Consider the following 72,089-nt stretch of genomic DNA (forward strand, 5'->3'; position numbering starts at 1 on the left):
AGAGTCGGACACAATTGAGTGATTAACACACACACTTACCCAGAAACAATAATCATGTATTATATTGTCCATTTTATACAAAACTGAAGCACATGGCTACTAATACTCAAAGGCACACCAGCATCCACTGGTGAAACTTGCACTGGGACCTGGTTCCCTATCCTGAACACACTGTTCCCTGGAATACAGGGGTAACAAGGTACCTCATTCCAGGAGCAAGTCAGAACAAAGCATCATTGGTGACTGGAGCTCAGCTGACCCACAGCCTCTCTCTGAAGGTAAAAAAGGAAAATGGCTAGATTCCTGGACACCCTGGAGCCCATGGAATGTTCTTAACTCATTAGTAGAACTTGCCGCCTATTGGTCCTCTTTGAAGCTCAGCTGCCTCACTCACTTTAAGGCACAGCTTCTCACACTGCCAGGTATAATGGGAAGCAAGTCTGTGTGCCTCTGAGTCTGAGTCCCCAGAGCACGTTTGAGTACAGGCTGCAGGTGCCTGGGGAGCACCGTGTGATGGCCCGCACAGAGGTACAGGGCTGAGTCTCCAGGCTGGGAGGCGGAGATGTGCAGAGAGAGGTGTTTGGCATTTCTGTTGTGGAAGACTGTGAACCTTCCATCCTCATTTTTCTCCAAAACGGAACCTATTGATATCAGGAATGTGGGACTTTTCGCTGGGTAGTTTCTGTACCAGTGGAAGTAATTCAACATAATGTTATCATAGTCACAGTTCAGAATAGAAATCTCTCCTTCTGTCACACTCAGGGATGGAGGATTTTGCTTAACCTTCTGCTGGTCACTATTCTTCTGTTGACTCTTCACCCCTGTTTGAAAATGGAGTAACAGATTTCAAATTTTATTCTTTCCACAGAAAACCATTATGAGCCAGAAGACATATTGAAATAAAAATCCCCAATTATCTCATCTCCCAGCCTTGTGTTATTCTTGGAGTTTTTCTACTATATTTAAACTTCCTGCCCACAACTCACAGTCAGACTGAAGCCACAGAATCAACAACGATGTTCCTAGGAGTTTACTCATTTCTCCTGCAAAGACTTAGGTCGTCGTCTTTCCTGCTCAAGCAAACATAAATCTGACTGCCACTTCCTCCACTTCGTTTATTTCCTTCCACAGAGCCTTCACATGTGAACAGCCGTTTTTTTAACCAAATTTACTTATGTTTATGAAAGGAAGCACTGCCCCCTTTCGCCCACATGCAGACAATTCCTAAAAACGCATTTCTGTGTTTCTTAAAGATCAATTTGCAATCCCTTCCCTATAAAAAACATTAAAATCAGAGTTTGTAAGAGAAAGAAAGGTATTTGGAGATCACATTATATATATATATATATACATATATATGTATAGAAAGAAAGAAAGTGAAATCACTCAGTCGTGTCCGACTCTTTGCAACCCCATGGTTTATAGCCTACCAGGCTTTTCCATCCATGGGATTTTCCAGGCAAGAGTACTGGAGTGGGTTGTCATTTCCTTCTCCAGGGGATCTGCCCAACCCAGGGATCGAACCCTGGTCTCCCACATTGTAGACAGATGCTTTTTCTGTCTGAGCCACCAGGGAAGAAGTATATATATATATATATATATATATATATATATATATATATATAGAGAGAGAGAGAGAGAGAGAGAGAGAGAGACAGAGAGACAGAGAGAGAGAGACAGAGACAGAGAGACAGAGGGAGAAAACAAGTAGAAAATAACTGAGAATATAGAGAATTAGTGAAAGAAAGTGAAGTCACTCAGTTGTGTCCAACTCTTTTCGATCCCATGGACTATAACTTTCCAGGCTCCTCTGTCCATGGGATTTTCCAGGCAAGAGTACTGGAGTGGGTTGTCATTTCCTTCTCCAGGGGATCTGCCCAACCCAGGGATCGAACCCTGGTCTCCCACATTGTAGACAGATGCTTTTTCTGTCTGAGCCACCAGGGAAGAAGTATATATATATATATATATATATATATATATATATATAGAGAGAGAGAGAGAGAGAGAGAGAGAGAGAGAGAGAGAGACAGAGAGACAGAGAGACAGAGAGACAGAGAGACAGAGACAGAGAGACAGAGACAGAGAGACAGAGACAGAGAGACAGAGGGAGAAAACAAGTAGAAAATAACTGAGAATATAGAGAATTAGTGAAAGAAAGTGAAGTCACTCAGTTGTGTCCAACTCTTTTCGATCCCATGGACTATAACTTTCCAGGCTCCTCTGTCCATGGGATTTTCCAGGCAAGAATACTGGAGCGGGTTGCCATTTCCTTCTCCAATGTAGAGAATTATGTTAGGTCAAACAAGTGGCACTTTGCCAATTGGTATATTTAGACAGGCATCTTATTTAAAATACTAAGAAGACTTGGTGCCTTGGGGGACAAAAAGCATATGATGGTCTATCTAATATAATGGTTACAAATATATAACAATGGTAGTTTAAAATCTTTGTCTTCAAAGTAGTTGCATTCTACATGATCTTCAGAGGTGCAGTATTTGTTCTGGTTAAATAAATGCCACAAGGTAATTCAATCTGATGTAAATTCTGGGCATCTCTCTTAAAAACACAAACCACCACAATAAAATTTACCCTGTCTGTTAAATCACCCTCTGAACTAAATTATCTCTCTTAGAATTTGGACGAGATCATTTAATGTGTTCCATATTCTCAAATGACAAAAAGCACACGATCCTATAAAGTCTATAGAAAGAATGAGGCAATAATGTTGAAAGGTACCAGAAGATGCCAAAAAGGTAGCATATTTGTCTTCAGTCTTGCTTCACATCTGGTTGTCTTCACAGCTTAATCCAATGTAAGAGTCAAGGAGGCACTACTGTGTTTTCACTCCTAAATCAGTTGGGCAAGTAATGATTGCAGGTAAGGATAATTCCCGGAATAGCTGTTTTATTGTATGTTCTATGATGCAGGTAATAATATACAGAACTCTGGATTATTTTGTCTTCTTCTAAAAAAATGCTAGATTTGTTAAATTATCCCTTAGAATCTGTTGAGGCTTACTTTAATCTCTTTTAGAGCAGAGTTTTTGTTTTTTTCCCCAGCTTTCTTTTATATTAGAATTTAGCCCTTACCCCTAGCCTGCAGTCCTTGTTCTGGTGACTCCATTGAAGGTTCAGTGTTTGCCAATATTCTTTACTCTGGAAAGGCCAGAGCTCTTATGTCTTCCCAGTACTGTGTAGTCTCTGAAATCTCCTTGGAGTTTTTCAACCCTCAAAAGCTGCTTTCTGCTGGCTTTATCCATGTCTCTCTCTGTGCACGTGCAGCTTGTGTGTAGGTTCAGAAGATCCGCTCTGCAGATCTTAAGATCCTTTATACGAGGCTCACTTCTCTCTAATACCTTTTCCCTCAGAGTCCAGGGATGTTACCAGCCCGAACTCTGACCTCTGTTTCCTGCAAACAGCAAGCTGTCACTCTGCTGGGGCTCCAGGTCCTTGTGCTGAAGGGTAGAAGATCCCCCTAGGAGATGCCTTGTGAATGTGGGGGTTGTTCTGCAGGTTTTCTTTCTCCTGCAAACTATAAACTTTCACTGTCTACACTCGTTGGAAACAGTTGTTTCATACTTTTTCCAGTTTTAGAGTGGTTTACACTTAGAAGATAATTCCAGTATCAGCTATATATAAGAACCAAAAGTAGATTTTTCTCTTAAGATAGCATGTTTTTATGCATTTCCTCTATTTTTTCCCTCTAGTTTTATTGAAACAATTTACATACTGCTCTGCATAAATTTAGGGTGTACAACATACTGAGTTGATTTATGTCATGAAATCATTGCCAGAATAATTTTAGTGAACATCCATTATCTTGTATAGCTACCAAGTTAAATTAACAAAAGCTTTCATAATTAGAAATCAAGGACTATCATATCACAAATATGTTTGTGATATAAACAATGCAAAATAATCTACAAATAGATCACATTACTAAAGCAGTTTAGTCATATATTAAAAATTATATTTTATATGCAAATAACTAAAAATTAGAAATGAAATTTAAAAAAATATTAATTTAATTCCCCTCTCATTCTCCCTTATAATGAGAATTCATAGGATTTACTCTCTTAACTTTCATGTATAACAAACAGCAGTGTTAATTATATTTATGTTGTGTATTACATTCCTAGTACTTATTTATTTATAGCTGGAACTTTGTACCTTTTGACTGCCTTCATCCAATTAGCTCTTCCTCCAGCCCCTGCCCCTACTAACTATAAATCAGATCTCTTTTTCTACGAGTTTGATTGTTTGTCTGTGAAGTATATAATTGATCTATAATGCTAAGCTAGTTCCTTTTATACAACATTGTGATTCAGTATTACAAAATGATCACAAGTCTAGTCACCATCCAAATACATTATACATAATAATTGATTATATTCCCTCCACTATTCATTTCATATCTGTGACTCATTTATTTTGCTGCTGGAAGTTTGTGCCTCTTAATCTCCCTCATCTACTCCCTTCCTCCTCCTCATTCCCATCCCTCTGGCAATGCCTATTTGTTCTCTGCATCCATAACACTGTTTCTGTTTTGTTTCATTTGTTCATTTGCTCTGTTGTTTGCATGTAAGTGAAATCATACAGTATTTGTCTCTGTCTGGCTTATTTCACTATTTCCTCACTTTTAAAGGCAACTGTCATTTTTATTTCAGCCAAATAAATGTATCATGTGTATCATATTTATGATATTTTGTGCAGCTTATTTAAAAATGTTCTCTGCATTTAAAAGGAATAGGGTGTCTAGAGAACTAATACTCCTTATCATTAATTATTTTCGTGATTTTTTTTTCATGGCTTTCAATGCAGTTACCACCTGTCTGTACACCCTGAGTATGTAGATGTGCTTAGTGAATTTTGTTCCCCATATCCTTCACCTTATCACATTGTAATATTAAAACTATTCACTCCAAGAACTATTATATTTTATTTTAAGTCTCCCACAACATAAAGAGTCACCCATGCAGTGTTTATCACTTGAAAATTACATTTTAGGTCTTAAATTAGCCATGATCTGCCTTGTTTCACACATCCATATACTTTTCCTCAAATTGGAGCACTTCCCCTGCCCCCTCCAGCCCTTTTTTGTCCTTTAGCCTGATTAACTTCTATTAATCTAGTAGTTTTCAAGCTGAGACTCCACATAATTCAGGAAGCTATCTTTGACTGATATCTATTTATATTTATAACACTTAATTTGGAACTGTATGATAACAAAAATGGGTTCCCCACTGGACTACATATTCAAAAAAGGAAGGAACTCATTATTTATTGGAAGCTCCTTACCTAGTACCTAACAGATATTAAATGCATATTTGTTGAATGATTGAATATACGAACTCTGCGAGTAATGGTGGGTGGAAAATACGTCTGCAGCTGAGGATTCCTGAAAGATGTACAAAGATGGTGACTCATTTTCTAAAGAGGAAATAGCATACTATTGACTGGAAATTAGCTTTTTTCTAATGGTCTTCCAAAACATAAAAAAGGATAATGATAAAAGTGATATTAGTAAATACTATTGAATATGAACAAAATTAACAATTAAATGCACTGTAAGAAGTTGAAACACAAATAAGTGAAGGATTACAGATCCTTATCTGCTCTTTCTTTGACACTTTCAGTTCAGTTCATTTGTTCAGTCATGTCTGACTCTTTGAGAATCCCATGGGCTGCAGCATACCAGTCCTCCCTGTTCATCACCAACTCCCAGAGCTTGCTCAAACTCATGTCCATCAAGCTGGTAATGCCATCCAACTATCTCATTCTCTGTCATCCCCTTCTCCTCCTGCCCTCAATCTTTCCCAGCATCAAGGTCGTTTCCAATGAGTCAGTTCTTCACATCAGGTGGCCAAAGTATTGGAGCTTCAGCTTCAGCATCAGTCCTTCCAATGAATATTCAGGACTGATTTCCTTTAGGATTGACAGGTTTAAGGTTTGACTTTCTATGATTTTCCTTCATACATGAGAATAATATGGGTTATGAATAAACAGCTTTCAGGCTGAATATACCCATTTTAACACAGAGCTTTATAACTACGTTTAAGATTTGCTAACTGGAATTACCGTGTCACTGATTCTCTGATTTAGGGATTAGGATGTTAGAAATAGTTCTATTTAGGAAATGAAAGAGATAATTACTAGCTTAAATATTCATCAACATTTCCATTTTTTTTTTTGAAAGTGAAATCACTTAGATTTATTCAGTCACTTCTTAATACCATGCTAGGTGTGAGTAAAAACATTCAGACACCTCTACCTCAAGTTGGGTTTGGGGACTGCAGACACACATCTGGGTTCAGACTTAGGTGCCTGGGAATCACTGTGTCCCCACAACACAAGGGATGTGGCTAAGTCTCTGATCTGGTGTGCAGAAAGTTCTGCCCAGCCTTCATACTAATAGTGGTTCTTGACTTCTTTTGCTCCTTTTAGTCCCCATTTAAGTGTATTTAAAAAGGAAAATAGACCTTTTCTCAGGGTTCTGTCTGTACTAGTGTAAGCTATAAAAAGATGTTGAAGAGAAGGTGAAACTGGTGCTTTCTTGCCCTTAGAGATGGAAGGATCAAGGGTTCTGCTCTACACTGAACCAGCTGCTCACTTCTGTCCAGAAAGACAGAATCAGATAGGAAAGAGTTTATCAATCTATAGATTTTACCTAGTTACAGAGATCTCCAGAAGACCTGCTTATGTGCCTACTCTGCAGTGTCAAGTTGTAGTTCAATAGAAATGCTTTCTGCAGGAATCAGGAGATGCAAGACAATGATATTTCAATTCTAATCACATTGGGCATCTGCTCCCACTCTGGGGGTTGGGTTAAGTCCTCAACTATGGTTTTGTGTACAGGCTGCAGGTGTCTGCAGAGCACTGTGTCTCCACAGCACAGAAGTAAGTGGCTGAGTCCCCAGGCTGGGAGTCTCTGATGTAGAGTTGACTGTAACGCTCCTTACTATTAATGGTGGATTTCAGTCTTCCTTTCTGCTGCATTCCTGAAGCTATATAAAACAAGGAGATGAGGCGTCCATCAGGATTTTGTTGGAACCACTGCACACTGGTCATGGAAATAGAATAATTGCATATCAGAGAGGAATTTCTCCCCTCTTGGAGAGTCAGAACCCCCGGACTCTGCTCCACCTTCATCTGCACTCTGAGGCCTGTTGAGAAAGAGAGAAAAAAGCACAGGTGAGGGTCCCTGAACAAAGACTGTGGCTGTTTGCAAATGGAGGGCATTTTCCTCTAGTTTCTATCCTCATGTTGGAGGATACAGCCCAACAGACTCATGTTCTCACTTCCTCCATCTTCCCCTCCACTTTGTTCCTTTCTAAATCCAAGCGTGATGTTCCTTTATGTTCCCCCGGGATGTTCTTAACTCACAGCAAATCTGTATCCACAAGAGACTCAGCAAGACTCTTCTTTGTGTCTTCATGATTCTTTACTCTTTTGATACAAGGACACACTTTGACATCAAGTTCCTTTAAATATTGGTATTCATCATATCTTGAAAATGGGGCTGATTCTGTTCCTGTGTCTGATTGCTTTCATGAGAGATTCAACAGAAGCCAACCCTAAATGTCATCACGCAGCTGTGTAGTGGGAGCTCCACCCATCTATGGTTTAGTCCTTCTACACACTGTGGTCTGTGAACTTTTATGTGTGTTTGTTATGTGTAAGGGAAGGGTTATCTTTTCAGGGTTTAAAAGTCTTTTTTTTTTTTTTTCTGTAGACTTTGGGTATGTGTAAAATAATTTATGTTAAGATTATAGAGACAATATATCATAGGGGGAATAAAGAAATGATTTCTATGTTTATAAAGAGCCATGTCTATAAAGGGCTTCCCTGGTGGCTCAGAGGTTAAAGGGTCTGCCTGCAATGCAGGAGACCTGGGTTCGATCCCTGGGTAGGGAAGATACCCTGGAGAGTTGACTGTAACGCTCCTTGCTATTGATGGTGGATTTCAGTCTTCCTTTCTGCTGCCTTCCTGAAGCTATGTAAAACAAGGAGATGAGGCGTCCATCAGGATTTTGTTGGAACCCACTGGAATACACTCCTGGAATACAGGAGTGGCAACCCACTCCTGTATTCTTGCCCGGAGAATCCCATGGATGGAGGAGCCTGGTGGGCTACAGTCCACGGAGTTGCAGAGTCGGACATGACTGAGCAACTTCACTTTCACTTTTCACTCTCAAAGAGCCATAGGTAAAAGATATTGACCAAGCTGAAATCTGAGACATGATCAGATGGGGAAACTTTTCTGGGTTGTGATAACATATATATGGAATATTGTTGTTGTTCAGTTGCTAAGTCATGTCTGACACTTTGCGACCCCCATGGACTGCAGCACGCCAGACTTCCCTGTCCTTCACTATCTCACAGAATTTGCTCAGACTCATGTCCATTGAGTCAATGATGTTATCCAACCATCTCATCCTCTGTTGCCCCTTTCTCCTCCTTCCCTCAATCTTTCCCAGCATCAGGGTCTTTTCCAATGAGTCGGCTCTTCTCATTAGGTGGCCAAGTATTCGAGCTTCACCTTCAGTATCAGTCCTTCCAATGAATATTCAGGGTATATTTCCTTTAGGATTGACTGTTTTGGTCTCCTTTCTGTCCAAGGGACTCTCAAGAGTCTTCTCCAACACCACATTTCGAAAGCATCAATTCTTCCGTATTCAGCCTTCTTTAGTGTTCAACTTTCACATCTGTACATGACTACTGGAAAAACCATAGTTTTGACTATATGAACCTTGGTCAGCAAAGTCATGTCTCCCCTTTTTAATACACTGTCTAGGTTTGTCATAGGTTTTTCCCCAAGGAGCAAACATATTTTAATTTCATGGTTGCAGTCACCATCTGCAGTGATTTTGGAGTCCAAGAAAATGAAGTCTGTTACTGTTTCCATTGTTTCCCCATTTATTTACCAAAAAGTGGTGGAATCTCAGATGCCATGATCTTAGATTCTTGAATGTTGAGTTTTAAGCCAGTATTTACTTTTGAAAAGGATCCTTGTATAAGTGAACCCACACAGTTCAAACCCATGTGGTTTGTCCAAGGTTCAACTGTATTGTGAATTTCTAATGATCATTGTTTTAGCCAAAGCTGTTTTTTGGCCATCCAGATTTTTTAAAAGATTAGATGCCTTCTTATCTATTTGATTCCAGTAAAAATCCTATATTTACATATTTATAATTTTTTCCAAAATATGCACATATACAAAGCAATAAAACACATTATTATATTTGTGAGAACTGTTAAAAATCAGCCTAATATTGGAAGACAAAGTGATTTTTCCTGCAACTTCAGATATGAAAATCCAACAACTCAAGAATTAGGAAACTACTTGTGATTTTCCTGAATAAGTAGATGCATTCAATCTAGCTGTTTAGAAACAACTTGTAAAGCACTTGGAGATTTATTTTCACCCCAGATACAAATACAATACCTGAGAGTCTCAGGAAAGAGTGTTGTTTCATACACTGAGTTCAAAGGGAAAATGTTTTATAGAAGGAAAGTTTACATTCAGTTCAGTTCAGTTCAGTTGCTCAGTCATGTCTGACTCTTGACTACCCCATGAACTGCAGCACGCCAGGCCTGTCTGTCCATCACTAACTCCCAGAATTCACTCAGACACATCCATCGAGTTGGTGATGCCATCCAGCCATCTCATCCTCTGTCATTCCCTTTTCCTCCTGCCCCCAATCCCTCCCAGCATCAGAGTCTTTTCCAATGAGTCAACTCTTCCCATGAGGTGGCCAAAGTACTGGAGTTTCAGCTTTAGCATCATTCTTTCCAAAGAAATCCCAGGACTGACCTCCTTTAGGATGGACTGGTTGGATCTCCTTGCAGTCCAAGGGACTCTCAAGAGTCTTCTCCAACACCACAGTTCAAAAGCATTAATTCTTCAGCACTCAGCTTTCTTCACAGTCCAACTCTCACACCCACACATGACTACTGGAAAAACCATAGCCTTGACTAGACGGACCTTTGTTGGCAAAGTAACGTCTCTGCTTTTGAATATGCTGTCTACGTTGGTCATAACTTTCCTTCCAAGGAGTAAGCATCTTTTAATTTCATGGCTGCAATCACCATCTGCAGTGATTTTGGAGCCCAGAAAAATAAAGTCTGACACTGTGTACACTGTTTCCCCATCTATTTCCCATGAAGTGATGGGACCAGATGCCATGATCTTCGTTTTCTGAATGTTGAGCTTTAAGCCAACTTTTCACTCTCCTCTCTCACTTTCATCAAGAGGCTTTTTAGCTCCTCTTCAGTTTCTGCCATAAGAGTGGTGTCATCTGCATAGCTGAAGTTATTGATATTTCTCCTGCAAATCTTGATTCCAGCTTGTGCTTCTTCCAGCCCAGTGTTTCTCATGATGTACTCTGCATAGAAGTTAAATAAGCAGGGTGACAATGTACAGCCTTGATGTACTCCTTTTCCTATTTGCATTAGAAGGTCTCAACTGTGCCACCACAGTGCCTGCCTTCTTCCTGTCTGTGATCATGGGATTTTCCTAAGCTTCTGAGCAGGTGACTGTCTTGATTGAACTCTTATGCTTTGGTTGTCCTGTACTGTCATTTCTATCACTCTGATATTCTCAGAGAGCACAGAAATACATTGCTGAGTCATCCATTTATAAGGAAGAGACGGTAAGGCTGATGGACTTTTTTGCCATTTGGAGGTTCCAGTAGTAGTGATACTGCTTTGCATTTGGCGTGTTGTCAAGCTGATGGATAAAGAAAACCATCCCACCACTGGGCTGTTTGTATCAGTACAAAGTGTATCTCCTCTGAATGGTTTCATATGTGCAGTCCATGGTCAAAGCTTCTCCTTCCTGACTGTTGTTGTGGTTTTCACTTGGGTTACTGTTGGGAACCACGATAGGCATTACTGACAAAATGGAGGCACTGCCCTAAACCCCCTCCCTTTGTTCAGTAGGCACGGACCTGGAATGAAGGAGTTAGGTTTTGTGATTCTGACTTGTTTTTTCCTTTCCTTGGCTGAGTTGACTGAAGAGAATATTAAGGTGCTTATTGTTTTTGAGAGGAGCATGAGAAAGCATAAAGCCTTATGCAGCTCAAAGAATAATTCATAAAGTTAACCACTGACATTTGTTCAAGGACTTTTACAAAAGAGTGTTCCAGGGTGAGCATGCAGGCTGCAGCTTGAGGCCATGGGAGGGATTGCTATCTAAAGCCCATTTGTGAGAAACGTGTTTGTGGCAAAGGATTTTGCTGAATTTAGGGCTTAGGAATAATTAAAGTAGTTAGAAGCTAAAGATTTAAGTATTGCTGAAATGTTAGCATATTCTACTATAGCTTATAGAAATTAAGGACTTTAGAGGTATTATTAGCTAGAAGCCCTTTCTAAGAAATAGTGAGCTTAGGATACTAGGGGCAAACAGGACTTAGAAAGATAAGAAATAAACTGAGGAATGTGGTATGCAGCCCAGACATTAGCATGAGTTACAGTATATTCACAAGGACACATGAGAAAAAGTAGATAAGAGAATCGCTGAGGAAGGAACTCCTTTTGAGGGGCAACAATGATTTTTGGAGAAAAATAAATCTGGGTCAATGGGAACTAAAAATATCAAACCTCTGACCTAATGCTTTTGTAAAAGTATAAAAGAGAATCATAAGCTTGAAATAAACAGACAGTCAAAGAAAAATGAGAGGCTGCCTCAGTTTCTCACTGACACCGCTTACCCCTTCAGGTTGAATCCCTGGCTGCTGGAGCTGGACTCCGGCAGGTTACTTTGTCAGCCATGCTGGATCCTGGGGGAAAAGGAGAAGACAGGGTTGGTTTTCCAAAATGTCTCAAGGGTCATGAGGGTTAGATGAGGTTATGACACAAGGACCAAGAAAAGGATCACCAGGTGTTCATTTCCTCACTTCTCTTCCCTCTAACACCCCTGTTACTCACAACTTGCACAGGGTCATCCCTGAGCTCTAAGAGAAGCTGAGGCCCCATGTTTAGGGCCACACATACTGAAGCCAAAGATGGCCATGAACACCCACAGCAGGCCAGGGCAGATCATGACACACATTCTTCACTGGTTGAAATTGCTCTTGTTCTTACTGGAGCAGAGACCAGCCCTTCTTTGAGTAGTTGAGTGCAGAGTTCCTCCAGCTTTTAGACACTTCTGCCCCAAACAGGAAGTACTGCTCATAAAGAAGATGTTCCATTCAGTCTATTCACAAGGAACCACCTCAAACCACTGTTTTGCATTGATGTTTTTCTGGAGGAATACCTTTGAAAAATGGCTATTGTATCTATCAAGGTACAGGAATGAAGTTTCATTATCTTTTTGTTATTGAATTCTTGTTTATTGCCATTTTGATCAGAAACTATATTCTGAACGACTGACAGTTCTTTGAAATTGATTAAGCCTTTTTTCTAAGAGCTAGAGTAGAGTCAAATTTATAAATATTATGTGTGTGTGTGTGAATACAATCTATATTCTGTTTTTTGGGGGTAAAGCATTTTATTAATATATACCTAAATAAAGAATAATAGAGTTTTGCCAAGAAAATGCACTGGTCATAGCAAACACCTTCTTCCAACAACACAAGAGAAGACTCTATACATGGACATCACCAGATGGTCAACACCGAAATCAGATTTATTATATTCGTTGCAGCCAAATATGGAGAAGCTCTATACAGTCAGAAAAAACAAGACCAGGAGCTGACTGTGGCTCAGACCATGAACTCATTCTTGCCAAATTCAGACTTAAATTGAAGAAAGGAGGGAAAACCACTAGACCACTCAGGTATGACCTAAATCAAATCCCTTATGATTATACAGTGGAAGTGAGAAATAGATTTAAGGGCCTAGATCTGATAGACAGAGTGCCTGATGAACTACGGATGGAGGTTCGTGACATTGTACAGGGAACAGGGATCAAGACCATCCCCATGGAAAAGAAATGCAAAAAGCAAAATGGCTGTCTGGGGAGGCCTTACAAATAGCTGTGAAAAGAAGAGAAGCGAAAAGCAAAGGAGAAAAGGAAAGATATAAGCATCTGAATGCAGAGTTCCAAAGAATAGCAAGAAGAGATAAGAAAGCCTTCCTCAATGATCAATGCAAAGAAATAGAGGAAAACAACAGAATGGGAAAGACTAGAGATCTCTTCAAGAAAATTAGAGATACCAAGGGAACATTTCATGCAAAGATGAGCTTGATAAAGGACAGAAATGGTATGGACCTAACAGAAGCAGAAGATATCAAAAAGAGGTAGCAAGAATACACAGAAGAACAGTCCAAGTAAGATCTTCACAACCCAGATAATCACGATGGTGTGATCACTGACCTAGAGCCAGGCATCCTGGAATGTGAAGTCAAGTGGGCCTTAGAAAGCATCACTATGAACAAAGCTAGTGGAGGTGATGGAATTCCAGTTGAGCTATTTCAAATCCTGAAAGATGATGCTGTGAAAGTGCTGCACTCAATACGCCAGCAAATTTGGAAAACTCAGCAGTGGCCACAGGACTGGAAAAGGTCAGTTTTCATTCCAATCCCAAAGAAAGGCAATGGAAAGAATGCTCATACTACCGCACAATTGCACTCATCTCACATGCTAGTAAAGTAATGCTCAAAATTCTCCAAGCCAGGCTTCAGCAATATGTGAACCGTGAACTTCCAGATGTTCAAGGTGGTTTTAGAAAAGGCAGAGGAACCAGAGATCAAATTGCCAACATTCACGGGGTCATTGAAAAAGCAAGAGAGTTCCAGAAAAACATCTATTTCTGCTTTATTGACTATGCCAAAGCCTTTGACTGTGTGGATCACAGGAAACTATGGAAAATTCTGAAAGAGATGGGAATACCAGACCACCTGACCTGCCTCTTGAGAAACCTATATGCAGGTCAGGAAGCAACAGTTAGAACTGGACATGGAACAACAGACTGGTTCCAAATAGGAAAAGGAGTACGTCAAGGCTTTATATTTTCACCCTGCTTATTTTACTTATATGCAGAGTACATTATGAGAAACGCTGTACTGGAAGAAACACAAGCTGAAATCAAGATTGCCAGGAGAAATATCAATAACCTCAGCTATGCAGATGACACCACCCTCATGGCAGAAAGTGAAGAGGAACTAGAAAGCCTCTTGATGAAAGTGAAAGTGGAGAGTGAAAAAGTTGGCTTAAAGCTCAACATTCAGAAAACGAAGATCATGGCATCTGGTCCCATCACTTCATGGGAAATAGATGGGGAAACAGTGTATACAGTGTCAGACTTTATTTATTTATTTTTTTTTTTGGCTCCAAAATCACTGCAGATGGTGATTGCAGCCATGAAATTAAAAGACACTTACTCCTTGGAAGAAAAGTTATGACCAAATTAGATAGTATATTCAAAAGCAGAGACATTACTTTGCCAACAAAGGTCCGTCTAGTCAAGGCTATGGTTTTTCCTGTGGTCATGTATGGTTGTGAGAGTTGGACTGTGAAGAAGGCTGAGCGCCGAAAAATTAATGCTTTTGAAATGTGGTATTGGAGAAGACTCTTGAGAGTCCCTTGGACTGCAAGGAGATCCAACCAGTCCATTCTGAAGGAGATCAACCCTGGGATTTCTTTGGAAGGACTGATGCTAAAGCTGAAACTCCAGTACTTTGGCCACCTCATGCAAAGAATTGACTCATTTTAAAAGACTCTGATGCTGGGGTGGATAGGGGAAGAAGGTGAAGGGGACAACAGAGGATGAGATGGCTTGATGGCATCACTGACTCGATGGATGTGAGTCTGAGTGAACTCTGGGAGTTGGTGATGGACAGGGAGGCCTGGCGTGCTGCGATTCATGGGGTCGCAAAGAGTCGGACACGACTGAGTGATTGAACTGAACTGACTGAAGTAAAGAAAGTAATTGTGCACTATTAATAAAGTAAAGATAAACATAAGCAGAAACAGAAACATCTTCATTTAGATAAAAACAGATTTCCATTATTTAATCGAAGATGTTTCTGTTTTTATTTATGTTTATCTTTTATTAATAGTGCACAATTACTATTCTTTACTTAAGTATATATTAGTAAAATGCGTTACCCCCAAAAAACAGAATATAGATTATAATCACACCCACACATAATATTTATAAAAGTTGACTCTACTCTAGCTCTTATAAAAAGGCTTAATCAATTTCAAAGAATTAATCTTATACTATCTTTGGGCTTCCACAGTGGCTCAGAGGGTAAAGCGCCTGCCTGCAATGTGGGAGACCCGGGTTCGATCCCTGGGTTAGGAAGTTCCCCTCGAGAAGGAAATGGCAACCCACTCCAGTATTCTTGCATGGAGAATCCCATGGATGGAGGAGATGGTGGGCCACAGTCCATGGAGTCACAAAGAGTCGGACACAACTGAGCGAGCTCATTTCACTTCACTTATACTATCTTAATGGAATGTGGGAGGTTCAGAGATGACAAGATGAGAGGTTTATCACCAGGTCTATTACCCCCCATTGTGATCACGATGGTTGTTGTAACGGCAATGCGAAGCACTTGTTCTAGTTCTTCATGAGATGTGCAGTCTCAGCCTTGATTGTATTTTCACTTCCTTGAGAATTCCCTCAGTATAGTTGTATCCCCTAAGGGAGAATAGGCCAGCAAACAGTGTATGAGGGTGACGTTAACCACTGGGATAAACATTGGGTGCAATTCTGGATCACCAATTTGACATTGTGTTGGTATATTGAAATAAATAAGGTTATAGTACAGAACAGAGTGTAACACATGAGTTTCATTAACATGAGATTTCAAAGATATTTGATACATGTAGAGGACCATATCTCTCAGGCCTCTAAGAATATATCCTTACTCTCTCAGATTGTTAATGGTAATTTGTAGGGAAATTTTAAAAAACACTCAGGTTACTAAGATATATGTCATATATGTCTTAAGTGTGCTAACTGGAACAACCTAAGTAATACCTCTTCTTTGTGTTCTAATTTATTTGTTCAAATGATGTTCTAATTGGAATTTCTAAGCCAGAAAATCAGGAGTAGCAAATGCATGTAGTGAGCTTTTTTGGAATGAAAATTCTGCCATAAAAGTGGGTTATTTTTATTTTAAGTTATAAAAGAGGAATCATATCAAACAGAAATCCCAGTAAAATAAAACAAAGTAACTATAGGGCCCTGCTTTCAACTGCAGGAAACTGACAGCTCCAGGACTGCATACATTGTCCCCGGGGAGAGATTTTTGGAATCAAACATGATCTAGCTCATTTACCTGATAGGATCAGAAGCAAAATGACCCAGTTTTCACCATTTTCTGATATGCAGTTTGGGGAAGTGGGTACAAAGTGTGACCTACCTCCAGGTCCGAGGTAAGTGAGAAATGACCATGAGAAAATTTGGTCAGTGGCACTTAATGAAAGGAAGAGGGCGGAGGCTAGGACTGACTACATAATGGGCGAGTGGCTTCAGTGTCTCTGGAGTGGCTGTGGATCTCCTGTGTTTCTGCAGAATTCATGTTCTCAGAAGCATTCCTTGATGGGAATTTTTCTGCCCTCTCAGTTTTCTCATCAGCAAAATGAAGATAATGATATCTCCATTTTATGCCTTCTACTATATTAAATCTAAATGAATATGGTTCTTTAAATGTGTATTGTACATCATTATTTCCATGATTTTATGAAAATGAAATCCATCTTACATAACAGATGCTGCCAATTAATATGTGTAATGTCAAGCAAAAGAATCTTTATCCTTTTTCCCTCTTGTATATTTCCTTCTGAACAAATTTGAATAAAAATGTATTTCTAAAAAATACCAACACTGTGGTGCTGGCACCCTTGCTCAGGGGATCTGCCCTACACACAGGCACATGACCTACCCTATGGTTTGGAAATGTGGGAAACTATTTGACCATGAAACATTCTTCCTACCCAACTGTTATAACAACTGAAAATGCACATTTGAGGTGACTTCTTTTCAATCTCCTATATCATTCCCTTTGCAAATACAATCTGAGGACAGTTAATCCAGCATGTTGAACTGAATGTAATTTAGGGTATAAATCATTCCATTTTAAAGACTGATTTGGGAAATAGACATGGAAACCATAAAGTGAGAGAAGATTTTGAAAAGTAGTTCAGTGACTAGAAACATTAGATTTGGGGTCTGCAAAAGGGGTAGTAAAGGGTCACAGGATACATGAGGGGCTGGATAAGAAGCAGGAACAGAGATGGAAGGGAGGCAGATAAAGTAACAGAGATTGTGGGAGACTAAAGACAAAAGATTTACATGTCCCAGTTCTGTTCCATCTGGTCCTAAGTTCTGATCTTTTTATCAACAACAGTAAGACAAGTGAAAAAAGTCTACAAATTGAGCTCTGCCCAGGCCTGAGTACGACTTGTTTCCTTGTGAAGCTATATCAAAGGTGAGAGGCCAACTGGGTGTGACTGCAGCCTGTGGGCAGTGAGAACAGCTGAGGTCGATGTTGGAGTAGTGAAGGCCAGTAGGAGACCAGATTAGATGCTGATCTATGTTTCTCCTTCTCTCTGCCTCTACCCCACCCACTCTCACATATATCTATTGGTCTACCTCTATATCTATAACATACACTTAGAAAAAAGTACTCCCCATGAGCCCTCCCAGTATGTCAATATTGTTGTACCAGTACTCATGTTGCAGTCTTAATATGCCACAAGGAATCTGATAAATGACTCTGAATTTCTTTCTATTAACAAGGTATGTGAATAACAGATGGGAAAGAGTTTCTTTGGGACAATTAGGGCACAAGATTTGTGCACAGTTATTGCAGCAATCACTGACATTCATGCTATTCTCACCCCTGTTTCAGGTTTTATCTACTAAAAAGTAACAGTTACCAGGACAAAAAGCCAAATTAAATTTTGGAATGAAGGCATAGCTTCTTCTGCTCCAACTCCTTTCCCTTTCTTTTGGCAGTGGGACAATAGCATCTTTCTTAGGCTCCTTATTTCAGCAAGTGTCTCAGCCTCCCCTTGGGAGTCCTGTGTCAGGGAGTATCTGTGGTCCAGCTGTATATTTCAGGACAGCCTGGAGAGGTCTGGAGATCACTGTGTGTCTTTTCTACAAAGTTGATGCCCAAGTGGCTGGACTGTGAGGTTGTAATATTCAGGGAACTTTTCTGCTTTTTCTCATTTAACTTGGCATTTATTTTTCATTGACTTATTCCTTAATTTTCCACAACACCATTTAGAAGGTCAGACCTTCACTATGCTTTTGCCTGCATCAGTATAAGGCATGTGAGTTCTCTGAGGAATTACAGTTTATGGTGAAATATTCTCTTTCTTGGATGATCAAGGACTGTGATCAGTGGTCCAGTTTTTGGCTATGAGACCTGTTCAAAAGTTTTGGCTATGAGACCTGTTCAAAAGTACAAGAGACCCACATAAGATCTTCTCTTCATACTAGAGATGGTTTTTTTCCTTCCCTGCCTCACTCCCCCAGGCAGCAAGGTTATTACATCAACACAGAAGACTGTCTACTTCTACTTCTGTATCTGGGTCTCAAAAGGGCTTTCCCAGGATTGAAGGTGACTCAGTTCCTGCCCTCAGGAAGTTGGCATTATCTCCTGACTCTCCTACATTTAACTACATCCTCACAGGCTGTGTGCAACTTCAATGTCCCTTCTAGTACTTGCAGAAGAGTCTCCATCCCATGATTCCTTAGGAAACACAGCCCAATCAGGATTTCTTGAATGCGCTTCCCCAGCAGAGGTCACTGTAGCTGAGTGGTCTCCCATTGGTTCAGGAAACTGCACCAATCAGAGACCAGGTTTCTGGTTTCTTGTTTGTCCAGCACTGCGCAAACCTAACTCAAATATCTTTTAGACTCTGCCATCCTTTGGCTAGACTGAGAAATGTTGAATAATTCATGACTTTTAGGAATTAATTTATATATGGATTATATCTCTTTTTACAACAGAGTATGCTATTTATTATGAGATATATAAAATATCCTGTTATACTCACATGTTTGAAATAGTTTCCCCTTTGTAATTATGAGAAAGTGAAAAATTCTGTTATTTGTAGCCTGTTTTTCATCATTAGGTTCTATCTGCTTTGGGTTTTATTCTTTTAAAAAACTGCTTTATTGAGGCATACTTGACCACTGAATAATTGCATATACTTAAAATGTACAATTTGATCATTTTTTACATGGGCATAAAAATGTGAAATTATGACAGTGAAGGTAAAGACAAGATGTACAACCCTAAAAGTTCCCTAGTGGCCCCTATTCTCTGCTCATTTTTAATCCCTCCTATATATATTCCTACTATATCCCTCCAACCCCTATTTATGCCTAAGCAGTCACTACTTTGCTTTGTCTTACTATACACTGGTGTGCATTTTCTCTAATTTTATGTAAATAGAATCACAGAGTATATAATTTCTCTTGATTTCTTTGGGCAATTTATTTTGAGATTCATTTATGTTGTTATATTTATTAGTAGTTCATCCTTTGAATTGCTAAGTAGTGTTCCACTACTTAGATGTATATCAATTTATTTATTTATTTACCAATTGATGGACTTTAGGATTATTTCCAATTACTCTTTTATGAGCTATATGAACATTCATGTCTAAGTATTTTTTGTATGGACATAAGGTTTTATTTCTTTTGGGTTATAAGTAGGCATGGAGTTGCTAGGTTATGTGATATGTGTATGCTTAACTTTTGAAGAAATAGTGAAACTGTGTTTTTAGGTAGTTGGATCATTTACATTCTTGCAGCACTGTATGAGAGTTCCAATTGCTCCAAAACCTTATTAACACTTGGAATTACCAGTCATTTTTATTTTAGCCATTCTATTAGGTATGTTCAGTTCAGTCGCTCATTAGTGTCCGACTCTTTGCAACTCCATGAATCGCAGCACGCCAGGCCTCCCTGTCCATCAGCAACTCCCGGAGTTCACTCAGACTCACGACCATCGAGTCAGTGATGCCATCCAGCCATCTCATCCTCTATTGTCCCCTTCTCCTCCTGCCCCCAATCCCTCCCAGCATCAGAGTCTTTTCCAATGAGTCAACTCCTTTTCCTATTTGGAACCAGTCTGTTGTTCCACGTCCAGTTCTAACTGTTGCTTCCTGACCTGTAGTGGTATCTTATTCTTTTGATTTGCATCTCCAATACTATAATGATTCTGAGCATTTTTTCATGTGCTTATTTACCATACACAGCCATACCAAAGTAAAGTGTTCAAATTTTTGGCCCATTTAAAAACAATAAACTTTTGTTTTATTAAATTGTAAGAGTTCATATGTATAATATACATATTATATATAATATATATATTCTAGATATGGATCTTTTGTTAAATATTTTGCAAAGTGTTTCTGCTAGTCGGTGGCTTTTGCTTGTATTTTTCTAACAGTGTCTTTTAATGACCAAACAATTTTAATATTATGAAAGTCAGCGTGTTTAAATTTTTCAAAAATCACTACTTTGACATATGAGTGATGTACAAAAACCAGTATGCATTCAATGTATAAAGCTTGATAAGTTTGGGGGGAAAATATAGTCTTGAAACCATCGTCACAATCAATGTCATAAACATATTGGTCACGTCCAAAAGTTTTCTCTTCCTCTCCTTATTTTTAAAATTTTATTTATTTGTTTTTTGTGATAGGAATACTTTAAATATAACCTCTTAGTAATTTTTAAAGTGTTCAGTACAATATTGTTAACTAGTTCAGTTCAGTTCAGTCGCTTGGTCATGTCTGACTCTTTGCAACCCCATGAATCACAGCACGCCAGGCCTCCCTGTCCATCACCAACTCCCGGAGTTCACCCAGATTCACGTTCATGGAGTCAGTGATGCCATCCAGCCATCTCATCCTCTGTTGTCCCCTTCTCCTCCTGCCTCCAATCCCTCCCAGTATCAGGGTCTTTTCCAATGAGTCAACTCTTTGCATGAAGTGGCCAAAGTCCTGGCATTTCAGCTTTAGCATCATTCCTTCCAAAGAATATGCCTATTATATGTTTTCATGGGTATAGTAAGATTGTCTTCCAAACTGATTCTAACAAGTTACACTGCTGCTGCTTCCCTTGCCCACTAAGGACACACTGCACAGGTGCAGCCCCGTCTGTCCCAGTGTGTGTCTCTCAGGATGCAGTACTACACAGCGGTGTCTCTCAGGGTGACCTAGGGCAGGACCAAGGTGCTGGACTTTCTGTCTATGGCGATGCTCAGAGAGGCCATCCTATTTGTCACATTGTTGTTCAGACCATGAATCAAGTACTCTGGACCCTGGTGGGGAATCTGTCGATACCAAGATATGTACTCAGGTCCACTGATTGCGGAGTGATTACAGGGCAAGTGCACAGGTTCTTCTTCAGCGCCCTCCCCTGAGTTTGGCTGTGTGGTCTTAGAATCTCCCAATACACCTGAGGGATTTAGAAACAATCGATTAGCTCTGGGTTGTCAAATCAGGGTGCACCTAAGGGGAAGGTTCATAAACACTGCCAGAATTCCCCGCTCTGGCTTTGCCCTGTCCTTGAGAATTTTCATGTTTGTATTGCTAGTGTTTATTACTGAGCTACTTAGAGCCACAAAGCCAAAGATAAATTGCTGTCTTTCATGAGCCGTGGATTCACTGAAGCCCCAGACTCCTTACAGTCTGAAAACTGAGACTCAGGAGATCTTCTGTGAGTAGAGGATGTATAGTCTCTCACAGTGATGATCAGGGTTTCTAGACAAATGCACAGACACATAGAAACACAGAGATGCACATTCTTCCCTGTAGTTTGGTAAAGCAGTGGGAGAAGTGAAAGAGGCAGACATCTGTCTTTGTCTTTAGCCATGAAAGTCATTCTTTCTTAGGCCCAGATCACTTACCCAAAGTTAGAAGGAGAGTTATTTCTGTCACCAGTCTCAAGTTGAAGTCCCAGGCCTCAGAGCTCAGGATCTGTGTCTAAGCCTAAGTTGGGGGAGGTCCCAAGTGCCAAATCAGCAGCCACTTGCACAGCCCCACACCAGGCAGCTCAGTTGTGGTGTTCCTCAGCCAAGCGTTAGCTGTCTCTTGATTGGGTCTATTCCCATGCCCAGGACTAAACACAAATCTAAAAAGAGACTAATAATATTTTCCCAATGTTAAGCCATAATTCAGAAAGTTTACATTAAGGTTATTTTCAAGGTCCAAACATAAATAGTCTATGTCTGTGTGAGCATATTTCAGATGAACATTGTTGAATTCCTCTGGTCTTGGCCCAGGAACCAATGACTTATATGGTACTTATTCCTATTTCACTTGGGTCCTTTATAATGCATAGTTACTAGTCACGTTGCTCATGACTTGGGGGGAAATGAATTGAGGATAGTAGGAGAAAAGAAGAAAGGAAAAGAGGGGAAAATAAAATTTGGAAAGGGAAATGAAATGAAATCATCTTATAAGAGAGACAAAAATAACCATAAAGCTATTTCTGTTATCCCCAAAAATGGCTATTATTAAAGAAATGGGATAGAATAAAATTTAAGATTACTCATCCTTCTCTGTTACAATATCTAAGCTTATTACTGCACTCTAGCAACAAATATTTGGCCATTTAAAATTAAACTGTTAATAACCTCTACCTTTTTTTTTTTTTCCTGTGGAGGGTCAGCTCTTTGCTCTGGATTTGGAAAATGGCTTACTCATGTCCTTAAAACTGTGCACACACTCAAGGTGAAGTGTTGAAGTACAGGTGATAAAGGGGATAAGAGTCAATTCTTTGTACAACTTAGTGATAACTTCTCTGTTACCCTGTACTGGGGTCCAGCCCCGGTTGGATCCAGGGATTCCCTCGGGAGGATGGCGCTGGCGATTAAGGATAGATAAAAGGAAAAAGACAGGTGAACTAATTGGTTTACACGGAAAGCCAATAAAACCTGTGACATCAGGTTTGCTCTGACCACGGAGGCCGCAGGCGCCCTCTTGAATAGCGGAAGGTGCCCCACTTTAGGCACCTTCTTGAGTGGGTCTTAGAAGCCCAGGCAAATAAGTGGTCTCAGAGAGCCCCCATGCTCTGATCAGTCACCCTGAAGGAAGAATAGAGAAGAAAAGGAGAGAAAAGGAAGCAAGAAAGAACAACACGGGGAGACAAAGCTTTGAGCAAGGCCTGTAGCTTTATTTTCAAAGGGAGCTTATATACCTTAAGTTGTGCATAGAGGATAGTAGGGGGTGTGAAATCATGCAAAGTCAGCAGTCTTTGATCCTTATTGATACCAGGCTTTTCTTTTCTGCAAACTTATTGAATACAAATGGTTTAGGTGATTTACATCATCTTCTGGCCAGAAGGCCTGTTAACATTTTATGACTCTGATAAAGGTTTGTCAACCATAAGACTTATTTTCTCTAAGAGTAATTATTTTAAAGTTTGGTGCCATCCTTCAAAGGTGTTAGATAAAGTTGCATTCCTATAGGGCAAAGGTGCAGTGGGCTTACAACGAAGGAAAGACTTTATTACCTTAAGGGTCTAAAGTTGTTAACACCAAGGCCACTACTTATTTTTTCTATACACCAACTATATTAATATACTTCCAAGGATACAATACAGGGGATGTGGAAACTTGGCAGCAAGCATTGGCTCATCAATGAAATCTTCTACTAGTTCTATTCTAACAATTTCTAACTCTCTGAGAGGCTCTATACTATTTGAATATCTTAAGCTTCCCATGCCTCTCGTGGATGGGAGACTGTAAACAATCGTATGCGTAGCTGTAGGAGTCCAGGTAAACCTGTCAGGCAAGTTAGAGAGCCATCTGAGGGGTTTGGATTGAAACACTCCTATTATGGCCAGAAGCCTAATTAACTAGAGCTTTAAGCGATTTCCTTCAGAGAAAAGTGGTTGGGGATAGCCCCCCGTTAATGCCAGAGGAGTTGGTGAAAGTTGTAAAATAGTAAAACAGACAGATTCTGGTTTTGGGGTAGACGCTCAGGCAGATCCGGGAGGGGATCCTCGATCCCTGATTTGTTTTGCCCATAAGGGCTCTCCTGCATGACCTTCTCATGGGTGGGAACTCCCCTGCTGGCTCCTGGCAACCCTGGATGGAGCTTTGGTTTGCAGAAGTAACAGCCCCCTCTTGTGACTGCATATTTGAACTCCTTTCCTTGGAACCTGGAATCAGCAGCCTTTCAAGCTTTGTGTTTCAACTCTGTGAACAGCTATCTCACAGGTGCTCCCTCTGGCCCTCTAGTGGCAAGGTTTCCTAACATAGTACTCTAAAGACTGAATCATTTTCAGTCACTTGGGAATTTTAGGACATATAAAATTTTAGAAATTTTATATTTCTGTGACATATTTCTCATAGAAATAGTTTTAAATATCCCTCAATCAAATGCCTTTTATTTCCCTTATTATCTTGAACTTCCCATGTTGGAGGGCGGTTTCCAAAGGCCAGTTTATTCATTGTTTAGCATCGGATTTGGCACAGGTTTTGCTTACACTTAATACTAATTTGTTGAGTGAATGTATTAATTAATATAGACTAGGAGAAGTTACGGAGAAGGTAATGGCACCCTACTCCAGTAATTTTGCCTGGAAAATCCCATGGATAGAGGAGCCTGCTGGGCTGCAGTCCATGGGGTCGCTAAGAGTCGGATATGACTGAGCGACTTCACTTCTCACTTTCATGCATCGGAGAAGGAAATGGCAACCCACTCCAGTGTTCTTGCCTGGAGAATCCCAGGGACGGGGGAGCCTGGTGGGCTACCATCTATGGGGTCGCACAGAGTCGGACACGACTGAAGCGACTTGGCAGCAGCAGCAGCAGGAGAAGTTATATAGAATTATATGGAGTGACTCTTATTATTCCAAATCAAAGATTCTAATTTTCTGGAAAACAAACTGAACAAAAGTGTACAGCTTCCTTGGTGGTAAAGAATCTGCCTGCAATGTAGGAGACCTGTGTTCAATCCCGGGTTGGGAAGATCACCTGGAAGAGGGAAATGGCTACCCACTCCCATATTCTTGCCTGGAGAATTCCATGGACAAAGGAGCCTGGTGGGCTACAATTCATGGGGTGGCAAAGAATCGGACACAACTGAGCAACTAATGCTTTTTTCATCCAGCAGTGAAGATAAACGCAAGAGTAGACCTATGGGCAAAATTCAGATAGACAGCACACCAGTTCTTACTCCCCATCCTCCAAAAATGGAAGAATTCAAAAATTTAGGAAAGGGAAAGCTTGGTTTTGAGAATGTGGTAGTCCATGGCATGGTGGTCATATAGTCACTGTTAATTTAATCTACATTCAATGTGCATCTACTATGCACCAGGTTATAAACTAGCAATAGTGTTTTAAGGTTGATGTCAATATATAAATGAGAGAAATACTGGGATTGCTGAAGGAAAGATGAAAGATAAGAGTCATTATGTCATCTAGTTATATAACACAATAGTCATGTTCAAGTACAGCCTTTTATCTAGTGTTTATTACTGCAGAGGTCAGGTGATACGGACAATCCAGATTAAGCACAGAGAACTATAAGTATTGTGGTACTTTTAATTTGTGTTGATTTGTTTTTATATAACAACTTCTTGGAGATACAACTTATATGTCATATAATTCACCCATTTAAATTGTATAGTTCAATATCAATGTTTTTTAGTATATTCATAGAGTTGTGCAACTGTCACCACACTCTATTTTAGAACATTTCATCATCTCTAAAAGGAACCTATACCCATTAGCAGCCACCCACCATTTCTCCCCATTAAACTCCATCTGGGCAACCACTCACCTACTCTGTTTCTGTCCTAATCCATTTGGACTTCCTTAACAAATGAGGACTGAGTAGCTTCAAAACAAGAGAATTTTTTTTCCCCATACAATTCTGAATGCTGGAGGTACAAGAGCAAGGCACTGGCAGATTGGGTGTCTAGTGAGGGTATGCTTCCTGGCTCACAGGTGATGCCTTCTCGCTATCCCCTTCATGTGGTAGAAGGGGCAAAGGGTCTCTTTGGAGCCTCTTTTATAAGAGCACTCGTTCTAAAGGAGCCATATTGATGTGGTCCACTCAGATCAGCCTCCTAATGCAGACAGCAAAAAGGGGAAAGATAGATATGTGAAAGGCAAATGAAACACTTTGAGCTGATGGTCTATATCTAGTTTTCTATTCTTTCACTCATTCCACAGTTTTAACTTCATGGGCTGAATATTTAAGGTAGAGGATGTCCTCCTACTTGCTTTTGAAATTTCAGTGTGTGTTAAATATTCTTGGCCTTTTAAAATATACAAATTTTAGAACCGGTTTTCATCTTTACATACATACAGAGAGTTGAATCTATTTACGAAATGTGAAAGAATTTGACATTTTTGCTTCATGCATCTTTTAATTCATGAACATAGTATATCCTCCCATTTATTTACAAGTGAAATTAATTTCTTTATGTTTTGTAATTTTCTGTGCTGTGGTCTTATAACTATATTTTAAAATTTTATTTCTAAGGATTTTGATTCTTATGCTATTTTAAGAACTTTTTTTCAAAATTTCATCTCTATTTCTAGTTACTTGAATATAAAATATATTTTAAATTTTACATTGCTCAACTGCATTAATAATGTAACATATTTGTAGATTATTTTGGATTGCTTATCTCACAATCATATTTGTGACTATCATATAGTCCTTGATTTCTAATTATTAAAACTTTATTTATTTTTCTTTCCTCTCTATAACTGGCTAGGACTGAGTACACATTTTAATAGAAATAGTACTACTTGGCTTCAATGAAAGAAAGCACTTAACATTTCACCATTAAGCTTGGTATTTGCTTTATGTTTGTAGCATATACACTTTACCAGAATGAAGAAGCTTTTCTTTCAATCCTAATTTGTTGGGAATTCATTTCTTTATTTTGAATGACTGTTGATTGCACTTTTGTGTAACTGTTGAGATATTTTTATTAATGGGAATTATTACTTTGATTGTTTTAAAATGTTGACTAAACATACATGAAACCCAACATGACTGTCATATATTATGCTTTTATATAAAATGCTAATTATTTTTGCTAGTATTTCATTTACAAGTTTTAACTTATGTTCATTGAATGACCCTATCGTATTCCTTTAAAATTTTTTCTTCATTCAAGATTTAGTGTCAAAATTAAGCTGCCCCTGTACAATGTTTCCTCCTTCTTTTTGTTGTTAAGTAAGTTTGGTACACCAGTTAAGATAGGTTATGCTGTGGTAATAATCAACTCCAAAATATCAATGCCTCAAAGAAAGAGTTGTTTGCACATATGTCATCCATTTTGAATGAAGATAATTCTCCAAGTCAGCTATAATACATGTGAGGACTAACGTTTTGGTATTCGAACCCCCATTAATATTGTATCAATACAGGATTCAGTAGTCACCACCGTCTGAGAAAGCAGAGGTTAAAAGGTAATCTAGAGAGTTAAATTCCTTTATCATGAGGTGACACATGCCATTTCTACTCGTACTTTCTTGGCCAAAGCAAATGTTATGGCCATGTCGATTTTCAGGAGACACACAATTCTCCAGCATGGCTGGAGGAGCGGGAGCTGGGTACAGTATTTATGAACAGCCATTGTGCATTCCATAGTCAGCCTTCCCACTTGTAACTGAGAACTCATTTCCTGTCTTCTCCCCATGTAGGAGACAGGTACTTCTTCAAGGAAGACAATTTAGGACCCCTGTTCAGTCACTGCTGAGCAAAGGCAGAGTCTCTGATTGAGATTCTATAGTCTTCCTCAGGCTCTTCTGGGTCTGAAAATCAATGAAGAAACAAATAAGCAGAAAACAAACAAAGGAAAACAAGTAAACTCCACACATTAGATATACCATTATGGAATAGACATTGGATTATATCATGCAAGGTTCTCTCGGAAAGGAGAAGAAAGACATACAGTGTTGGTCTCAAGCAAGTCTGGGGCCCCAGGGGGCATTGCCTGTGGCATTTCTTAGTCTGTTTTGATGAGACTCTGATTGTGTTTTAAGCAAGAAGCCATTCTGTGACTTAGCCCTCAGGGATATTCTTCTTCCATGATATTCTTCAGCCACATCTGAAGGACTATGGCTTCAGATGTTGTAAACAGATTTTACCTGCCTGTGTTTGTTAAGAGTTGAAGTACAGTTGGCTCTCCAACAACGCAGGAGTTTGGGGGGCCAACAGTTGAAAATCTGCATATAACTTATACTTGGTTCTCCTTATATGCAATTCCTCCTTATCTGAGGTTTTGCACCTGCAACTCAACAAACTGAGAATCATGTAGCAATGTTGTGTTTACTTTTGAAAATAGTCCGTGTTTGAATGGACCCTCACATTCAAACCCATGAGGTTTGTTCAAAGTTCAACTGTATTTTGAGTCTCTAATGATCATAGTTTTTTTAGTCAAAGCTGTTTTTAATGATTCAGATTTTTCCAAAAAAAAAGTTATTTATTTGAATTATGTTAATGTCGTATATTTATGTATTTATAAAATTTGTTTTTATAAAATATACAAAGTAATAAAATGCATTACATAACAGTAAGAATTACTAAAATCAGCATGATAGTGGAAGAGAGAATGGTTTTCCCCACAATTTCAGGTCTGAAAATCCAGCAATTCAAGAATTGAATTGCTTCTAATTTTCCTGAAATTAGTGGGTTCTTCAAAGTAGCTGTTTAGGAACAATTTTAAAATCACTTTGGGATTTATATTAATCCAAGATACAAACATAATAGCTGGTAATCTCAGGGAACAATGTTCTTTCTAACACTGAAATAAAAAAGGAACATGTTTTATACAAGGAAAATTTACATTAGAGCGTCTAAACTGTGCTACTACAGTGTCTGCCTTCCTCCTGGCTGTGGTTCATGGGATTTTTCCTAAGACTCTAAGCAGGTGGCTGCCTTAATACAGCTCTAAGGTTTTTGCTTATCTCTACTGTCATTTATCAAGGCAAGAACACTGAAGTGGTTTGCAATTCCCTTCTCCAGTGGATCACATTCTGTCAGACCTCTCCACCATGACCCGTTCATCTTGGGTGGCCCTACATGGTATGGCTTAGTTTCACTGAGTTAGACAAGGCTGTGGTCCGTGTGATTAGATTGACTGGTTTTCTGTGATTATGGTTTCAGTGTGTCTGCCCTCTGATGCTCTCTCGCAACACCTACCGTTTTACTTGGGTTTCTCTTACCTTGGACGTGGGATATCTCTTCACGGCTGCTCCAGCAAAGCTTAGCCGCTGCTCCTTACCTTGGACGAGGGGTATCTCCTCACCACTGCCCTCCTGTCCTTGAACGTGGAGTAGCTCCTCTTGGCCCTACTGCGCTGGCACAGCCACTGCTCCTTGGACGTGGGGTTGCCCCTCTTGGCCACCGCCCCTGACCTCGGGCATGGGGTAGCTCCTCCAGGCTGCTGCCCCTGGCCTCGGGCAGGGGGTAGCTACTCTTGGCCGCTCCTGCGCCATGGCAGCCTGGCACTCTGTGCCGCTGCCCCTAACGTGGACGTGTTCTTGCCTTGAGAATCCCATGAACAACATGAAAAGGCAAAATGATAGGAAACTGAAAGAGGAACTCCCCAGGTCAGTAGGTGCCCAATATGCTACTGGAAATCAGTGGAGAAATAACTCCAGAAAGAATGAAGGGATGGAGCCAAAGCAAAAACAATACCCAGTTGTGGATATGACTGGTGATAGAAGCAAGGTCTGATGCTGTAAAGAGCAATATTGCACAGGAACCTGGAATGTTAGATCCATGAATCAAGGCAAATTGGAAGTAGTCAAATAGGAGATGGCAAGAGTGAACATCGACATTGTAGGAATCAGCGAACTAAAATGGATTGGAATGGGTGAATTTAACTCAGATGACCATTATATCTACTACTGTGGGCAGGAATCCCTTAGAAGAAATGAAGTAGCCATCATGGTCAACAAAAGAGTCCAAAATACAGTACTTGGATGCAATCTCAAAAACGACAGAATGATCTCTGTTCATTTCCAAGCCAAACCATTTAATACCATGGTGATCCAAGCCTATGCCCCAATTAGTAATGCTGAAAAGGCTGAAGTTGAACGGTTCTATGAAGACTTACAATACCTTTTAGAACTAACACCCAAAAAAGATGTTCTTTTCATTATAGGGGACTGGAATCCAAAAGTAGGAAGTCAAGAAACACCTGGGGTAACAGGCAAATTTGGCCTTGGAGTACGGAATGAAGCAGGGCAAAGGCTAATAGAGTTTTGACAAGAGAACACACTGGTCATAGCAAACACCCTCTTCCAACAACACAAGAGAAGACTCTACACATGGACATCACCAGATGGTCAACACCAGAATCAGATTGATTATATTCTTTGCAGCTAAAGATGCAGAAGCTCTATACAGTCAGCAAAAACAAGACCTGGAGCTGACTGTGGCTCAGATCATGAACTCCTTCTTGCCAAATTCAGACTTAAATTGAAGAAAATAGGGAAAACCACTAGACCATTCAGGTATGACCTAAATCAAATCCCTTATGATTATACAGTGGAAGTGAGAAATAGATTTAAGGGCCTAGATCTGATAGACAGAGTGCCTGATGAACTGTGGATGGAGGTTCGTGACATTGTACAGGAGACAGGGATGAAGACCATCCCCATGGAAAAGAAATGCAAAAAAGCAAAATGTCTGGGGAGGCCTTACAAATAGCTGAGAAAAGAAGAGAAGTGAAAAGCAAAGGAGAAAAGGAAAGATATAAGCATCTGAATGCAGAGTTCCAAAGAATAGCAAGAAGAGATAAAGCCTTCTACAGAGATCAATGCAAAGAAATAGAGGAAAACAACAGAATGGGAAAGACTAGCGATCTTTTCAGGAAAATTCAAGATACCAAGGGAACATTTCATGCAAAGATGGACTGGATAAAGGACAGAAATGGTATGGACCTAACAGAAGCAGAAGATATTAAGAAGAGGTGGCAAGGATACACAGAAGAACTATACAAAAGAGGTCTTCACGGCCAACATAATCACGATGGTGTGATCACTGACCTAGAGGCAGGCATCCTGGAATGTGAAATCAAGTGGGCCTTAGAAAGCATCACTATGGACAAAGCTAGTGGAGGTGATGGAATTCCAGTTGAGCTATTTCAAATCCTGAAAGATGATGCTGTGAAAGTGCTGCACTCAATATGCCAGCAAATTTGGAAAACTCAGCAGTGGCCACAGGACTCGAAAAGGTCAGTTTTCATTCCAATCCCAAAGAAAGGCAATGCCAAAGAATGCTCAAACTACCGCACAATTGCACTCATCTCACACGCTAGTAAAGTAATGCTCAAAATTCTCCAAGCCAGACTTCAGCAGTACATGAACCATTAACTTCCAGATATTCAAGCTGGATTTAGAAAAGGCAGAGGAACCAGAGATCAAATTGCCAACATTCACAGGGTCATAGAAAAAGCAAGATGGTTCCAGAAAACCCTGTATTTCTACTTTATTGACGATGCCAAAGCCTTTGACTCTGTGGATCACAATCCACTGTGGAAAATTCTGAAAGAGATGGGAAATCCAGACCACCTGACTTGCCTGTTGCAAAATCTGTATGCAGGTCAGGAAGCAACGGTTAGAACTGGACATGGAACAACAGACTGGTTCCAAATAGGAAAAGGATTACATCAGGGCTGTATATTGTCACCCTGCTTATTTAACTTATATACAGAGTATATAATGAGAAACGCTGGGCTGGAAGAAGCACAAGCTGGAATCATGACTGCCGGGAGAAATATCAATGACCTCAGATATGCAGATGACACCACCCTTATGGCAGAAGTAAACAGGAACTCAAAAGCCTCTTGATGAAAGTGAAAGAGGAGAGTGTAAAAGTTGGCATAGAGCTCAACATTCAGAAAACGAAGATCATGGCATCAGGTCCCATCACTTCATGGGTAATAGATGGGTAAGCAGTGGAAACAGTGTCAGACTTTATTTTTTGGGCTCCAGGATCACTGCAGATGGTGATTGCAGCTATAAAGTTAAAAGACGTTTACTCCTTGGAAGGAAAGTTATGACCAACCTAGATAGCATATTCAAAAGCAGAGACATTACTTTGCCAACAAAGGTCCATCTAGTCAAGCCAATGTTTTTCCTGTGGTCATGTATGGATGTGAGAGTTGGACTGTGAAGAAGGCTGACTGCCGAAGAATTGATGCTTTCGAACTGTGGTGTTGGAGAAGACTCTTGAGAGTCCCTTGGACTGCAAGGAGATCCAACCAGTCCATTCTAAAGGTGATCAGTCCTGGGTGTTCTTTGGAAGGAATGATGCTAAAGCTGAAACTCCAGTACTTTGGCCACCTCATGAGAAGAGCTGACTTATTGGAAAAGACTCTGATGCTGGGAGGGATTGGGGACAGGAGGAGAAGGGGACAACAGAGGATGAGATGGCTGGATGTCATCACTGACTCGATGGACGTGAGTGTGAGTGAACTCTGGGAGTTGCTGATGGACAGGGAGGCCTGGCACGCTGCAATTCACGGGGTCGCAAAGAGTCGGACGGTGACTGAACTGAACTGAACTGTCATTTCTATCACTGTGGTATTCCAAGAGAACACAGAAATCTCTTGCTGAGTCAGCCAGTTGCAAGGAAGAGATGGTGAGGCTGATGAATTTTTTTCCCAATGAAATTCCAGAGTGACCATCCCTCCTTGCATTTGCTCTATTATCATCCTGATAAATAAGGAATTACATCCCTCCACCAGGAAGCTCTCTGTACCAGTACAAAGTATACCTCCCCAAAGTGGTTTCACACATGCAGTCCATGGTCTTCTTCCTGTGCTGCTACTCTGTTCTGAGCTTGGGTTACTTTGTCAGCCATGCTGGATCCCATGGGAAAAGGAGAAGACAGAGTTGGTCCTCTGAAATGTCTCAGGAGTCATGAGGGCTACATGAGGTGTGACACAAGGACCAAGAAAAGGGTTACCTAATTGTTCATCTCTCCACCTCTATTCGCTCTAACCCCCCTGCCAGTCACAGCTTGCACAGGGCCACCATTGAGCTCTAAAAGGAAACTGAGGCCCTGTGTTTACAGCCACATATATTGAAGCCACAGGTTGCCATGAACACCCACAGCAGACCAGGCCAGAGCTTGACAGACATTCATCTCTAAATTTCTCTCGTTCTTATCGTAGCAGAGACTAGTCCTTCTCTGGGTAGCTGAGTGCAGAGTTCCTGTGGTTTTTGGTGTTTCTGTCCCAAACAGGAAGTAATGTTCATAAGGAGGGCATTCCATTCAGGACTGAAACATCTACCCCACCCCAACCACTGTTTTGTTTTGGTGTTTCTCTGGAGGACTATCTTTGAAAATTGGCTATTTTATCTAACAAGCACAAGAATAGAGTTTAATTATCTTTTTGTTATTGAATTCTTATTTAATATCACGGTGATCAGAGACTATGTTCTGAATGATTTAAATTCTCTGAAATTGATTAAGCCTTGCTTTAAGATTCAGAGTATGAACAATTTTGATAAGCATTACAAGTGCATTTGAAAATAATCTGTATTCTGTTGTTTTGGGGTACAGTCTTCTATATATGTAAATTAGGTAAAGAATACAATTTAGTAATTGTATAAATAGAGAATATTTTCTCTGTGTTTCTATTGATGATAGATGTTAATGCCTGGCAGCAGAGTTGTATATTTGCTTAGTGACTATTTTTAAATCAACAAATTCTACTAGTTTAATTCTGCTGATTAACTCTACTGATTTATGTTGGATATATTTTGAAGATATATTATTCAGTGCATACAAAACAGGATTATTCTATCTTCCTCATCAATTGTGCACTTAATCATTCTGAAGTGCTGCTCTGTATTCCTAGCTACAATTCCCATTTTAATGTCCACTTTATTTCCTATATCTACTCAGTTTTCTTTTGGTGAGGGACTCCAAATGTCTCAAGTGCAAAGGAAAGAAGCTGTATCTTTCTACCTTCCACCATATTGAAGAATTAGTCTGAAATGGATCAATGACTTCAATGTAAAAATTCAAACTATGAAACTCTTAGATGAAATCATTGATGTAAATCTTTGTGACTTTGGATTAGGCAATGGTTCTTAAGGTATGCAATCAAAGCACAAGTAAAGAAAAATAGATAAATCAGGCTTTATCACAATTAAATAGCTTCTGTTTCAAAAGATACTATCAGGAAACTGAAAAAGGCAACCCATGGAATGGGAGTAACTATTTACAAATCATATTTGTTAAGGGCTGAGTATTCAGAATATATAAAGAACACTTACAACTCAACAACTAAAATACAAATAACTTAAGGAAAATTTTAATTTTAATAGTATTTTTACTAGGATACTGAGGACAGTGGGGATGCAGGTGAGAGAGAGTGTGTTACTTTCTTATATATACTACATGTACTACATATATCCTTTAAATACTTTTTTAAGTTTTATACCACATGTATTTGTTATCTATTCAAATATCAAATAATAATTTGCATTAAAAACTATTCACTATCAACCAACTGATTGGATGGTTGAAACTTTCTCCTCCTGACCACACAGGGGAGAGGGGAGGGGCTGGAGGTTGAATTCATCCACAATGGCCTGTGATGTAAATCAGTCATGGTGATGTAAATCAATCATGGTGATGTAAAGTAGCCTCCCTAAAACTCAAAACACTGGGTTTGGAGAGGTTCCGGGTTGGTGAACTCATAGAGGTGCTGGGAGAGGTCACCTGAAGAGGGCTTGGAGGTTCTACATACCTCGTCCTAAGCATCTCTCCATCTGGCTGTTCCTGACTTATATCCTTTTATAATAAACCAGTGATCTAGTGAGTAAAGGGCTTCCCAGGTGGTGCTAGTGGTAAAGAACTCACCTGCCAATGCAGTAGACAGAAGAGATGCAGGTTCAATCCCTGGTTGGGAAGATCCCCTGGAGGAGGGCATGGAAACCCATTCCAGTATGCTTGCCTGGAAGAATCCCATGGTCAGAGGAGCCTGGCAGGCTACAGTCCATAAGGTCACAAAGAGTTGGATACTACTGAAGCGAGTTAGCATGCACAGCATACTAGTGAGTAAAATGTTTCTCTGAGTTCTATGAGCTGCTCTACCAAATTCATTGAAACTGAGAATGGGGTCACGGGAATGTCTGGTCTATAGGTAGTCATGTAGAAAAGTATAGATAACAAACTAGGCTTGTGTTTGGCTCCCTGAGATGGAGTAAGTTATTGTGTTCAGTTGCTCAGTCATGTCTGACTCTTTGCAGCTCAATGGACTGTAGCCTGCCAGGCTTCTCTGTCAATGGGACTTTCCAGGCAAGAATACTGGAGTGGACTGTCATTTGCTACTCCAGGGGATCTTCCATCCTAGGGATTGAACTAGCATCTCTTGTGTCTCCTTCTTTGGCAGGCACATTCTTTACCACTAGCACTACCTGGGAAGTCCCAGAGTAAATTATCTGAACCTCTAGTTTCAGTGAGGGATGAGATGGAAGAGGCTGTCTGGTAGTACTGAGCCCTAACCTTTGGGAGATGATAGTATTTCCAGGTAGAAGATGGAGGGAGAGGATGGCAACTCTTTCCAGGTAGAGTTGAATAGAAGGATGCAACTGGTGTCCAAAGTGCTTGGTGTTGTGTGGTAAACTCCCCACCCATGCACATGTGGAAATTGGGTCCAGGAGCCCTATCCAGGATTCCAGGAAGGGACTATCTTCCTCGAAAAGGTTGAGTTGAGCAGGTGTAAAAACTACAAGAGTCATGTATAATTTCTAAACACTATCCTTCATATGTTGCTTCTGTATGGCATGCAGTATCGTCTCTGAGCCAGCTATGAAATTCTTTCTAGAATGAATTCAATAACTTCCTTTCTAAATCTTATTTTACTCCCTGTAACCACCAGCTTCTTAAAAAATTTGGGTAAGATTTGTATGTCTTCTCTGCAAATATGGGAACAGACAATTGCTTCAGCTGAGTTATGAGTTTTTCTGTAAAGTTCTTCTATCATGTTTTTTTTTTTTTTTTTTTTGTAGTCATTTCTCTGAGACAGCAGAAGTATACTGCAGAATCTTCTAGTTGTGATGATAATATGATGAGCCTGATCATTTTTGTAGCTTTCTGGAATTTCACAAAATTTTGGCCCTCTGATGCATCGGCTTCTGCACTGTGTGCTGAGTTTGGGGGAAGTCATCTCCTCACATGGAGAACTTTTGTACAATACAGTACAAAACATACAAGCCTAGTGTCATAGGAACAGTCCAGTTCCTCAGTCTTGCTCTCCTGACTAACTATTGTTGGTTAGAACTGAATGATCTGGGACAATCTGGATCCTGTAAACAGAAGAAATAAAAAGCTTGATCCTTGGTGCTGACAAATAAGGAACTGGCCAAAACCTTAAAGGGCAGGAGTTAAATCTTCAGTCAAGACTAAGGGAGTCAATTATGGATTTCTTTCTCCTTCCCTCTTATTTTCCTGAGTATTTGTTACGTTTGGCCACTGTTCACCCTCTCTGCTCCTTCCCACTGTCTCCCCACAATCCAACACTGTCCTCAGCCTCCCTATTAGCAACTCTTCCTACCAATGAAGTCAGAGGCCATCATGCCCATCATATGCTGACAAGCGTCATGTTGGCACCTGTGTTTTAAGAAGTCATCTCCTGCTCTGAGCCTGCTCAGTCTTATTTGACTTTGTGTAAAGCTCCACCTAGAATTGTTGGCCATGAGTGGTACAGCTCTTTCAGAGCAGACATTGGTTTGGTTGGTAGGATGAACTGACAGATCATATCCTGTGCCTCCTCGCATAGAATAAGTTGAACCACCAAATGCATTTAAAATAGTCTCTTTCCTCCTGAAAAAGTTGTTCATATATTCTCCAGAAATTCGGGGGCCATGTATATGTATCCTTGAATTTAGATTGACATTTAAAAATACAATGTCTGTGTTTTCCTTCTCAATTGAAGAAAGAATATTTTAAATTAAACTGCAGATATGGTTTTGTGTCCTTGTAAGGGATAGTTATATATTTATTACACACAGAATTTCAAGGTAGAAATTTCACAACCCAGGTATTCTTTACTGCCATCCCTTTCTGTCTTAAATCATGTTTTTAAACACCTCCCTTTAAAGTCTGCTCCCTTTTCAGATTATCTTAGACTTCTGATGGTGATCTAGGTAACTATTTCACTAGGACAAAGGAAAATTTCCATTCTATTCAATGTTATTTGTCCTGGGCTCAGTTATAACAGAAGATCACTTCTATGATGACAGATTATTTACTATGATTCCAGGTTGCTAGACATCTGTGAGATGAGGAGAAATTATTTTTTGTCTTTACTTATCTTCGGCCTGTCATAATGCTCCACTAAAAGTAAAAATCCTGAACCTCTGTACACTATTGCTTAGTTGTTTTTGTTTTTGTTTTTTTTTTAATAATGAGAAGCTGTGGATATCTAGCAGAAGAAAGAGATGTTCCATTTCATTTACAGACAACAATATAGTTCACATGTGTAGTTCAGTCATACGGTGATTCACTTTGGTTTTTTTAAACTGAAATTTGTGTGGTTCTCTTTTTAATATATAATACCTAGTATGCAGTTACATAATTATCTAACCAGAAATTATATAATGACCAAGAAAATAATGTTAAACTAGATATGATCTTAAGAGCAAAGCCTCCTTTTGTATTTCATATTGAAGCAACTGAGTTGCCCTCAGGTGTGTCTTACTTCCTGAATGACCCTTCTTGTCAGTACCCCACAGAAGTCCTATCTGGAGAGCATCTGTGGTCCAGGTTCAGGGTTGGGCACAGACTGTGGAGGCCTGGGTATCACTGTACATCTACCCTCAGAGGTAATAGATAACTGTGGTTAAATGTAATCCCTTAAATTAAATCCAAGATCCTCCATTTACTAACTCTGACTTTGGACAAGTATCTTAGCCTCACTCTACCTTCTGTATAATACGAAGGATGGGAGTGGGGAAGAAAAATCTCTCAAGAGTTTCACCCTTCCCATCAGGCAAGGATTAAGTGAGATTTCCTGCAGGAAGTTCCTAGAACATGCTAAGTGTTCAGTAAAGTGTAGGTAATATTTTTATTATTAAACAAAGGTGGTCATTTCAAGTGAGCCTAGGTTCTCTAAATAAGGCTGTAGGAGGTGTTTAACATGGTATGGTGGTGCTAGGATATTGACTTTTTGTTGGGGATAACCAATCAGAGAGATTTTACAACACTTCCACAGCTCACAGGGAACTGTATGCCTCTGTCTAGAGTCCTTGAAAGCAGTGCTCCCTGTGGTCAGACTGAGAAATGCTCATTGAAAAGTGAATTTTGAATTTTCTTGAATAAGTTTACATCCAAGATGTGTCTTTTTTTTTTTTCCTTCTATAAGTTTAGGTCTATCAATACCCAATGTTAGAGAATTACTCCAAGATTAACAGTAAAAGAAAAATCAAGGTAAATATTAGTGTGTGTGTGTGTGTGTATGTGTGTATATATATATATATATATACACACTGTTTATATATATATATATATATATATATACACTGTTTATATATATATATATACACTTACATATATATAAGTACATATGCATATACAAAAATCATATTTCAGATACTAACATTTCAGTGTAACATTTGTTTGTGCCAATCCCTTACAGTGCTTCTCAATGCCTTCCAATAATATACAGCATCTCATAATGGCTCATAATTATTTTCACAAGGTGGCTTCTGCTTATTGCTTTAGTTTTATATTTATTGTTGCCTGTTTGGAGTTGTGTGTTTCAGCCATTTTGAGTTAAAACAAAATCTTGACTTTACCTTTGCACATTCCGTTTCTCTTTTTCTGTAATACTCTTTACCTGACTCCATCTTTGATGAATTCTTTTAAAAGTCTTGACATAGACACCACTTATCTTAGGTAGTGTTCCCTTATACTCTTTTTCCAATTTGGATGCCTCTGTTGGTGACCATATTTTACTTTTCCCTTGTGGTAGTTTTGATTGCATTGTTTTGTAATGGACTTTCCAGTATTACATGCTTCCTGAGTGCTGACACAATATGTATTTGGATCTAGGACACACCATATGCCAAATGAATAAATTATTAGAATATCAAGTAAATAGAGAATACTTTTGGTAACTTCATGAAGATTATGTTTGCTCATTTGTAAAATTGAGACTATGGTTACTTTGCAGTGTTGGTTTGAAAATTTTGTATTTGTGTGATTTTATTCATACATAACCTTGACTTTCAGTCCTGAAATTCACTATAATCGCTATTGCCCTGTGTGTACTATTCCTACTTGTAAGATCACTTTTCCTACCTGGGCTTTCTTTCAACCTGATTAACTCCCACTAAAGCTTAATGATGATACCACTCTAATGGCAGAAAGTGAAGAGAAACAAAAGAGCCTCTTGATGAGGGTGAAAAAGGAGAGTGAAAAATCTGACTTAAAACTCAGCATTCAAAAAACTAAGATCATGGCATCTGGTCCCATCACTTCATAGCAAATAGAAGGGGAAAAGTGGAAACAGTGACAGATTTTATTTCCTTGGGCTCCAAAATCACTGCAGACAGTGAGTACAGCCTTAAAATTAAAAGACTCTTGCTCCTTGAGAGGAAAGCCATGATGAATGTAGATAGCATAATAAAAAGCAGAGACATCACTTTGCCAAAAAAGGTCTGTCAAGTCAAAGCTATGGTTTTTCCAGTGGTCATGTATGGATGTGAGAGTTGGACTGTGAAGAAAGCTGAGCGCCAAAGAACTGATGCTTTTGAACTGTGGTGTTGGAGAAGACTCTTGAGAGTCCCTTGGACTGCAAGGAGATCCAACCAGTCCACCCTAAAGGAAATCAGTCCTGAATATTCATTGGAAGGACTGATGCTGAAGTTGAAACTCCAGTACTTTGGCCACCTGATGTGAAGAGTTGACTCTTTGAAAAAAACCCTGATGCTAGGAAAGATTGAGAGCAGAAGGAGAAAGGGGCAACAGAGGATGAGATAGTTGGATGGCATTACTGACTTGATGGACACGAGTTTGAGCAAACTCTTGGAGATAGTGAAACACAAGGAAGCCTGGTGTGCTGTAGTCCATGGGGTCTCAAAGAGCTGGACACAACTGAGTGACTGAACAACAATAGGACAGTGTCTTTTACCAATGACAATGTGTCAAATAGTTGAATGTTGTCCTGGGAAGGAGTACACAGTAAGTGATTTGCTAAAGCATTGCCTAGAAATACTTATAAATTAGGAAACAAGTAAATGAATGTGATTTACAGCATGCACAACCTCAAATGCATTAAATGGAAAGGCACATTTAGCCAGAAAAATAATAATGTATTATATTATTCCCTTTATATAAAACTGAAGCACATGGCTGTGATATTCAAAAGCACACCAGCATTCACTATAAAACTTGCAGTGGGATCTGATTCCCCATCCTGAACACCTCTTTTCTCTGAAATACAGGGGAAACAGGGTACCTCATTCCAGGAGCAAGTGGCAACAAAGCATCATCAGTGACTGGAGCTTAGCTGACCCAGCAGCCTCTCTCTGAAAGTAAAAAGGCTATATTCCTGGAAACCCTGGAACCCATGGAATGTAGGACTTGCCACCTATTGGTCTTCTTTGTAGGAAGAAGACCCATGGAATGTAGTACTTTGCCATCTAATGGTTCAGCTGGGCTTCCCTGATAGCTCAATTGGTAAAGAATCTGCCTGCAGTGCAGAAGACCCTGGTTCAATTCCTAGGTTGGAAGATCCCCTGGAGAAGGGAAAGGGCAGCTGTCTCACCTACTTTAAGGCACAACTTCTCACGCTGCCGTGCGTAATGGGAAGCAAGTGTGTGTGCCTCTGAGTCTGAGTCCCCAGAGCACGTTAGAGTACAGGCTGCAGGTGCCTGGGGAGCACCGTGTGCTGGCTGCGCAGAGGTACAAGGCTGAGTCTCCAGGCTGGGAGGCTGAGATGTGCAGAGAGAGGTGTTTGGCACTTCTGTTGTGGAAGACTGCGAATCTTCCATCCTCATTTTTCTCCAAAACAGAACTTATTGATATCAGGAATGCCAGACTTTTCGTTGGGTATTTTCTGTACCACTGGAAATAATCAAGCACAGTATTATCATAGTCACAGTTCAGAATAGAAATCCCTCCTTCTGTCACACTCAGAGATGGAGGATTTTGTTTAACCTGCTGCCGAGCACTGTTCTTCTGTTGACTCTTCACCCCTGTTTGGAAAGAGAGTAACAGATTTCAAATTTTATTCTTAAAATTTCCACAGAAAATCATTATGATCCAGAAAAACCTATTGAAATTAAAGTCCCCAATTGTCTCAGCTCCCAGCCTTGCATTGTTCTTGGCATTTTTCTACTATATTTAAACCTCCCTCCCACAACTCACAGTCAGACTGGAGCCACAGAATCAACAGTGATGCTCCCAAGAGCTTGCTCATTTCTCCTGCAAAGACTCAGGTCGTCCTCTCTCCTGCCCAAGCAAACATAAATCTGACTGCCACTTCCTCCACTTTATTCATTTCCTTCCATGGTGCCTTCTGTTTCACATGTAAACAGCCCTGTTTTTAACCAGTTACTCATGTTTATGAAGGCAAGTATTGCCCCCTTTAGTTCACATGTAGAAAATTTCTGAAAATGCATTTCTATATTTCCTAAAGACCAGTTTGCAACCCTTTACTCATTAAAAATGTTAAATCAGAAGTTTTAAGAGAAAAAAACTTCAGAGATCACATAATTTTATTGGGTGGGCCAAAAATTTCATTCAAGTTTTTCTGTAAGATCTTACAAACTTTTTGGCCAACCATATATCTATTGCATGCATATATGTTTAGAGAGAAAGCAAGTAAAAATGATAACTGATAACCAAGAATATAGACAATTATGCAAGATCAAATGAGAGGCACTTTGTTGACCAATATGTTTAGACAAACACTTTATTTAAATATACTAAGAAGAATTGGTGTTGTGGGTGACACATAAGGGTACTGTGTTCCATTTAACGTAATGATTTCAAACTTAGAACATGTGGAGTTTGGAATCAATGTAATTGCATGATACATGGTCTTCAAAGGTACCATGTTTACTCTGATTAAATAAAAATAAGCATCATAGGGTAATTCGATCTGATGTAAATTCTAGACACTTCTCTTTAAAACTCAAATGAGAGCACTAAAATTCATCCTCTGTATTAAATCAACCTCTGAACTGAATTACCTCTCTTAGAGTTTAGATGGGATCATTTAACATGTTCCATATTCTCAAATGAGGAAAAATTACATAATCCTGTAAAGTCTATAGACAGAATGAGACCATAACATTGAAAGGTACTAGAAGATGCCAAAAAGGCAGCACGCTTTTGTGTGTTCACTCTTGATTCACATCTAATATTTCTCCATAGCTTAATCCAATGTAAAAGGCAAGAAGAATCTATTGTGATTTCAATATTAAATCAGTTGGGCAATTAGTGATTGTAGGTAAGAATAAATGCTGAAATATTTCTTTTATTGTGTGCTCTAAGATGGAAATAGAACTCCAGTAACCATAAGTTCCTTCTCTAAATCTGTGAGTCTGTTTATGTTTAGTAAATAAGTCCATTTATATAATTTCTCTTTAGATTCATGATATCATAGGATATATTCTCTTTCACTGTCTGACTTACTCCAGTCAGTATGGTATTTCTATGTTACCAGAGGGGAAGGGTGAGGGGAAAGAATAGGGAATTTGGGATTGACATATACACACTGCTATATTTCAAATGGATAGTCAATAAGGACCTACTGTATAGCACAGAGAACTCTGCTCAATATTATGTATTATAACAACCTAAATGGGGAAAGATTTTGAAATAGAATGTGCTGTGCTGTTCTTAGTCACTCAGTTGTGTCCAAAACTTTATGACCCCATGAACTGTAGCCTGCCAGGCTCCTCTCTCAATGGGGATTCTCCAGGCAAGAATACTGGAGTGGGTTGCCATAGCCTCCTCTAGGGGATCTTCTCAACCCAGAGATCGAACCCAGGTCTCCCACATTGGCTGGTGGATTCTCTACCATCTGAGCCACCAGGGGAGAATAGATATAGGTATATATATAACTGAGTCACTTTGCAGTACAACCGAAACTATCACAACATGGCTAATCAACTAAAATACAAAACAAAAAGTTGAAAAAAACAAGAGGCAGAACTCGATTATTTTGTCTTTGTCAAAAATATATTAACTTTATTAAATTATCACTTAAAGTCTGTTGAGGTTTACTTTAATATCTGTTAGGGCAAATTTTTTATTCCTTATTTATTTATTTTTGTACCAGGACTTAGCCCTTACTTGTGGTCTGCGATTTTTATTCTGGTGATTCAATTGAGCAAGGCATTTTTACCAAAATTCTTCACTCTAGAAAACCCAGAGCACCTATGTATTCCCAACACAAAGAAGTCTCTGAAATCTTCATGGAGTTTTTAGACTCTCAAAAGCTGTTTTCTGCTAGCTTTCCTGTCTCTCTCTTTCTCTTTGTGTGCATGTGTAGCTCTTGTGTAGGTTCAAAAAACTCCCTCTACAGATTTTAAGGTCCTTTTTATGAAGTTCACTTCTCTCCAACACCTTTCCCCTCAAATTCCAGTGATATTACCAGCCCTAATTCTGATCTCTTTTCTTGCATACAGCAAGCTGCCACTCTGCGGGGCTCCAGGTCCTTGTGCTGAAGGTTAGAAAATCCCCTAGGAGATAGCTAGTGAATGTGGCAGTCATTCTGCAGGCTTTCTTTCTCCTATAAATGGCAAACTTTCACTGTCTGCACTCCTTGGAAACAGTTGTTTCGTATGTTTTCCCAGTTTTGGAGTGGTTTACAGTTAGAAGATAATTCTATATCAGCTATACTGGAATAGCCAGAAAATCTTTTGTTCTCTTAAGATAGCACTTTTTTTTTTTAAACATATTTCCTCTCTTTTGTTTTTTCCTTCTGGTTTTATTGAGATAAAATACACACAGATTGAGATATGTATGTATTTTATGTATGTATGTATTTTTTTGAGATAAAATACATACAGATCTGTGTAAGTTTAAGCTCTACAGCATAATGACATACACATCATGAAATGATTACCACAGAAGGTTTAGTGAGCATACATCATCCCATATAGATATAAAATTAAATAGATGCAAAACGATGTTTTTCCTTATGGTGAGAACTCTTGGGATTTACTCTCAACTTCTTTGTATAAATACAGCAGTGTTTATATCTATTATGTTGTGCATTACCTTCATAGTACTTAGTTATAACTGAAACTTCATACCTTTTGACTGCCTTCATCCAATTCCGTCTCCCCCTGCCTCCTGCCCCTGGTAACCACAATCTGATCTTTTTTCTATGAATTTGATTGTTTGTGAGTATAATTGACCTACAATACTATGTTAGTTCCTTTAAACAACACAGTGATTCAGAATTTCAAAATACTCAACACAAAAGTCTAGTCACCATCTTTCACCCTACTAAGATAATACATAACTGTTGACTATATTTCCTCCACTATGCAATTCATATCAGTGACTCATTTATTTTGCTGCTGGAAGTTTATGCCTCTTAATCCGTCTCACCTTTTTCTTTCCTCCTCCTTGTGCCTTGTTTCACTCTGTTTTTTCTCTTCATCCATGACTCTGTTTCTGTTTTGTTATCTTTGTTCATTTGTCCTGGTTTTTAGATTTCACATATAAGTGAAATCACAAAGCATTTATCTTTCTGTCTTAGTTATTTCACTATTTCTCCTGTTTTAAAAGCAACTGTCATTTTTTATTCAGTAATCAAAATGTTTCATGCATATGTATTGTATTTATGATATTTTGCACAGCTTATTTCAAAATGTTCTATGCATTTAAAAAGAATAGGTTCTCTAGAGAACAAATATTTCTTTCTTATCATTAATTGATTTATGATTCTTTTCACTGGACTTCAATGCAGTTATTCCTACCTCTACACCCTGAGTATGTGGGTGTGCTTAGGAACTTTTGCTCCTCATATCCTTTACTGTATCACATCATAATATTAAGACTGCTCATTTCAAGAACTAGTATTGTTTATTTTAAGTCCCTCACAACATGAAGTGTTTTATCACTTGCAAATTATATTTTAGGTCTTAAATTTGCATCATCTGTCTTGCTTCCCACATGTATATCAGTTCAGTTCAGTCATTCAGTCATGTCCGACTCTTTGCGACCCCATGAATCACAGCACGCCAAGCCTCCCTGTCCACCACCAACTCAAGGAGTTCACTCAGACTCTTGTCCATTGAGTCAGTGATGCCATCCAGCCATCTCACCCTCTATTGTCCCCTTCTCCTCCTGCCCCTAATCCCTCCCAGCATCAGAGTCTTTTCCAATGAGTCAACTCTTTGCATGAGGTGGCCAAAGTACTGGAGTTTCAGCTTTAGCATCATTTCTTCCAAAGAAATCCCAGGGCTGATCTCCTTCAGAATGGACTGGTGGAACTCCTTGCAGTCCAAGGGACTCTCAAAAGTCTTCTCCAACACCACAGTTCAAAAGCATCAATTCTTCGGTGCTCAGCCTTCTTCACAGTCCAACTCTCACATCCATACATGACCACTGGAAAAACAATAGCCCTGACTAGAGGGACCTTTGTTGGCAAACTAATGTCTCTGCTTTTGAATATGCTATCTAAGTTGGTCATAACTTTCCTTCCAAGGAGTAAGCATATTTTAATTTCATGGCTGCAATCACCATCTGCAGTGATTTTGGAGCCACCCAAAAAATAAATTCTGACACTGTTTCCACTGTTTCCACATCTATTTCCCATGAAGTGATGGGACCAGATGCCATGATCTTCATTTTCTGAATGTTGAGCTTTAAGCCAACTTTTTCACTCTCCACTTTCACTTTCATCAAGAAGCTTTTGAGTTTTTCTTCACTTTCTGCCGTAAGGGTAGTGTCATCTGCATATCTGAGGTTATTGATATTTCTCCTGGCAATCTTGATTCCAGCTTGTGCTTCTTCCAACCCAGCGTTTCTCATGATGTACTCTGCATGGAAGTTAAATAAGTAGGGTGACAATATACAGCCTTTATCATGAACTCCTTATTGTCAAATTCAGACTTAAATTGAAGAAAGTAGGGAAAACCACTAGACCATTCAGGTATGACCTAAATCAAATCCCTTATGATTATACAGTGGAAGTGAAAAATAGATTTAAGGGACTAGAGCTGATAGATAGAGTGCCTGATGAACTATGGAATGAGGTTCATGACATTGTACAGGAGACAGGGATCAAGACCATCCCCATGGAAAAGAAATGCAAAAAAGCAAAATGGCTGCCCGGGGAGGCCTTACAAATAGCTGTGAAAAGAAGAGAAGCCAAAAGCAAAGGAGAAAAGGAAAGATATAAACATCTGAATGCAGAGTTCCAAAGAATAGCAAAGAGAGATAAGAAAGCCTTCCTCAGCGATCAATGCAAAGAAATAGAGGAAAACAACAGAATGGGAAAGACTAGAGACCTCTTCAAGAAAATTAGAGATACCAAGGGAACATTTCATGCAAAGATGGGCTTGATAAAGGACAGAAATAGTATGGACCTAACAGAAGCATAAGATATTAAGAAGAGATGGCAAGAATACACAGAAGAACTGTCCAAGTAAGATCTTCATGACCCAGATAATCATGATGGTGTGATCACTGACCTAGAGCCAGACATCCTGGAATATGAAGTCAAGTGGGCCTTAGAAAGCATCACTATGACAAAAGCTAGTGGAGGTGATGGAATTTCAGTTGAGTTCTTTCAAATCCTGAAAGATGATGCTGTGAAGGTGCTGCACTCAATATGCCAGCAAATTTGGAAAACTCAGCAGTGGCCACAGGACTGGAAAAGGTCAGTTTTCATTCCAATCCCAAAGAAAAGCAATGCCAAAGAATGCTCAAACTACCGCACAATTGCACTCATCTCACACGCTAGTAAAGTAATGCTCAAAATTCTCCAAGCCAGGCTTCAACAATATGTGAACCATGAACTTCCAGATGTTCAAGCTGGTTTTAGAAAAGGCAGAGGAACCAGAGATCAAATTGCCAACATCCACTGGATCATGGAAAGAGCAAGAGAGTTCCAGCAAAACATCTATTTCTGCTTTATTGACTATGCCAAAGCCTTTGACTGTGTGGATCACAATAAACTGTGGAAAATTCGGAAAGAGATGGGAATACCAGACCACCTGACCTGCTTCTTGAGAAACCTGTATGCAGGTCAGGAAGCAACAGTTAGAACTGGACATGGAACAATAGACTGGTTCCACATGTATATGGTTTTCCTCAAATTTGAGCCCTTTTCTCCCACCCTATTTTGTCTTTAGCCTGATTAACTCCTATTAAACTACTAGGCTTCAAACTGAGGCATCACACAATCCAGGAACCTCTCTCTGACTGACATCTATTTGTCTCTATAATACCAAATTTTATCTTTTTTTTTTACTTTATAAGAACTGTATGATAACAAAAATCTATTTGCCAAAGGGCTACATATTCAACAAAACAAAGAACTCTTTATTTACTGAAACCTCCTTATCCAGTACCAGCTGCTACTGCTACTGCTTCTGCTGCTAAGTCGCTTCAGTTGTGTCCGACTCTGTGCGACCCCATAGACAGCAGCAGCCCACTAGGCTGCTCCATCCCTGGGATTCTTCAGGAAGAACACTGGAGTGGGTTGCCATTTCCTTCTCCAATGCATGAAAGTGAAAAGTGAAAGTGAAGTCGCTCAGTCGTTTCCGACTCTTAGCGCCTCCATGGACTGCAGCCTACCAGGCTCCTCCGTCCATGGGATTTTTCAGGCAAGAGTACTGGAGTGGGGTGCCATTGCCTTCTCCATATCCAGTACCTGACAGATACTAAATGCATATCTGTTGAATGATTGAATATACAAACCTCATGAATAAGTGGGTTGAAAATACGTCCTCAGCTGAGGATTCTTGAATGAGGTACAAAAATTGTGACTCATTTTTTCAACATGAAATAGCATTCTCATAACTAGAAATTAGCTTTTCTCCAATGGTTTTCCAAAACATAACAAAAAGGATAATGATACAAAGGATATAAGTAAATACCATTGAATATGAGCAAAATTAATGATTAAATGCACTGTAAGAAGTTGAAACAAAACAAAGTGAAGGATTACAGAGCATGGCATTGTCTTTCTTTGACACTTTAAGGTTTGACTTTCTATGATTTCCCTTTATGCATGAGAATAATATGGGTTATGAATAAACAGCATTCAGGTTAAATTATACCCACTTTTACACAGGGCCTTATAACTAGGTTTAAGATTTGCTAACTGGAAATACTATGTCACTGATTCTCTGACTTAGGGACTAGGATGTTAGGAATAGTTCTATTTAGGAAATGAAAGAGATAATTACTAGCTTGAATATTCATCAGCATTTCCTTTTTTTTTTTGGAAAGTGAAATCACTTTGATTTATCCAGAGTCACTTCTTAATACCATGTTAGGTGTGAATAAAAACATTCAGACAGCTCTATCTCGTGGTGGGTTTGGGGACTGCACACACACACCTGGGTTCAGACTTCAGGTGCCTGGGAAGCACTGTGTCCCTACAACACAGAGATGTGGCTAAGTTTCTGATGTGGTGTGTAGAAAATTCTGCCCAGCCTTCATACTAATAGTGGCTCTTGAATTCCTTTTCTCCTTTTATTCCCCATTTAAATGTATTTAAAAAGGAAAGTAGAGCTTTTCCCAGGGTTCTGTCTGTACCAGTGTAAGCTATAAAAAGATGCTGAAGAGAAGGTGAGACGGATGCTTTCTTGCCCTTAGAGATGGAGGTATCAAGGGTTCTACTCTACACAGAGCCAGCTGCTCACTTCTGTCCAGAAAGACAGAATCAGATAGGAAAGTGTTTATCAATCTATAGATTTTACCTACTTATAAAGATCTCCAGAAGACCTGCTTATGTGCCTACTCTGCAGTGTAGTTCTATAGAAATGCTTTCTGCAGGAATCAGGAGATGCAAGACGATATTTCAATTCTAATCATATTGGGTATCTGCTCCCATTCAGGGGGTTGGGTTAAGTCCTCTACTATGGTTTTGTGTACAGGCTGCAGGTGTCTGCAGAGCACTGTGTCTCCACAGCACAGAAGTAGGTGGCTGAGTCCCCAGGCTGGGAGTCTCTGATGTAGAGTTGACTGTAACGCTCCTTACTATTGATGGTGGATTTCAGTCTTCCTTTCTGCTGCATTCCTGAAGCTATATAAAACAAGGAGATGAGGCGTCCATCAGGATTTTGTTGGAACCACTGCACGCCTCTTATGGAGGTAGAATAATTGCATATCAGAGAAGAATTTCTGCCCTCTTGGAGGGTCAAAACCCCAGGACTCTGCTCCACCTTCATCTGCACTCTGAGCCCTGTTGAGAAAGAGAGAAATAGGCACAGGTGAGGGTCCCTGAACAATGACTGTGGCTGTTTCCAAATGGAGGGCATTTTCCTCTTGTTTCCATCCTCACAGTGGACACAGCCCAAGAGACTTCTGTTCTCTCTCTTCCTCCATCATCCCCTCCCACATTTTTCCTTTCCAAATTCAGGTGTGATCTTGATGTTCCTTCAGGTTCCCCCTGGAATGTTCTTAACTCACAGCAAATCTGTATCCATAGGAGACTCAGCAAGACTCTTCTTTGTGTCTTCATGATTCTTTACTCTTTTGCTACAGGGACACACCTTGATGTCAAGCTCCTTTAAATATTGGATTTCATGATATCTTGATTGTGGGACTGATTCTGTTCCTGTGTGTCTGATTGTTTTCATGAGAGACTCAACAGAAGCCAACCCTAAGTGTCATCACTCAGCTGTGTAGTGGGAGCTCCACCCATCTATGACTTAGTGCTTCTTCACACTGTGGTCTGTGGGAGTGTGTGTGGGTCTGTTATTATGTTGGGGATAATGGAAGGGTTGTCTTTTCAGTGTTTAGGAATCTATTTCTGTAAACTCTGAGTATATATAGAATAATTCATGTAAAGAATAGGGAGACCATACTTTACAGGGAAAATAAAGAAATGGTTTCTCATCTATAAAGAACCATAGATAAGAGATATTGGCCAAGCTAAAACATCAGATATGATCCGACTTAGAGTTTTTTGGGTTGTGATGACCTATATATACATAAACCATGCACATTATATATTATCCAAATATATATGAATAATGCAAATACATATGACTCATTTGCATTTTTACACTCCATGTTTTTTACTTTTTGAATGTATTGTCAAATGACACAGTTACAGTCTAGGAAAAATAGCCACTTGAAATAAAAAATAGTCATAATAGGAGAAAGGAAAATATTTAGTTCCTCAGTCTTTTTCACATCTATATATATGTTAGAAAAGCATGTATCGGTAGTATGTGTGTGTGTGTATATATATATATATATATATATATATATATATATATATATAAAATGTGAAATATTACGCACAAAATGGACTGAAGAAGTGAATGTTAGATGATCCATATGTTAAATTGAGAGAGCAGAAACTTTGAGGATATATATATTATGAGCATATGAGTGTATATATATATATATATATATATATATATATATATATAATGAAATATCTGAATTAAATATCCAGCTCTACTGTGTCTGTCCATCTATCATCTATCCCTTATCAATGTACATTTGTTATTTATCTTTCTATCATCTCTTATAAGTTTCTACTCTATAAATTTAACATATAAACCATTGGTTTACAACCAGTTGTCCCCCAAGGGACATTTGAGAGTATTTGAAGACATTTTGGTTGTCACAACTGGGGAAAGAAGAGTGTGTTACTAGCATCTAGTGAGTAGAGGCCTGGGATGCTGCTAAATATCTTCCAATCCTCCAATGGGAAGGGAAGCCCCTTCCCACAAAAAAGTCACCTGGCCCCAAGTGTTAATAATGCTGCTGTGAGAAACTCATATAGACAATGGCTTCCAGTGTAAACACTCTTCTGCCATTTTCTCTTACTCCTTATGTCTTCACCCTCTTCTTTCCATAGATAATTTACCTTTTCTCTACTTGCTTATATCTTTGCTTTTATTTTTCTTATCTTTGTATTTCTCTTCTTATATGAGGTATCAGTATGGTTTGGAAAAGAAAAACAATCAGGTTGAAAAGAACTTTTGGACAAATTAATAAAAGCTCATATTGGTCCCTGATACTTAAAAAATATGTATTCATGAAACTATAAAATTACAGAAGTATGAAAAAAATTGTCTTGTTTTAATTTCAAGCTTCATTTTGAAACTTGGAGATAAGAATTGGTGATAGAAAGCAGGACCAAGTGCATTATGAACAATTTTCTTGTCCAGAAATTCTCTTGCTCCCCCTCCTTTGCCCTGGCCCTAATTATTAGTCTCCTTCCTGTTTCAGAGATCTTCATTCTTCCTTCAACAGTTAATCCTGAAAGCCTAAAGACACTTAGAGTGCCTCCATTTGGACTAAAACCTAGCACTGACACCACCTCATATATAGAAGTGTGTGTGTGTGTGTGTGTGTGTGTGTGTGTGTGTGTGTGTGTTAGTCACTCAGTAGTATTGCAGCCCTATGGACTGTAGCTCACCTGGTTCCTCTGTCCATGGAATTCTCTAGGCAACAATACTGGAGTGGGCTGCCATTCCGTTCTTCAGGGGAGCTTCTCAACTTAGATATCAAACCCAGGTCTCCCACACTGCAGGCAGATTCATTACCATCTGAGCCACCAGGGAAGTCCATACCCAAACCAGGGGTTTTGATTGTGGCCTTCAGCTTCACAGTGTGTTTTTACTAAGGCACAGATTGCTTCAGGAGCATGGAGAGTGTCCAAGTTGTTCTTAAAAATTACTTTTCTGAATGGAGGTTGTAGGTGAGTGGATTGTTAAGTTGTGGCCCATGGAGATCAATGGCTATGAGAACTAATCACTGGCTCTCCATCATCACAAGAATGAGTTCCTTGAATGTGGAAACTGTGTTCTTTACACATTTGCTGCACAGAATATCAGGACCCAGATGGAGTTTTTAATGTATCTTATTGATCTGTCATTCTGCCTTGCAAACTTTTAAGTTTTTTAATCCATTGTGCTGGGCAATTCACAAAACACTGTTAATCCTCATAATAGCACTGTAAAGTAAGTGCTACTTATTTACTTCCAAAGTACTTATGAGGAAATTGATGGTCACAACATTGGTATATAATGCCCCACAGCCAGTAAGTGGCAGAGCCACAGATATCCTGCGCTCTTCTCACAGTATCATGTCAACTTTTACAGGTAATAGCAGTGATTAAGGAAAGACATGGGCCATCTTCTTGGGAAAACGAAACCAAAATTTCCTGCCAATCCAGAACACCTCTCCAAAAGGGTAAAAAAAGAAAGGAAACAGTTTTATTATTGAATAAATGTTAAACCAGAATATAGTGTTCTTCCTAGTCTATCCGTTAAAGATTTTGCAAAGACATAAAATTTTTTTTACCCCTTTATGTAGCCAAATAAATACAACCCATTTTATGCATTTCTCAAGATAAATAATAACTAGTTTTCAGGTAACAGGACTTGACAGCACCATTTGTCAAGAGTTCTTTCTTACCTTTACCTCGTCATAAAGGTAGGGGTAGCCATTTGTGCTTGCTGATTTCCTTTACCTGAAGGAAAAATGGCTCATTTCTTTGACAGGAGGAAAGTTTACAACTTAGAGCAAGGTGCCAGCTGAGGGTAGGCTCCTGCCCTCCACAGACACTTCGAGGTGGGGGTGTCCTCCATGATGAGTATATGTCAAAGAGATGGCTCCCAGGTGCTTGACAAATATTTCTGGATTGTAAAACAGGCAAGAGGCTTATTTAGCATTTTAAAAGTTTACATACATCTCAAAGTGATAGAAAAAAAATTCATAATTACAAATATTCTAAAGTAAATACTGTAAGGAAAGGGAGGGAGTGAAGCCTTTCCCTTTTTATATGAGGCAGAATTGAAATGTATTTTTCTTATTTTTAATTTATATTTGCCCTTGCAATCTTCAAAATGAAGGCATTTGTTTCTGGGGTAATATGAAGCTATAAATCAATAAAAAAAATAAGTAATATTTGGACTCAGAGTGAGAAAAATGTAACACTACTGTTATTATTTGTTAATATTTATGTGGAAATTGATATTGTCTATGACTTAGGATGCAAGGCTGAATTCCATAGTCTTCCGTGAGTGTAAGAGATTGACAGAAATTTTAAAATAAATGGAAGATAAATTTTTTTCTTAATAAAGATTTATAGGAACATTAACTCTTCAAGAAATACATATGATCAACATAAACACAGGTCCCTCCTTTGTAAAAATATAGTACTTATTCGTATCATCCTTTCACATGCACACAAAATCACAAAGCCAGGTAAGTAGCAAAGAAATTCAACCAAAAACTTGTTTATTAAAAATTTTCCTACACAAACAAATCTGGGGGAGGGATTTGACCTGGTATCTAAGAGGTGATCAGGCATGGGATTAGGGAGGGAGTTTATGACTGTGCTTTCCTTCACGGTAGAGTTATCACTTCCATGTTTCAGGAAGAAAATCACTGGAAAGGGGACAGGGAGTTATGGTGCCTGTACTAGAAGAGCAAACACATTACAGAGACTCCTCAGCATGTTTCTGAGTACGACTCATTGGTCAGAACTATGCTATATGTGACCCCTCATTGTAAGAAAAGATGTGAAATGTGGTGGGTTTTTTTTTTTTTAAGTTGGGGATACAGTTGTGCACATCAAAATCGAAAGCTCTGTTAAGAAGGAAGCAGAAGAGAATGGTGATTAAGTAGGCAACTCACAGTGTCTGCCTCCCTGACTACTAAAATGAGAATTCAGAATATTTGGCAGAGGTTAGCTTATTCCTCCTTGAGAAGTCAGTTAAAATTTCACAGTAGGGATAGTATTTATTTAGAAGAATTAATAACAATATTATTTACAGGTTCATTTATTGAGTACATATTGCACTTGAGACTTCATATCATTTTTAAAATGTTATCTCATTTAATTCATAGCAACTTAGCAAGATAGATGTTCTTATTAACCTGTATATACCAGGAAGCTTAGATGAGGATGAATAACTGCCCAAGGACACAGAACTAGAAAATCGCAAAAACAGGATTCAAAGACCTAGGTTCAAATCTGGGATACTGTGACTTCAAAACCTATGTGCTTTGCTTCGTATTATATCATCTTGCTTTAAGAACAACTGGGAATGCTTCAGGTATAAAAGTGGGCCAGTGGAGGACTTGCCAGATGGAGGAAGCTGTCAGCTTCTAGTTTCTTCTGGTCTTGAAAACTTGAAGCTATTGATGTCTGCTATGCAAACTGTAATCCCCAAGCAAATTCTGAGCAAATACAGGCTACTGCAGTTAATGCTTAAGTGGTTTTAGGACCATCTAGTGGGAATGTTGCTTTGGGAACACAGCTGGATATTACTGGAGTACATTTGGGGCATTTTCTGTCAAAAACTAGGAACTTTCTTCTTCTAAATTTTCTGCACTTCTGCCTTTTACTTTGGTTTCGCAGACTGGGAGTGAAGAAGCTTCATCAACTGCATACAGCTGCAAAATCATTCATTTCTGTCTCCTTGTACTAACCATTCTTTGCCATGGTCTTTGGGATGTACTATGTCTGGGGCGGCAGCCAGGAGGAGCAACCCCACGTCCAAGGAGATGTGGCTGCGTGGGCACAGGAGGCCCTAGAGGAGTTATCCCACGTTGAAGGTCAGGAATGGTGGCGGTGAGGAGATAACCCACCTCCAAGGTAAGGAGCAATGGCTGCTTTTTGCTGGAGCAGCCGTGAAGAGATACCCCACGCCGAAGGTAAGAGAAACCCGAGTAGTAAGATGGTGGGTGTTGCAAGAGGGCATAAGAGGGCAGACACACTGAAACCAAACTCAGAGAAAACTAGTCAATCTAATCACACTAGGACCACAGCCTTGTCTAACTCAATGAAACTAAGCCATGCCCATGGGGCCACCCAAGATGGGCAGGTCATGGTGGAGAGATCTGACAGAATGTGGTCCACTGGAGAAGGGAATGGCAAACCACTTCAGTATTCTTGCCTTGAGAACCCCATGAACAGTATGAAAAGGCAAAATGATAGGATACTGAAAGAGAAAATTCCCAGGTCAGTAGGTGCCCAATATGCTACTAGAGATCAGTGGAGAAATCACTCCAGAAAGAATGAAGGGATGGAGCCAAAGCAAAAGAATACCCAGCTGTGGATGTGACAAGGTCTGGTACAATAAAGAGCAATATTGCATAGGAACCTGGAATGTCAGGTCCATGAATCAAGGCAAATTGGAAGTGGTCAAACAAGATACGGCAAGAGTGAATGTCGACATTCTAGGAATCAGTGAACTGAAATGGACTGGATAGGGTGAATTTAACTCAGATGACCATTATATCTACTAATGCGGGTAGGAATCCCTTAGAAGAAATGGAGTAGCCATCATGGTCAACAAAAGAGTCCAAAATACAGTACTTGGATGCAATCTCAAAAACGACAGAATGATCTCTGTTTGTTTCCAAGGCAAACGATTCAATATCACAGTAATCCAAGTCTATGCCCCAAACAGTAATTCTGAAGAAGCTGAGCCTGGATGATTATAGGAAGACCTACAAGACCTTTTAGAAGTAACGCCCAAAAAAGATGTCCTTTTCATTATAGGGGACTGGAAAGCAAAAGTAGGAAGTCAAGAAACACCTGGAGTAACAGACAAATTTGGCCTTGGAATACAGAATGAAGCAGGGCAAAGACTAATAGAGTTTTGCCAAGAAAAGGCATTGGTCATAACAAACACTCTCTTCCAACAACACAAGAGAAGACTATACATGGACATCACCAGATGGTCAACACTGAAATCAGGTTGATTATATTCTTTGCAGCCAAAGATGGAGAAGCTCTATACAGTCAGCAAAAACAAGACCAGGAGCTGACTGTGGCTCAGACCATGAACTCCTTATTGCCATATTCAGACTTAAATTGAAGAAAGTAGGGAAAACCACTAGCCCATTCAGGTATGACCTAAATCAAATCCCTTATGATTATACAGTGGAAGTGAGAAATAGACTTAAGGGCCTAGATCTGATAGATAGAGTGCCTGATGAACTATGGAATGAGGTTCGTGACATTGTACAGGAGACAGGGATCAACCATCCCCATGGAAAAGAAATGCAAAAAAGCAAAATGGCTGTCTGGGGAGGCCTTACAAATAGCTGTGAAAAGAAGAGAAGTGAAAAGCAAAGGAGAAAAAGAAAGACATAAACATCTGAATGGAGAGTTCCAAAGAATAGCAAGAAGAGATAAGAAAGCCTTCTTCAGCGATCAATGCAAAGAAATAGAGGAAAACAACAGAATGGGAAAGACCAGAGATCTCTTCAAGAAAATCAGAGATAACAAAGGAACATTTCATGCAAAGATGGGCTCGATAAAGGACAGAAATGGTATGGACTTAACAGAAGCAGAAGATATTAAGAAGAGATGGCAAGAATACACAAAAAAACTTTACAAAAAAGATCTTCATGACCCAGATAATCACGATGGTGTGATCACTGACCTAGAGCCAGACATCCTAGAATGTGAAGTCAAGTGGGCCTTAGAAAGCATCACTATGGACAAAGCTAGTGGAGGTGATGGAATTCCAGTTGAGCTATTCCATATCCTGAAAGATGATGCTGTGAAAGTGCTGCACTCAATATACCAGCAAATTTGGAAAACTCAGCAGTGGCCACAGGACTGGAAAAGGTCAGTTTTCATTCCAATCCCAAAGAAAGGCAATGCCAAAGAATGCTCAAACTACCGCACAATTGCACTCATCTCACACGCTAGTAAAGTAATGCTCAAAATTCTTCAAGCCAGGCTTCAGCAATATGTGAATTGTGAACTTCCAGATGTTCAAGCTGGTTTTAGAAAAGGCAGAGCAACCAGAGATCAAATTGCCAACATCCGCTGGATCATGGAAAAAGCAAGAGAGTTCCAGAAAAACATCTATTTCTGCTTTATTGACTATGCCAAAGCCTTTGACTGTGTGGATCACAATAAACTGTGGAAAATTTGGAAAGAGATGGGAATACCAGACCACCTGATCTGCCTCTTGAGAAATCTGTATGCAGGTCAGGAAGCAACAGTTAGAACTGGACATGGAACAACAGGCTGGTTCCAAATAGGAAAAGGAGTATGTCAAGGCTGTGTATTGTCACCCTGTTTATTTAACTTATATGCAGAGTACATCATGAGAAACGCTGGACTGGAAGAAACACAAGCTGGAATCAAGATTGCCAGGAGAAATATCAATAACCTCAGCTATGCAGATGACACCACCCTTATGGCAGAAAGTGAAGAGGAACTAAAAAGCCTCTTGATGAAAGTGAAAGTGGAGAGTGAAAAAGTTGGCTTAAAGCTCACAAACGAATTCACAAAACGAAGATCATGGCATCCAGTCCCATCACTTCATGGGAAATAGATGGGGAAACAGTGGAAACAGTGTCAGAATTTATTTTTCTGGGCTCCAAAATTACTGCAGATGGTGATTGCAGCCATGAAATTAAAAGATGCTTACTCCTTGGAAGGAAAGTTATGACCAACCTGGATAGCATATTCAAAAGCAAAGACATTACTTTGCCAACAAAGATCTGTCTAGTCAAGGCTATGGTTTTTCCTGTGGTCATGTATGGATGTGAGAGTTGGACTGTAAAGAAGGCTGAGCACTGAAGAATTGATGCTTTTGAACTGTGGTGTTGGAGAAGACTCTTGAGAGTCCCTTGGACTGCAAGGAGATCCAACCAGTCCATTCTAAAGGAGATCAGTCCTGGGATTTCTTTGGAAGGAATGATGCTAAAGCTGAAACTCCAGTACTTTGGCCACCTCATGCGAAGAGTTGACTCATTGGAAAAGTCTCTGAGCTGGGAGGGATTAGGGGCAAGAGGAGAAGGGGATGACAGAGGATGAGATGGCTGGATGGCATCACTGACTGGATGGACGTGAGTCTCAGTGAACTCCGGGAGCTGGTGATGGCAGGGATGCCTGGCGTGCTGCGATTCATGGGGTGGCAAAGAGTCAGACACGACTGAGCGACTGATCTGATCTGATCTGATCTGATGTCTGATATCCTCCACATTGATTTTCTTCTCACCTCTACTGCCTACCCTGAGAAACTGTAAATATTTTTAAGTTAATTAATTTATTTTAATTGGAAGATAATTACTTTACAATATTATGATGGATTTTGCTATACATCAACATGAAATAGTCATAGGCGTACATGTGTCCTCTCCCTGCTGAGCACCCTCCCACCTCCCTCCCCACCTCATCCCTCCAGGTTGTTACAGAGCATCAGCTTTGGGTCCCTGTGTCATACATCAAATTCCCACTGGCTGTCAGTTTTACATATGGCAATGTATATGTTTCAGTGCTATTCTCTCAAATCATCCCACCCTCTCCTTCTCCCACTGAATCCCAAAGTCTGTTCTTTATGTTTGTGTCTCCTTTGCTGTAATTCATGTAGTTTTCTCAGTACCATCTTTCTAGACTCCACGTATACGCATTAGTATATGATATTTTGTAAACCTTTATCTTTACTCACTTAAGTGCTTGCATGCCCATGTACTCAGTCGTGCCTGACTCTTTGCTACCCCATGGACTATAGCCTGTCAGGATCCTCTGTCCATGGGATTCTCCAGGCAAGAATACTGGAGTGGGTTGCCATTTCCTACTCTAGAGGATCCTCCAGACCCAGGTATCAAACCTGCATCTCTTAAATCTCCTGCATTGGCAGGCAGATTCTTTGCCACTGGGAAGCCCATTCACTTGAGTACTGAGTTTCATTTCCAGAAGCTTGTCTTATAGCAGATGAATCTGGTCCTCCAGCATATGTGGGAAATGTTCTGGAAAGGCAGCAGAAATGGTTCTCTTCCATGAGAAAATATGTGTGAGGTGGAGCTGGAGGACTGAGGCAGCTGCGTGCCTGGGGACCTGCAGCAGCGTATGTGTGCAGGCAGCAGGAGACCCTGGAGCACTGTGCCCCTGCACAGAGGTAGGTGCCCGCATCCCCAGGCTGGGCTGCAGTGATGAGCAGTGAGCTGTCCTTTTTTGCCTCACCAAACTGAGCCCTTATTCTCTTCTTCTCCTTCACTTCTTTAGGTTTAGTTAATGTCATCAAGAGGACAGGCCCTTGCTCGGGCTTCTCTCTGTACCACTGAAAGAAGGTGAAGGTGCCTGAGGAGTTGCAATGCATGGTGACATTTCCTCCCTCCTGAATACGTAGAAACTGCGGATTCTGCTCCAGCTGCTGGGTGCTCTTCCCTGTTTAGAAACAAAACAGAATGCATCAGAGAAGGGAATTAGGGCCTCCTTCCCAACCCTAAATGATTATTTTCTCCCTTTTTCCTCTCTTGCTCTCTCCCTTTCTTCTTTCCTTCCTAATATTTCCTTTCACTCTTTACCATAAAATAACCTGTCTTCAAGGTTATTTTTCATCTGCTGAGGATTTTCTGTTCATGTAATCAGTAACTTCTCAAACTCACATGCCAGTTGAATCCAAAAGACCAACACCAAGAGTTTCTGGAGCATCTTTTCTTCTTGTCATTTGGTGGCTACAGTCGCTGATTTTAGTTGTCCTTGAAAGATTCCCTCCTGAAAGAGGCTTTTCTGGGCTATAGTAACACTTGCTACCCACTTTGATCTCAGTAAAAAGGTACAGACCTCTGTGTGTCAGCCAATTGAATCATTCACCCTCCACCCCCACTCCCATTTCATCCAACCCCAAACTCTACTTTGATTCTGGGAAGGACTTTGCCTTTTGAAATACTACCCTCCTGTGGAGAGGTAAAAATAATTTACTTTCTTTTTATTCTTCTTATTGACAGTTTAACAGATTGAACCCAGTAGCGTACAAGTAGAGAATACGTTTTTTCTTTTTCACCATTGTCCCTTGAAACCTGCTCTGTTGAATTCTTCGTTGACCCTATTTATAATTTTGGAAGACTCCAGGGCATTTCTAGTCACTCTCAGATAGTAAAAACTATAAGAGTAGCCTAATACCACAAGGTTAATTTCTCTTTCATTTTAAGTCTACTTAAAATGTGAGAAAGTCATGTTTTCACCTTCTCTAGGCTAAGAAACCTGCAGCAGGGAAGGGAAATGTCAGAATATCCTTACTGAAAAGTGGCTTACTTTCAATGATGCTTCTGTTTCTCCCAATTTCATTTGGTATACACAAGTATCAAGATTTAAATAAGTCGGTGACCTGGTCAGACATGAAAATATGACCTTTAAAATTTACCATTTTTAGGAGGCTGTCCTAAGATGGCAGAGGAATAGGACAGGGAGACGACTTTCTCCCTCAAAAATTCATCAAAAGAACATTTGAACACTGAGTAAATTCCACAAAACAACTTCTGAATGCCAGAAGATGACATCAGGCACCCAGAGAAGCAGCCCATTGTCTTCGAAAGGAGGTAGGAAAAAATATAAAAGATAAAAAGAGAGACAAAAGAGGTAGGGACGGAGATCTGTCCCAGGAAGGGAGTCTTAAAAAAGAAAGAAGTTTCCAAACACCAGGAAACACTCTCACTGGTGACTCTGTGGCGAGTCTTGGAACCTCAGAGGGCAACATAACCGAGAGGAAAAATAAATAAATAATTAAAACCCACAGATTACGTGCCTAAGGCAACTCCTGGCAGAGAAGCAGTGCAGATGCCTGCATCAGCCACTAGCAAGCGAGCGCTGCTTTGCTTAGAGTAAGGACTGGGCCTGAATGCCCCAAGGCCAAGCTGAGGGAACTGACTTGAGATAACAAACCAGACTGTGGGATTAGCTATCCTGCGAAAAGCCCTAACCTAAGACACCGCCATGCCTGTTCACAGAACAAAGGACTGAGCAGAGCTAGCCGGCTGCAGACCAGCTCATCCCCCGCTGGAGACAGGCAGGCAAGGGCAGCCACAGCCAGAAGGGGGCAATTGTGGGCTCAGAGAGGCATCATCAACCAAATTGCAAACAGGCTTCATTGCTAACCAAGACTTCTTGGGATTCTGGACGGTCGACATCCACCTGAGAAGGTGCGCCAGTTGTACACCCAGAAAACCGAGCGGCAGGGATGGGGGAGGCGATAAGTCACAGCATCCGCGCTCGCCAAACACCTGGTCACCTGAGCTGCTCGGACCTGGGAAGGGCACAAAACGCAGGCCCAACCGATTCTGTGCCTTTGAGGAGTACCTGAGTACCTGAACCTGAGCAGCTTAGACCTGGGAAGTGCACGCAACCCAGGGCCCGCCTCAGACAGTTCCCGACAGAGCAACCTAAAGCCTGAGCAGTGTAGACCGGGAAAGCACATGCACCCTGAGCGGGGGCAAACCCAATGTGGCCAAGTCACTGTGAGCAATCCCCACACACGCCAGTGTTATTTTTTTGCAGTGTTCCTCCCTCCCTGCAGCAGGACTGAACAAGTAAGCCTAAAAAAGCATCCACCACCACCCCCTAGTGTCAGGGCGGAAATTAGACACTGAAGAGACCAGCAAACAGAAGAAGCTAAAACAGAGGGAACCACCTTGGAAGTGACAGGTGCAATTGATTAAAACCCTGTAGTTAGCACCGACTACATAGGACAGGGCCTATAGATCTTGAGAAGTATAAGCCAGATCAAGGAACTATCTGAAAATGAACTGACCCCACAATGTCCACAACACCAGAGAAAGTCCTAGATATATTTTTACTATTGTCATTCTTTAATTTTTTTTTATTTTTATTTTTAAGTCCTCTATTACTCCTTTAATTTTCATTTTTACTACTTACTATTACTTTGCAAAAAAAGGACCCTATTTTTGAAAGCAAACTTTATATATATATATATATTATAATTTTTGTGACTTTTTTTAATATTGTATTTTTGAGAATCCAACCTCTACTCTAGATTTTTAAGCTTTGCTTTTTGGTATTTGCTATCAATTTTGTACCTTTAAGAACCCAGTCTTCAGTACCCATTTTGACTTGGAAGCGAGATTACTGGCTTGACTTCTCTCTCCCCCTTTGGACTCTCCTTTTTCTCCATCAGGTAGCCTGTATCTCTTCCCTCCTCCTTCTCTTCTCTACCCAACTCTGTGAATCTCTTTGTGTGTTCCGGACTGTGGAGAACACTTAGGGAACTGATCTGAACTGGATCTGTCTCTCTCCTTTTGATCCCCTCCTTTATCCTCCTGGCCACCTCTGTTTCCTTCCTCCCTCTTCTCTTCTCTGTGTAACTCCATGAATATTTCTGAGGGATCCAGACTGTGGAGAGCACATAGGGAAGTGATTACTGGCTAGCTTGCTCTCTTCTCTTTTGATTCTCCCTCTTCTCCTCCTGGTCACCTCTATCTCCCTCCTCTCTCTTCTCTTCTCCATGTAACTCTGCGAACCTTTCTTGGTGTCCTTCACTGTGGAGAAACTTTTCATCTTTAACCTAGATGTTTTATCATCGGTGCTGTATAGATGGAGAAGTCTTGAGGCTTGTATAAGTGTAAGAATAAGACTGAAAACCAGAGGCAGGAGGCTTAAGTCCAAATACTGAGAACACCAGAGAACTCCTGACTCCAGGGAACATTAATTGAAAGGAGCTCATCAAATGCCTCCATACCTACACTGAAATTAAGCACCACCCAAGGACGAACAAGTTCCAGAGCGAGACATACCACACAAACTCTCCAGCAACACAGGAACACAGCCCTGAGCTTCAATATACAGGCTTCCCAAAGTCATTGATATCTCAAAACTCACTACTGGACACTTCATTGCACTCCAGAGAGAAGAAATTCAGCTCCACCCACCAGAACACTGACACAAGCTTCCCTAATGAGGAAACCCTTCCAACCCCACCGACAGTGAGGAAACTCCACAATAAAGAGAACTCCACAAACTGCCAGAATATGGAAAGGCCACTCCAAACACAGCAATATAAACCAGATGAAGAGGCAGAGAAATACCCAGCAGGTAAAGGAACAGGATAAAAGCCTAGCAACCCAAACAAAAGAGGAAGAGATAGGGAATCTACCTGATAAAGAATTCTGAATAATGATAGTGAAAATGATCCAAAATCTTGAAAACAAAATGGAGTTACCAATAAGTAGCCAGGAGATGAGGATTGAGAAGATGCAAGAAAGGTTTAACAAGGACCTAGAAGAAATAAAAAAGAGTCAATATATAATGAATAATGCAATACATGAGATCAAGAACACTCTGGAGGGTACCAACAATAGAATAACGGAGGCAAAAATAGGGTAAGTGAGGTAGAAGATAGAATGGTAGAAATAAATGAAACAGAGAGGAAAAGAGAAAAACGAAATGAGGACAATCTCAGAGACCTCTGGGACAATGTTAAATGTCCCAACATTCGAATCATAGGAGTCCCAGAAGACAAAAAGAAAGACCATGAGAAAATGCTTGAGGAGATAATAGTTGAAAACTTCCCTAAAATGGGGAAGGAAATAGTCACCCAAGTCCAAGAAACCCAGAGAGTCCCAAACAGGATAAACCCAAGGCGAAACACCCCAAGACACATATTAATCACATTAACAAAGATCAAACACAAAGAACAAATATTAAAAGCAGCAAGGGAAAAACAACAAGCAACACACAGGGGGATTCCCATAAGGATAACAGCTGATCTTTCAATACAGACTCTTCAGGCCAGGAGGGAATGGCAGGACATATTAAAGTGATGAAAGCAAATAACCTACAGCCCAGATTATTGTACCCAGCAAGGATCTCATTCCAATATGAAGGAGAAATCAAAAGCTTTACAGACAAGCAAAAGCTGAGAGAATTCAGCACCACCAAACCAGCTCTCCAACAAATGCAAAAGGATCTTCTCTAGACAGAAAACACAGAATAAACTCGACCCAAAACAATAAAGTTAATGGCAACAGGATCATACTTATCAATTATTACCTTAAATGTAAATAGGTTGAATGCCCCCAAAAAGACAAAGACTGGCTGAATGGATACAAAAACAAGACCCCTGTATATGTTTTCTACAAGAGATCCACCTTGAAACAAGGGACACATACAAACTGAAAGTGAAGGGCTGGAAAAAGATACTTCACGCAAATGGAGACCAAAAGAAAGCAGGAGTAGCAATACTCATATCAGATAAAATAGACTTTAAAACAAAGGCTGTGAAAAGAGACAAAGAAGGACACTAGATTATGATCAAAGGATCAATCCAAGAAGAAGATATAACAATTATAAATGCATATGCACCCAACATAGGAGCACTACAATACGTAAAACAAATGCTAACAAGTATGAAAGGGGAAATTAACAATAACACAATAATACTGGGAGACTTTAATACCCCACTCACACCTATGGATAGATCAACTAAACAGAAAATAAACAAGGAAACACAAATTTTAATTGATACAATAGACCAGATAGACTTAATTGATATCTATAGGACATTTCACCCCAAAACAATGAATTTCACCTTTTTCTCAAGCACACATGGAACCTGCTCCAGCATAGATCACATCCTGGTCCATAAATCTAGCCTTGGTAAATTAAAAAAAAAATCTAAATCATTCCAAGCATCTTTTCTGATCGCAATACAGTAAGATCAGATCTCAATTACAGGAGAAAAACTATTAAAAATTCCAACATATGGAGGCTGAACAACATGCTGCTGAATAACCAACAAATCACAGAAGAAATCAAAAAAGAAATCAAAATTTGCATAGAAATGAATGAAAATGAAAACACAAAAACCCAAAACCTGTGGGACACTGTAAAAGCAGTGCTAAGGGGAAGGTTCATAGCAATGCAGGCATACCTCAAGAAACAAGAAAAAAGTCAAATAAATAACCTAACTCTACACCTAAAGCAACTAGAAGAGGAAGAAATGAAGAACCCCAGGGTTAGTAGAAGGAAAGAAATCTTAAAAATTAGGGCAGAGATAAATGTAAAAGAAACAAAAGAGACCATAGCAAAAATGAACAAAGCCAAAAGCTGGTTCCTTGAGAGGATAAATAAAATTGACAAAGCATTAGCCAGATACATCAAGAAACGAAGGGATAAAAATCAAATCCATAAAATTAGAAATGAAAACGGAGAGATCACAACAGACAACACAGAAATACAAAGGATCATAAGAGACTACTATCAGCAATTATATGCCAATAAAATGGACAACGTGGAAGAAATGGACAAATTCTTAGAAAAGTACAACTTTCCAAAACTCGACCAGGAAGAAATAGAAAATCTTAACAGACCCATCACAAGCATGGAAATTGAAACTGTAATCAGAAATCTTCTAGCAAACAAAAGCCCAGGTCCAGACGGCTTCACAGCTGAGTTCTGCTAAAAATTTAGAGGAGAGCTAACACCTATCCTACTCAAACTCTTCCAGAAAATTGCAGAGGAAGGTAAACTGCCAAACTCATTCTATGAGGCCATCATCACCCTAATACCAAAATCGGACAAAGATGCCACAAAAAAAGAAAACTACAGGCCAATATCACTGATGAACATAGATGCAAAAAAAAATATTAACAAAATTCTAGCAATCAGAATCCAACAACACATTAAAAAGATCATACATCATGACCAAGTGGGCTTTATCACAGGGATGCAAGGATTCTTCAATATCCACAAATCAATCAATGTAATACACCACATTAACAAATTGAAAAATAAAAGCCATATGATTATCTCAATAGATGCAGAGAAAGCCTTTGACAAAATTCAACATCCATGTATGATAAAAGCCCTCCAGAAAGCAGGAATAGAAGGAACATACCTCAACATAATAAAAGCCATTTATGACAAACCCACAGCAAACATTATCCTCAATGGTGAAAAATTGAAAACATTTCCCCTAAAGTCAGGAACAAGACAAGGGTGCCCACTATCACCACTACTATTCAACATAGTTTTGGAAATTTTGGCCACAGCAATCAGAGCAGAAAAATAAATAAAAGGAATCCAAATTGGAAAGGAAGAAGTAAAACTCTACTGTTTGCAGATGACATGATCTTCTACATAGAAAACCCTAAAGACTCCACCAGAAAATTACTAGAGCTAATCAATGAATATAGTAAAGTTGCAGGATATAAAATCAACACACAAAAATCCCTTGCCTCCCTATACACAAATAATGAAAAAACAGAAATAGAGATTAAGGAAAAAATTCCATTCACCATGGAAAGAATAAAATACCTAGGAATATATTTACCTAAAGAAACAAAAGACCTATATAGAGAAAACTATAAAAAACTGGTGAAAGAAATCAAAGAGGACACTAATAGATGGAGAAATATACCATGTTCATGGATCAGAAAAATCAGTATAGTGAAAATGAGTATACTACCCAAAGCAATCTATAGATTCGATGCAATCCCTATCAAGCTACCTATGGTATTTTTCATAGAGCTAGAACAAATAATTTCACAATTTGTATGGAAATACAAAAATCCTCGAATAGCCAAAGCAATCTTGAGAAGGAAGAATGGAACTGGAGGAATCAATGTGCCTGACTTCAGGCTCTATTACAAAGCCACAGTCATCAAGACAGTATGGTACTGGCACAAAGGCAGAAATAGAGATCAATGGAACAAAATAGAAAGCCCAGAGATAAATCAACGCACCTATGGACACCTTATCTTTGACAAAGGAGGCAAGAATGTACAATGGAGAAAAGACAATCTCTTTAATAAGTGGTGCTGGGAAAACTGGTCAGTCACTTGTAAAAGAATGATACTAGAACACTTTCTAACACCATATACAAAAATAAACTCAAAATGGATTAAAGATATAAACATAAGACCATAAACTATAAAACTCCTAGAGGATAACATAGGCAAAACACTCTCAAACATAAATCACAGCAGGATTTATTCCACCTTGCAGAATATTGGAAATAAAAACAAGATAAACAAATGGGACATAATTAAAATTAAAAGCTTCTGCACAACAAAAGACACTATAAGCAACGTGAAAAGACAGCCTTCAGAATGGGAAAAAATAATAGCAAATGAAGCAACTGACAAAGAATTAATCTCAAAAATATATAAGCAGCTCCTGCAGCTCAATTCCAGAAAAATAAATGACCCAATCAAAACAATGGGCCAAATTACTAAATAGACATTTCTCCAAAGAAGACATACAGATGGCTAACAAACACATAAAAAGATGCTCAACATCACTCATTATCAGAGAAACGCAAATCAAAACCACAGTGAGGTACAAATTCACGCCAGTCAGAATGGCTGCTATCCAAAAGTCTACAAGCGATAAATGTTCGAGAGGGTGTGGAGAAAAGGGAACCCTCTTACACTGTTAGTGGGAATGCAAACTAGTACAGCCACTATGGAGAACTGTGTGGAGACTCCTTTAAAAACTGGAAATAGAACTGCCATATGACGCAGTAATCCCACTTCTGGGAATACACACCAAGGAAACCAGAATTGAAAGAGACACGTGTACCCCAATGTTCATCACAGCACTGTTTATAATAGCCAGGAAATGGTAGTAACCTAGATGTCCATCAGCAGACGAATGGATAAGAAATCTGTGGTACATATACACAATGGAGTATTACTCAGCCATTAAAAAGAATACACTTGAATCAGTTCTAATGAGGTAGATGAAACTGGAGCCTATTATACAGAGTGAAGTAAGCCAGAAAGAAAAACACCATTACAGTATACTGCTGCTGCTGCTGCTGCTGCTGCTAAGTCGCTTCAGTCGTGTCCGACTCTGTGCAACCCCATAGATGGCCGCCCACCAGGCTCCCCCATCCCTAGGATTCTCCAGGCAAGAATACTGGAGTGAGTTGTCATTTCCTTCTCCAATGCATGAAAGTGAAAAGTGAAAGTGAAGTCGCTCCTTGGTGTCCGACTCTTCATGACCCCATGGACTGCAGCCACCAGGCTCCTTCATTCATAGGATTTTCCAGGCAAGAGTACTGGAGTGGGGTGCCATTGCCTTCTCCAATACAGCATGCTAACGCATATATATGGAATTTAGAAAGATGGTTATGATTATCCTGTATGTGAGACAGCAAAAGAGACATAGATGTATCAGATCAGATCAGATTAGATCAGTCGCTCAGTCGTGTCTGACTCTTTGCGACCCCATGATTCGCAGCACACCAGGCCTCCCTGTCCATCACCAACTCCCGGAGTTCACTCAGACTCATGTCCATGGAGTCAGTGATGCCATCCAGCCATCTCATCCTCTGTCGTCCCCTTCTCCTCTTGCCCCCAATCCCTCCCAGCATCAGAGTCTTTTCCAATGAGTCAACTCTTCGCATGAGGTGGCCAAAGTTCAGGAGTTTCAGCTTTAGCATCATTCCTTCCAAAGAAATCCCAGGGCTGATCGCCTTTAGAATGGACTGGTTGGATCTCCTTGCAGTCCAGGGGACTCTTAAGAGTCTTCTCCAACACCACAGTTCAAAAGCATCAATTCTTCGGCTCTCAGCCTTCTTTACAGTCCAACTTTCACATCCATACATGACCACTGGAAAAACCATAGCCTTGGCTAGACAGACCTTTGTTGGCAAAGTATTGTCTCTGCTTTTGAATATGCTATCTAGGTTGGTCATAACTTCCCTTCCAAGGAGTAAGCGTCTTTTAATTTCATGGCTGCAGTCACCATCTTCAGTGATTTTGGAGCCCAGAGAAATAAAGTCTGACACTGTTTCCACTGTTTCCCCATCTATTTCCCATGAAGTGATGGGATAGAACAGTCTTTTGGACTCTGTGGGAGAGGGCCAGGGTGAGAGGATTAGGAAGAATGGCATTGAAACATGTATATTATCATATATGAAACGAATCGTCAGTCCAGGTTTGATTCATGATACAGGATACTCATGGCTGGTGCACTGGGATGGCCCAGAGGGATTGTATGGGGAGGGAGATGGGAGGGGGCTTCAGGATAGGGAACACATTTACACCCGTTGTGGATTTATGTCAGTGTATGGCAAAACCAATACAATATTGTAAAGTAATTAGCCTCCAATTAAAATAAATAAATTTATATTAAAAAATAAAAAATAAATTAAAAAAATAAAATAAAAATAAAATTTACCATTTTCAGCTAAGATAACATAAGATAAAGCACATATCATCTTATCATTTCTGGTGTCCTCAACAAGCATGTTGAGCAGTGAAGTGTCTGTGTAAACTGCACTTGTGGGTGAGGGTGTGCTGTGTTTTTTATGAAATTGTATCATATTTTCTGAGTCATATGGCATGGGTCAGTAAGCAGCAGTGAATGTCTCTCAGTCATGTCCAACTCTTTGCAACCCCATGGACTGTAGCCTGCGAGGCTCCTCTGTCCAAGGGATTTTTCAGGCAAGAATACTGGAGTGGGTTGTCATTTCCTCCTCCAGGTGATATTCCTGATCTATGGATCAAACCTGGTCTTTTTTGTCTCCTGCATTGCAGGCAGTTTCTTTACTTTGAAGTCAAAGTGGAATACATACTTGACAATGTAAGAATTAAGGACAACCACGTTAATACATAAGCAATGTAAAAACTTGTATGTTAGAATAAAATATGTGAAAACATAAAATCAAAATACTAAGATATAGAAATAATTTCTACAAATAAAAAGAGAAAACCTTAAAGAAAAATGATCAAAGATAAGGATATGACCAGTGTTAAATAACAGAGTGCCAATTCATAGAGAAAAAGTTGCTCAAAAGCACTAGGGTTCAAAAAAATGTATGTAGGTAAAGTATGTTTGGATTGTTAAAGTAGAAAACACCAGTAGTTCCCAAGTTGTGGAGAATGCAAAATGTACCTGCTCATTCACTGTTAATGGAAGTATAATTGTTTAAACCATTTGGAGGGCAAATGGTCACTGTCTTCATTTACATGTGTTTTTCTTTAGGGTTCTTTGGTAGCTCAAAAGATTAAGAATCTGCCTGCAATGCAGGAGATCTAGGTTTGATCCCTGGGTCAGGAAGATCCCCTGAAGAAGTGAATGGCAACCCACTCCAGTATTCTTGCCTGGATAATCCCATGGACAGTAGAGCCTGGTGGGCTGCAGTCCAGGGGGTCACAAAGAGTCAGACATGACTAAGCAACTTTCACTTTCACTTCTTTAGAAAACAAATGGCTTTCTTTCACTTTCATAGCAATTACAATTTCATAAGTTTCATTAAATAGATACTTCTACATACATAAAAATTGTATGTACATAGATGTATAAAACAACATTCTCTATGACAGCAAAGAAACAGAAACATATGCATTCATAGGATAATAATTAATTAAATAACAAAATGTTTCAAAGTATTAAATCAGTATCAAAAAGGATAAAGTAAACCTCTTTACATTTTTTAATTATAGAAATATCTCCAGGACCCTATTAAATGAAAATAAAAAGGCAAGATGGAAAAATTAAAATAATCCAGGTGACATGGCAAATTCTGTGTGTCCATGTATGTGTACACATATATGAGTGCATGTGTGTGTTAATGTATAGTGTTAATCACTCAGTCGTGTCTGAATCTTTGTGACCTCATGGCCTGTAGCCCCCAGGCTCTGCTATCCATGGAATTCTCCAGGCAAGAATAGTGCAGTGGGTTGCCATTTCCTTTTCCAGGGTCTCTTCCTAAGCCAGGGATTGAACATGGTTCTCCCACACTGCAGATAGACTCTTTACCCACTGAGCCACCAGGGAAACCCTGTTAATGTATATGTAGTTGCATAAAATGATCTGCAAAGACATCCTTAATTGAAACAGAATGGGCTGGTATCATAAACTATCAGAATTGGTTTTCTCAGAGGACCATGGGAGCCATGGGCTTTCACTTTTGCTCTGTCTGAGACTTTTGTGATGAGATGGATCTATGTGTTGCTTCTCTGTGTGCTCACTCAGTCGACTCAGCCATGTTGAGAGAGTTAATTCTTAGGTAGGTTGATAAGAAGTCCGGTTCCTAATGAGAAAGGGAGGAGAAAAGGACAAACAATATTTTCTTTATTCCTTAGTCTTAGTCACATAAAACATTTTGTTCTTGCCTTTTTTCTTTAAGCCCAGAGCTAAAGATTATCTAGCAAAGAAGAAAAGTTATGACCAACCTAGAAAGCATATTAAAAAGCAGAGATATTACTTTGCCAACAAAGGTCTGTCTAGTCAAGGCTATGGTTTTTCCAGTAGTCATGTATGGATGTGAGAGTTGGACTGTGAAGAAAGCTGAGTGCCAAAGAATTGATGCTTTTGAACTGTGGTGTTGGAGAAGACTCTTGAGAGTCCCTTGGACTGCAAGGAGGTCCAACCAGTTCATCCTAAAGGAAATCAGTCCTGAATGTTCATTGGAAGGACTGATGTCGAAGCTGAAACTCCGATACTTTGGCCACCTGCTGCGAAGAGCTGACTCATTTGAAAAGACCCTGATGCTAGGAAAGATTGAAGGCCAGAGGAGAAGGGGACGACAGAGGATGAGATGGTTGGATGGCATCACCAACTCAATGGACATGAGTTGAGCAAACTCCTGGAGTTGGTGATGGACAGGGAGGCCTGGTGTGCTGCGCTTCATGGGGTCGCAAAGAGTTAGACACGACTGAGTGACTGAATTGAACTGAACTGAATGATTGTACAATAAAACAGCTCATCTTGCTAAAGGATGTGTTTTTCCTTAAACTCTGTACCAATGATTATATAAGAACAATGTGTCCTGCTGGAGGAGTGTTTCTCCTTCTTAAGAATCTTTGGACAAATCCTGTTATCTTAAAATGTTTATTATGGGAGTGGTCTGGTAAGAGGAGGTACCCCGCATCCAAGATCAGGGGCGGCGGCAAAGAGTGCCAGGCTGCAACAGCGCAGGAGCAGCCAAGAGGAGCTATCCCACGTCCGAGGTCAGGGGCGGTGGCTGAGAGGAGCAATCCCACATCCAAGGAGTGGTGGCTTCATGGGCACAGGAGGGCATAGAGGAGCTACTCCACGTTCAAGGTCAGGAGGGGCAGCAGTAAGGAGATACCCCTAGTCCAAGGTAAGGAGCAGCGCCTGCGCTTTGCTGGAGCAGCCATGAAGAGATACCCCACGTCCAAGGTAAGAGAAACCCAAGATGGTAGGTGTTGCAGGAGGGCATCAGAGGGCAGACACACAGAAATCATACTCACAGAAAACTAGTCAATCTAATCCCACTAGAACCACAGCCTTATCTAACTTAATGAAA

The sequence above is a fragment of the Bos indicus genome, chromosome 10 (genome assembly GCF_029378745.1).
Source record: "Bos indicus isolate NIAB-ARS_2022 breed Sahiwal x Tharparkar chromosome 10, NIAB-ARS_B.indTharparkar_mat_pri_1.0, whole genome shotgun sequence".
Taxonomy (NCBI): domain Eukaryota; kingdom Metazoa; phylum Chordata; class Mammalia; order Artiodactyla; family Bovidae; genus Bos; species Bos indicus.